Here is a 69,215-nt window from a genome sequence, read left to right on the forward strand (position 1 = left end):
ATATCTATATAGATATATTTATTTATATATATAAATACGACATCTTGTATTTTAGTTACACCCGCTAGACAACAGTGGAAGGTTCGAGAAACAACCGTGTTTGCCGGGTGCACCGCGGCGGAGCTGGGGAGGTTCCAGCTGGGAACCTCCACCCCTCTGCGGGACCCGTGGGACCCCTGGACGGTGCGTCTTGGTCACGCTTCATATCGGCCAGCGCGGAGGCCCTCCGACAGTGGGTCGCGTTTGCCATTCGATCAGTGAGAGGAGAAAAATGCAACAAAAATTGTCAAAATCCGTTAATATATGGATGAGTGTGGGGGGGGGGGGCTGGACACAGGCCGTGGGGGGACACCCGAGGCCATGCAATGTCCCCGGTAGAAACCGGGTGAAATAGCCAAAAAAATTATAAAACCGGGGGAAAGTGAAAAAAAGTGTCCGAAAATAGGCACTCGTGAGGCGGGCAGAGTCCCCTGTCAACTCCCGTTACATTCCTCCATGGTGTCATTTGAGCGAAAAACTTTTACGAGAACCAGGCTGGGGGGGTCAAAAGGGCTTGACCAAGGCCGACCCAAAGTGCACGGTGGTCGGACTCATCACCTCCGTGATGAGTCTCCATTGTGATTTGAAAACTTCCATCAAACGAGTCCTTCGGTGGGCGGGAAAAAAACGCGTCAGAATCGTCACTTCCTGTACTGACAGTGGAGGTGTCCTGAGAGTGGAGGTCTGCACCGGAACTGTCCTGAGAGTGGAGGTCTGCAGGCAGGCTCCCATGGAATCGATGGTTATCCTCATTATCACTCAATCATACAAACTCTTGGAGATAATAACAAGAACACACATCAAAACATATGGAGCTAGTTAGCCAAAAACGGCAAAATGGCTCACCTGTGTGGTAGTCTGGTCAAAAATGGTCTTCAATGGCATTACAACAATAAAAACGATGCTGTTGCTGAAGTTAATCCATAGGTTAATTCAATGTGTCTGTGTCACTTTGAATGATTTCTGATAATCCATGAGCAATAAATCTGCTTTTCGGTTTTGAGATGTCAGACCTAGAGACAGCTTCACTCTGGAGCAAAACCGTTTGTACGAAGACGCCATCTTTTTTTAACATGAGTGTGTGCGGGACGATTTCCCTTCGATTCTATTGGCTCTATTGGTCAGAAAGACATGTCACATGTCAAAATCGAAGAATTTATCCTTATCCAGAGATAAGGAAAATCCACCCAAATGGCCCCAGAAGAGGTTTTCTTTGCTAAATCTGTCTAAAAAGGTCAAATATCACTTGTTTTGCATCAATCTTGATACAGGGTACTTATTATATGTTGTACTTTGGATTTCTAAAGCTTTTAGTCTACTAACCCATCATCCAAGGTTAGTTTTCACTATAAGTACAAAATATTTTTTGGACGGACACTATAATTTACAGTTTTTTACCATGTTCAACCTGAATTTTCTTTAAAATAAAAACATCTATATTGATTCTGACTCTTCTACATCCAACTCACAGGTTTCTCATTACTTTGAGAACAAAGATTATTAATTTAACCTTTTTAGAAGGGAAGATATGGTCATTTGTTCTGGGAATGTCATTTTCGAGCCTGAGACCTGAAAAACAGGCTCAGGGCTTAACAGGTTAAAATGCTCTGCTTAATATTTTCGAAAGTGAACAAAATAGAGAAAAAGAAAGACGGGTAGACATGGGATGAAGTGCTTGTTTGCTGTGGATTGGCTTCAAATTTTAATTTAGGAAATAAGAGTATGATGCTAATAGGATTTAGTCACATCGGATGATATTTATGCAAAAGACGCCGGAGGTCATAGTCGTTCAAAAAAGTTTAAAATTCAAAACTTTCACAACTTCTTTAAACACAGTTTCAGTCACAGATGAAGTGTTTACAGATTTCTTGCACTATTCTTTTTTATTCTTCTATTTTATTATACTATGTTACACTATTGGAGGCGCTCGGGTCATAAGATTTGCATTGCCATTTCTACAATGTAGCTAATGTGCAGGGGCGCCGTAAGAGGGTGAAAAGTTAGGACGATTCTAAGGGCCCGTGACTGACGGGGGCCCCAAAATATTTAGAACATTAAGAAAAAAATATATAAGTAACCTTTCATCAATCCTCAATAATTAACATTAATAGAACGTTATATTGATAAAGTACTCACTAAACTTACGATTAATTTAACTTATTTTCTTCCAAAAGTTAATTATCCAAAGCCTATCTACACCCCCTTCTATTTACATGTAATGGTTTGGTCCTGCCTCCAAACGCGGTTCGGGCACCAGCACTTGCAGAGAGTGAAAGCATGTGAGGAGGGATGCTAGTACTTAGCCTACGTACGTGTGTTGTTGTACCATGTCTCAACGACTCAAAAAGTCAGGCTCTAAGAAAAGAAGAGAAAGGAGAGAAAGACAAGAGAGAGGGACTAAAGGGCGACAGCATGTCACCCAGTTTTTCACAAGAAAAGGTGTGGTCTATGAGTGGTGGAAATTAGTCTGTTAGCTAATGTTTTTTTTTACTAAGCTGACATTAAGTACAAACAATTCAGAGGTTTTTAATTTCACTGCTCTTTTAGCTGACATTTAAAGGTGGGGTAGGTAATTCACTTCAGAAAAACTTTTTTGTTATATTCCATGGAATGCTCTTAACATCCCGATAGCAATGAATATATTAAATGCTTTGACAATAAATACATACAAAAATGTCATCTGTGGAAGCCGTGGCGCTGTAAAGAGCACGACCAATCATCTGAGCCGGCCCGGCTAAAATAATTGGATGGCCTACCTGCCTGTCAACCTTCCAACTGTGCACAAATCTCGTGCCCTCATTGGTCATGTGCGCGTTTGTGTGTGTTGGAGGAGGGGCTCTGTAAGGAAGTCTGAAGGAAGGGGCAGATTTTTTTTTGGTTTTCAGATTCTAGCGCACTTGAGCTGGTTTCTCCATTCTTACCTACCTACCTTTAATAAATGCATGCACATTTTTAGCGCCTATTCATACTAAATCAGTTGTCCCCCCGCCCCTGGTGCCAGGACCAACAGATCCATCTCTAGGCTCAGCAGCCCTGTCCCCCATAATGCTGAACCTGAACCAGCTTTTCTCCCAACTGAAGGAGGTGAGCAGCATTGTGTTGATTGACATACCTCTTAACATATTTGAAGGGAGACTGGAATACAACAAAAAAATATATATATATATATATATCAAAACAAAAGGCTAACATCTAATTTTAATTATACATTTCAAACACAGTATTTTCCCACATAGCCAATGATCTACATAAAACAAAAAACTACTTTTAGTCTATTTGGATGATGGACAGTTTGAAGCGTTGAGTGATCAGTCTGTATTAGGTAAACAAAATGTTAATCACCGACATTTTGGTATTAATACTAATGTTATTATATTAAAGCAGGGGTTTAATATAATAACGTATACGGACCGCTAGACCATTTTGTACAGCCCTCGAAGTAATTTATAAACAAAGTGGCCTGTGCCTGGTGGTGGGGCCCAATGTGATATATTTTCATGGGGCCCAAAATCCCTGGCGGCGCCCCTGCTTATGTGCATATGACATTAAAACCTTTGAATCTTGAGATTTAATGAGTTTGACTGGTCGGTTTGTGCTTTTCTAAAATGTGAAATCGGAGAAAAGCTTAAAAGGTGTAAAACAATTGTGAATATACTGGGAAAAGCTATTGCGATTGTGTTTTGGTAAAAAGTGTGGAATCGAGTAGATCCTGAGAGAAACAGGTGAGCTACTGTCTTTTATCTTGGCGTGTGTGAAAAGTCTCTATGCATATCTGTCTGACACTTGAGTAAAGTTAAGTGAGGATGTAGTTGTTTTAAATATAAACCACAGAATCAATAAGTGCAATATATTCCTGATTCAACCGGGAAACACATGCCGAGCAACATGGAGCAGAACACTACTTTGGTGTACCAACCAAACAGATGCCCAGTTACAAAGCAAACAATTCGACTTCTGCATGAGACAAAGTCAGTCCTCTCTCATTTGTTTACCTGTATCCAACATAACAAAAGCCCACGCAGGCAGCCCATAATCCCTGCTTTGGTTCACTTGCTGCAATAGAGTCGGATTACATTCTTACTGCAATAAAACCGCACTAGGGTTTGCTTGGAAACGGACCGAGGCCATCTCTAGCATGTGGTCTCGGACGGGTTGTTTTGGTACACACTAGAGTATGATTACTGGGTATCAAATTTAAAATGAAGATGTAAACTGATGTTGGCTTTTTAACACACCCTAAATGTCAATTTTGTCTCAGTTAAGCTTCTTCTTCTAATGCAATGATCATGATTGATTCAGGAGGCAAAAAGTAATAGAGGAAGACAAACAAGGAAGGAAATTCCGAAAAGTAAGGAAACAATACATTCTTTATAAAACACACCAGTAGTTTAGAAAAGTTCAACTTTGTAGAATATCAAATGAATCATTGTCAACTTTGGCCTGTTCTTCTTACCCGACGCATACAGTCGTTTATGTTTGACAGAAGCTGTAGCTATGTCTTTATAAAGGTATAAAGCATTTTGCATGCTATGTTCAAACTTCAGTAATACTTTTTGTTTCTAGTAAGATACCAAAGTAATAATACTCTGTAAAAAGACAACAAACGTCTCCCTCCAGTTTCCCTACATCTGCCCCCATCAGTGTTTCTCCCACAGCTCGCCCCAAGCCCTTTGATTTTCTTCATGGCTGACTGTTGTTTCTGCTGCTGCAAGCTCAGTCATCAGCGAGCATTGATCGCTTCATCCTCAGCGTCCCCTCCGTTATACCTGACTATGGCGACTAATTCTCCCGTTCTCCCCCTTCTTCATCCCAGATTGAGAGGGTTGGAGGAAAAAATCAATAACGGTGCCAAGTGGGGCGGGGTCAGGGGTCAACGAGGTCCTTGACAAGTGTGTCAGGGGAAGGAAGGAAGGCAGTGAGAGAAAGGAAAAAGTGCTTGTGTGTGAGTCTGAGAGTGTGTGTGTGTGTGTGTGTGTGTGTGTGTGTGTGTGTGTGTGTGTGTGTGTGTGTGTGTGTGTGTGTGTGTGTGTGTGTGTGTGTGTGTGTGTGTGTGTGTGTGTGTGTGTGTGTGTGTGTGTGTGTGTGTGTGTGTGTGTGTGTGTGTGTGTGTGTGTGTGTGTGTGTGTGTGTGTGTGTGTGTGTGTTGCATAAGGAGTGGTCAAGAGAAACAGAGTGACCAAAGGCCTCATGGGTGCAAGTGTCAGACTAGTCAGGGATCAAATGTATGACCATTGATCGGAGCTGTGTGTGTGTGTGTGTGTGTGTGTGTGTGTGTGTGTGTGTGTGTGTGTGTGTGTGTGTGTGTGTGTGTGTGTGTGTGTGTATGTGTATGTGTGTGCGTGCGTGCGTGCGTGCGTGCGTGCGTGCGTGCGTGCGTGCGTGTGTGTGTGTGTGTGTGTGTGTGTGTGTGTGTGTGTGTGTGTGGATCATGGTGGAATCTGACAGGGGTGAGGAGTCATCATATAAAGCCCATTATGGCCAAACAAACCAATGAAACAAATGAATCCCCTGAGATGCCGTAGTAAAGACCCTGCCACTCATGTATCCTTCCATCTGTCCGTTTGTCTATGTGTCAATTTTCAATCTTATATATATCTGGGCTCAGAACAAATAACTTTTATTATTCTTAAACACCTAACAATTTCAGTAGTGCTTGGGTTACTTCTCATACTTATAGGACTAGTTCCACATTCATTGTAATCCACGTATCATCTTCACCGCGTTTGTGTGCATGTTTTTGTCTGTCTATTTGCAGCGGATATTGAAAAGCTTGACCCATTAGCCTCACATCTTTTCTGTAAGATTGAGGTCCTGAGTTGTTTGTGGTGCGTCGGAGTTAAAAAATATATAATTTAACCGACTGCATAACACCTAAACTGACTGCTGATTCCTCTCTCCTCTTAACTGGCTGTGTGTGATCAATCACTGCTTAACAAGCACATTTTTTTTTGCAATCGGCTAAAATCAAGTCACAATTCGGCTTTTGAAGTGGATCAAAAACATTGAAAATACTTTTTTGAACCGGAGCATCTGCAGACTAATTCAATACCCCATATGTTAAGATCCACTAAAGTTAGACATGATGCCAGTTGAATAAATCTCCAAATGTGCCGCCATCTTGACTGTAAGGGACAATTAACTGTGAATCAACATGTATTTGTTTCGACAAAGGAGAGGGAGACAACAAGGGTGGAGATCTGCTGAGTGAGCTCGTCATGTTTACAGTATGTATGAGAAGATTAAAACTACTAATGATCTCAAATCTCAATCTATTCATTTAAAATACTGCTCATGTGGATAGTTATTGTAAATTGTAATCCCTGTAATGATGCTGTAAGATGTTCTTTTTGTTGTTCTGTTTATGTTTTTATGTTTCATGTGGAACCTACTTGAGCAGGTTTCCCTTGAATAAGAGATCAATGATCTCAATGGGATACACCTGGATAAATAAAGGTTTGAAATGAAATGAAATGAAAAATACTAAAAAGAAAAGGAAATTCCCCAATTAAAATAAGTAAATATTTCACTTTTAATTTAAAAGTGTTCAAACATCCAGACTTTCTGCTTAAATGTGGTAAAAACGTAGCTCCGCAGCCCAAAAGGCTTTACCAGAAGCTCATCTACGATAATGTCGATCTCCTGCTGCTACTCAATTTAGCTGTTCATTCCCCACTGTTTACATTTTACATCAGTAATCGTTCACTGTAATCTTCCCAGCAACACATAATCACAGGCTTTTACTTCCCAGGAATTAGCTCACACATCTCCTAGGGGAGGGTGTGTGTGTTTGTGAGTTGATGACAGCCATGGAATGACTGATGCCTACTTCATGACGAAGGTAATTAACCCTGATGTACAACTGTAGGTAATATGAAAAAGGTTTTCCCTATTATCTCACTCTCACAAACACACTTATGTGGGCGAGGACGTTTTGTTGCGTTATGCAGTGTTAAAGCTTCGGATGTGTCCACAGACAATCACCTATACTGTACATACACACACACTCGCACAGTAAAAATGCAGAAAGGAAGATGAAGCCTTGAAGAAATCCATTTGCAATTTAAATGGAAATGTAATGAGCCCATGGTGGCAGTGAATTAGCCTGCTGATCAATTGATCATGTCAAGGACAAATAGGTAAACAAACATGTCCATTAGCCAGCTGCTCCGCCTCCTCCCTGCTGTGGAAGAGTGCTGAAGGATCACTGAGAGGTGACAACAACATGTGTGTGTTTGTTTGTGAGAGGTGAGAAAAAGGGGTGACAGCAAATACGGCCTAAAGTACATTGTCATGTGGAGACTGCCTGCAAAAACCCCCACTAAGTGATCACTACAAACACATATACAGATGTAAACACACTGACACACACACAATCGCATACCCCACTGTGACCGCCCTGCCCAGCTCGTTACACAGACAGTTGGGCCCAGCAAGGCTCCTTTCAGGGGTGATGGAGAGAGAAGGAGGAGGAGGAGGAGGAGGAGGAGGAGGAGGAGGAGGAGGAGGAGGAGGAGGAGGAGGAGGAGGAGGAGGAGGAGGGTCTTTGAGACTCAAACAAGGAGCCGCATGGGGAACAAATCAAGGGAGAGAGATGGAATGAAGAGAGGACAGTGGGCTGGAACCAGACCTGCTGCCTGGCCTCACCCCAATCAGTGTGTGTGTGTGTGTGTGTGTGTGTGTGTGTGTGTGTGTGTGTGTGTGTGTGTGTGTGTGTGTGTGTGTGTGTGTGTGTGTGTTGTGTGTGTGTGTGTGTGTGTGTGTGTGTGTGTGTGTGTGTGTGTGTGTGTGTGTGTGTGTGTGTGTGTGTGTGTGTGTGTGTGTGTGTGTGTGGTGTGTGTGTGTGTGTGTGTGTGTGTGTGTGTGTGTGTGTGTGTGTGTGTGTGTGTGTGTGTGTGTGTGTGTGTGTGTGTGTGTGTGTGTGTCAAAGGGAAGACCAAATCATGCCCATGTTGAGTGTTTCATCATTGATATGTCACTGTTAATTACTTGTTAACTAAAATCAAGTTTGTACCATTATTGTGTTCAGTCTAAAGAGCATAGTCCTCAAACGTTATTTCTCTATTTCTATTAAAGGGAAAGAGGCTTGGCTTTAGAGCAGGCCAGATTATTGATATTCCATGAATCATTTCAGTCTGTCACAGTTGCTTGTTCCTCTGATCTATCAGAAGTCTCAATCAGCACCGCAGCTAACACATCTTAATAAGAAAGTGAAGAAGAGCTTCTTTTGTTTAAATGCCTCTCAAAGTAACTCGATGACGGCCTAATAGCCAAAGCGAGCAGAGAGACCTGTTTCATGGAGAATCATTAGGGCTGGCTGTCTAAAAGCATAGTGTTCTAAAACACACATCACATTACTGCTGGCTACAAGTCTCTTTCTCATGTTGCCTCTCTACCAACTGTTAGATAACCACTCTATGCCAATGCTTTGAATAAAACGCAAGCATCAGCACATTCACAAATGCCACAAAATGCTAACATCTTGAGCAGGTACCTTTTATGTTAGCAGGCAACCAAAGCTAATGGGATATTCAGGGCTATTGATACAAATGTGGACCTGATGATGGCGCCTTGCGAACTGTTGGGGGTTTGTTCAGTATCATCAGAGTCTTTGGCGTGCATCGTCATGGGAACCAACGTAAAATGTAATTTACTAATTCACTTTTGTAGTTGAAGGATTGCACAGGATTGCATTATGAAGACTCACAACTGCATTACTAACAAGCAAAAGGGTAAATGGAAAACATTTACACTTTTGTATCACTTGGCAACCCCAAAGTTGCCCTTATAAATAGTATTAAACTCATACATAAAGCATAAATAATTGAAAATAATCAAATAAAGAATTCTCTTGATAGTAAAACTGCAAGTTGAATTGTTTTGTACACAGTTTTAAATTATTATTGGGGGAAATTGTTTGATTGTCTTAGCTTTCAAATACCATATGAATGCTTAGGTTCAGAAGAGGTGGAGACAGAAGAGAAGATGACAGCCATTTCTATCAGGAGTTATTTCATGCATGCTGCCTGTTCAGCGAACAGAAAAAAATGCCTCCATCTCCACTTCCAAATCAGGATAGGATATTACCCTCAATTGTTGAGGGCAAGGACACATGGAAAGGCATTTGGAATATTATAATACGTACAGTACTGTATACGGTACATTTTGGCGACAAGCGAATAAGAAATATGCTTATTCACAGGATCTTTCAAAGGAGTGTTGATCCACTCCCCTTGTGTGTCATTTAACATTTCATACGGAAACTCTACAAATATAGATAGTTATAACCTAAAATCTGCAATGCATGGGAACAATAATATAAACACTGCTGATGAGGAAACTGCAGGTTAATACAGGATGAAGAGAGTGGGGGAAAAAGACCCACACAAAAAGAAAGAAGCTTTTTAAAGAGGACCATTTGTAAAACAAGGAGTTTAAAGCCAGATTATAGGGCAACAATGACACAATCCCTTATGTTCATTCCTGTAATACGCTGTGAAGAGGCGGATTTATACTTTATTGTGGTGGAATGCATCCAGGCTGCCTTGTGTCTGCCTGCCTCTTTGGGAAACATGTTCCCCCTCCTGAGGCCAGGTGTAATCCCTGCATGGAGCCAACTGCTGATCAGCCTTATAATGGTTCAAGTGTTACGAGTGATACCACCAGAGGGAAAATTCCTTCAATCCGGTGGAAAGCTCTCTCGACACTGGCTGACTCAACAGAGGAATCTGTGCTTGGTTTGGGTGGCTGGTTGTTGGATCATCACCAGACTACTCTCCTTTTCTCCTGGTCTGAGTTGGATTGCAATGGATTGACTTAATTGTCTCTAATGACTAAATTGTCCCAACTATTCGCTTCATTAACTCTGTGTTAGCTCTATTAGGAGGGAGCGGAGCCGGAGAGGAGCCGGTACTTGAGAGTGTTAATGAAGAAAACAGGATGAGTGCCATGCTGAAAGTAAAAGAAGTCTGATGCTTTTGAAGTTTTTACAGATTGGTGCGCATTTTATTCTGAAAGGAGCCAATAAACCACAGTTCAAACGGGTATTTAAGAAGGAAAATCATCACCAAAATCAAACTCAAGATATTCGACTCACTCATCACATTCAGCTAAGTTTTAGTGTGAGTATTTACCCCTAATGCAACAGGTATCAGCCGGTATCTCCACCTATCCCTCTGAGCTCTGATTTAAACCATCAGACTTGAGCTCTCAGTCTGCTAAACCCCACTCCAGATTAGGCTCTGATAGTCTGTATGCTGGAGCAGATACTGTGGGATGTTCTGTGGTAAAGACAGATGTTTTAGAGGAAGAGAAGGGATTCTGGCTTTAGCTTTGTAATCGCTGTTAAGATTTGGCCTTGTGAACCCATTTCTTTAATTGGAATCGGGGCAAAGGAGGCCACACCTTGTGTCGATATTACCAGAGGGTGAAAGAGGCCACACCCGAGTTAAACTGTATCTGGAATATTCAGTTGGACAATCCTTTGACTGCGACACACACAACTTTCTTTGGTACTGGACTTCCTCTACTGTTAAAAAAACATGTATTACATATTTTACTGGTAAGTAAGATTTTAACACATTGTTTTTTGTATTAAAAAAGATCATATCCCATCAGTCCTAGGAGATACAGTAAAAGCCTTACGAGCTGAAATGCCAAGAGAAGAAAATGTATTGACTCTTTGTCTTACCGACATTGTTTTGACCTTATTCAAATGATATTAGTATCTGATAACTTAGTGTGGAATATAGACAAAAACTCATATTTAAGAACAATCAATGGTGAATGGACATGTGATCATCATGAGACAAAAAAAGTCAGAACCCAAATGAACATCTGTGAGCTCAGTTTCATAGATATGCAGTTTTCAGCTTGATATCCATAATGAAGAAAACTAATCACAATAATAAGTTATCAATATCAACAACAGGCTGTCTCACTACTAAAAATACAACCACACATTTGAAAACACTGCAAATATTCCCAAGTTGTTTAACAGGGTTTCAACAAAAAAAAAAGCCTGTCGTCAACAATTATTTAAGATTTCTAATGCTCATAGAAATACAAACCTATCTTTTCAATTGCAATCAAGTTGGAAACATGTTTGCCAGATTTGAATCTATATGTCTGTTAAATTATATATTTATAATCATGTCAAGTTTAATTTCTTGCATAGCTGTACTCTATCCTTATGTGACCTTGCTGTCACCTTCACCCAACAACTTCCTGCTGAACGGGTAAAGCTCTTTTGAGAATAAACCTCATACTCTCAATTCATTTTGAACACCAGAGCCCTATTGGTCAACTTTAATACCACGCTTTTCATAATTCCCTCAACGGTGTCCATGCTTTTGTGATGTGTTTGTGGGTTTATGTGGTCAAAATATGAATTGCGTCCTTCAGGGGATCACGATTCACTCCAGCCGTGCAGCAGCAGTTGTAGTTAACACATGTGAGAGTTCCTCCATGCAGGTGAAAGCTTGTCACTATTACTTAGGTCTTCCAGGAAACTTTAGACCCTCCCTCTATGATCTCTCCTCGTTCAATCCTACAGTGTGTGAGATTTCGTTCTCCCTCTTGTTCTCTTCTCTCTTTTTCTCCCTCATTCTCTGACACTCCCTCCAGTTTTTTCCTCTCTTCTTTTTCAACACATAGGTGGATTAAGGCAGAGGGGCTTTTGTTTAGATAAAGCGAAGGATTAGGGAGAGATTTGCCCCCATAAAGTTGTGGGCTTAATGGGCCTTTTATCCCTGCATGTCCCTAAAGCTGTGTTGCCTCTGGATTAGGACTACACAATGGGGCCCCTTGTGCTGAGGGATCCGGGCCAGAGAGCGACAGAGAGAGAGGAGAGAAGGCAAGGAAAAGAAATGAGACAGAAGAGCTGAGACAAGGGAGAAAAGAGGGAAAGAAGAAAGAGAGAAGGGGATGGATGGAGAGAGAAAAAAAGGGGAATTATTCAGCTTTTAGAGGAAACTGACAGGTTGAAACTTTTAGAGGAGGGATTTGCAGAGCAGATCCTGAGATCTTGTCACCAATAAAAGGGATTTCAGGAGGATTCAGAGGCGTGGTGCTGAAAATAAACCGCAAAAACTGTCGCTGTCTTTTTAAATGCATTTATCTAACACATTTTTTCAAATAAATAGAAAGGCAGGTCCTGCTATGGAAGTGCTGCTAATAACTGTCTAAGAGGTGGCTCCTGGCAAATTGCTTTGTTATTCTTGTCACAAAAAAAAGGTCTCCTGCAAGAAGTCGATTTTAAACTACACATCAAAATGATTAATTGCCCTGGGATGAACAGATGCTGAAATACCCTTGAATGGTGCCGGGGAGGCTGAGGCTTGCTGGATTGCAGCCCTAATGTATTCATGAAGTTGCAGAAACATCATTAAGAGTATTAATTAGCTATTAGAGAACAGAATTCACCGGCATTAGAGATGGTTTTGGTCAAATACCTCTATCAAATACAGGCTGAGACAAGAGGAGAAAGTAGACTCTAGATATGCGTTTGATAAAAGGAATATAACTGCTTTCAAAAAGGATTAAACCTGGCAGGAAATCAATGAGGAAACAACAGAAATCTATATTACCATGTTTTATCTACAAGAGGTTGGAACATTCCAAATAAACCAAAATTCCTTTGCCATATTAAAAAAAAATTATATTTTTATTTTTGGTTATTCGTTAAGTAGAGGTCATTGTTTACCCACCTTGTATTCAGCAGTGCATGGGTACAGGGGTAAGGGGAGCTGTTTTTTTGGCGTTTAAGCCCTTCAGATGCGCTGGACAGCTCTAGTCTCTCTAAGGAGCTTTAGGTGGAGAGGCGCTGAGAAGAAACTCTTTCTCGCTTTAATTGCTTTAGAGACGGTCCTCACAAAGAGACAGTGGGCAGATTTACCTCCCGTTTAAGTTCTTATTTCCATTGGTTCACAAGTTAATCCTCTTTCTTTCTCAGACCTTGGAGAGAAACCGAGTGATAGGAGCCTACCAAGGCGACAGAAACCACAGAGGCACACGAGTTTTTTCAGGCAAAAGGGGAAAGACTTTCAAGCACAAAAAGTTTGGGTGGTTTAAAAAAACAAAAGCAAAGACGCACCACGGCGATGACATTTCGAAGACATCAATTACACAAGTTAATAATAATAACAATAATAACAATCAAATTACATTTGACTCAAATAGCCTTAATCAATGTGTAAGCAAATACACACATTGAATATGTATTGTAACGTTAAAAAAGGCTATTATAATAATCATTATTAGTAACAATTTAGTGTAGCGCAAAAGTTAATAATTGGTGTATGGCTATATTCATTTAATTCTGTCGTTTTTTATTTCAACATTCAAATCAATTATGTAATTTTAAGCTAATATATATGACAGTTTTTAGCTATACTTCAAAATAGTCCAACGATACTTAAAAAAACATACTTCTTTTAAGAAAAAATACCCACTTCACCTCGAGTGCCTCATCTCTTTCTCTCATAACTTTAAACGTTATGATAAATGTCCCAAAACACTGACTGTAAACAGTGGGTGCTGAATTGTGTTTTAATGTAACGCAAAACGCATTGAAATAAATATTCTCTGTTCGATTAAATCTTTTGTCGAATGTTCAAACGTGTTCAGAGTGAGAAACATGGTCAGAGATAAAACTGCGTTATAGGCCAAGCACTTTCCCAAAGAATCTCCCAACAAAATATGCAAGCTTTACATTAAAAGGCTACTTTGCGCTGCCCTTAATTCCCTACCTAAACGGTTTTGCTCCGGGAGAAGAAATATTCTCTAAAAACCCTTCAAAAAGAGAAGGGCATTATTGCCCTAATCCTCTTACCCGCAGTCATTTTAAGACAGGGGTTTTTGGAGGCTGAGATGGCGTCTTGTCTTCCCTATCCCATCCCAAATCCTTCCAGGCCGGGAGAGAGTCTAGCACCCTGGCATCTATTAGCCATCTCTCTAGTCTCTCCTTCAGTGGCATGCAGGAAAAAGCCGAAAAGCAAACAAAATAAAGGCTGGTTTCTTTTCCTCACAAAAACCAAGGAGAAGCTTTGGATTCATGATCCAAGTGTCCGTTTGAGGAGGAGATTTGAAAAAATAAAATAAAATCATTGAAACTCATGAAATTAGATTAAAGTGTTTTTTATTAAAAAATAAATATCTTAATATTTAATTTATATTTCAGATAAACTGCTAAACAGGAACGTTTTCTTTATTCTCGTTTAAATGCATACGAATATTACAACAAATATTTAATAGATAAATAGAGATTTTGAAATATATCAAGTTCATCCTATTTATGTTGATTACAAATCAATATCTAAACATGTTTTGCCAAATGAGATAGAGAAATAATATAGCTTCAAATGTTATCAATTAAAAAAAAAATTTTTAAAATAGGTGTAGACGGACACGGTGGGATTTAGCGGACATAATGTCCTTAAATTGATCATATTTAAAAAATAACTCCAGAAGTCAGTGCGACAGTATGCCGCTGGACGATCAGCCGCCTTAATAACTTGACTGACAGTCATGAGAGCCAATAGAAAGCGAGCATGACCCCCGCGAGGCTCTCCTTAAAGTCCCTCCACCCGGCTCTCGCGCACCAGCAGATGGCAGCTTCTCACATGAGCAGGTGGAGCACCAGCGGACGGACTTGAAGTGAAGAAACAGACTCTGGATGACTTTTACTTTGCCCACACTCCTTCTCTTACTGTCGGACAAAAGGACAGACAGCAGTGGGCATTAAAAACAAACGGCAGCGGAAGAGAAATCTGACAGCGCCGCTCGGAGGGAACTGACGGAGAATACAACGGTCTCCACAAGAGGTAAACACTTTCTTCATCTCTTTATTTAGTCACGCATTTTTCTCATGTTGCATTTTGAAAAAAAACGTTATTCATTAATGCTTTAATGTTCATGTTAATCTGGTTTGCATTTGTATTAGACTTTAAATTGTCAGTCCCTCTGGATCGAAATATTGTGTTTGTAAAGTGAAAGGAAAGACACACGTGTTGTGATTTTGCCTGTATCAAAATAAGATAATGTTTTAAGTGTTTGGAAAGAAGAGCAATATAAATAGACCTATTGAATACATCTGGTATAGGGCTACGTTTCAGTGTGTAACCCACAATGCAACATGGCCTGAGAATAACAATTGAAAACGGCCTCATTACAAATAATAAAAAAACTAAATAAAAGTCTAACACTTAAGTGTATGTTTTTTTTCCAGACAGCTAAATCAGCTGTCCAAAATAGCCTACTCCTGTTTCTCTAAAGTTATACAAATGTAAAGGTTATTTCTATATTGTTTTCTTAAGGTTTTACGGTTATGTCTTTTATGCATTCTCAGAAAATAACCATAATGTGACATTAGGGTCTTACAATTATTTACCATAAACAAAAATCAGACTCTGGCTCATGGACAACGAATATCCTTCATTATAACAGCTCATTACAAATTAAACACGTCCCTCGCACTCTGACAGTTTACACTGTGACACAGCAAGAGCAGACTGTCTGGTCGACCCCTGCCCCTCAGGGCTGTTAGCAAATACATTTTTTCCTAATTTAGTCGGATGAAAGAGTTGCACTGTACATTCCAATTTACATAATGACGGTCTGATAATCGAAGCATTGAGCAGGGCTGCCAGGAGGGCCCAGTGCCTGGAGCAGAGAGAGGCTTATGAATGACAATAACAGCACTGGCTCCCAGTGAAGAGCAATGCTATTGTGCTGAATTTGATATGGGGAGAGGATACAGGCTAACCAGACATGTAGGGGTAAATATAAAAGGTGGGTAAAGCTAGTGGCAGGCTTAAAGCGAACACAGTTTACTTCCACTACAACATAAGGGGGGAAGGAGTCTGAAAGCATGCATTTGAGAAGCAGTTATTTTGATTTGCAGATAACTGAATTTTGCTAAAAAAGAAAGTCAAATCAATAGCTGATGTGTATTCCCTCAAACTTGTGTGATTGGTCGCAGGTGTAAACAAATGAACATATTGATAAATGTTTATAGATTTATGGTGCATTTATGTTAATTGAACTGTTTTTTTGTATGCGCAATCGTTTAAAAACACATTTTGTTTTCAGAGAAAACAGAAAAGGAAAAAAGTAGAATTGAGCAAAAATCGTTAGCCTATTATACTAGAACACACACACCCACGCGTGAACGCACATTCATTCTTGGGAGCTCCCACCCTGAGCTACCCACCTCAGTCCCACTGTACGTCCGTCCGTGTCAGCGTTGATGATAAATGGAGGGCCTCGCAGTCGAAACCTATTTGCACTTCCATTAGACGGGGAGCCAAATGGGGATCAACCATGGGATCAACATGCATATTTTTACCCGCGGAGAGGCCATACATCTCAGCCAAAACGTTGCCCCGGGGCGATGGGATAAGAGGCCGCCAGAGAGGGGAAGGGGGGGGGGAGAGAGACGGGGAGGGGGGGCCCATTCAACTCAAATACTTGGGGGAGTAAAGTAAATGTTTAGCGAAGCACCTTCTGTCCCGGCGAATTAAACTATTCCCCACCGCCCTCTGATCACATTCATCAGCCGCCGCAGCCACTTAATAAGCTGGGAATGGGCACTGCGGGCATCACACTCTCTCACTCACTCACACACACACACACACACACACACACACACACACACACACACACACACACACACACACACACACACACACACACGCACGCACGCACATACACGCAAACACACTCAAAAGCTGCGAAGTGGATAGGAAAAAGTGCCTGTTATAAAAACGACCACCTAGTCTTTTCTGACTTACAACACATTTTTATAATAGCTTATTTGGCCATATAAAATCAATAATAATAATCAATAAAAATCATACTGAAATCAAATCCTTAAACTGACATTTGATTGTTACAAAAACTATAGATATTCAAAAGACGTCAACCAGAAATAAGGTCACTTAAAATTAACAACAATTTTGTTTTAAATTAAAACTAATATCCGGAAAAAAATGTGTTCAGAGCATTGGTCAATTTAAAAGGTTCTGCAATATCAAATAATACTCTTTATAATTTTAACAACACTTTCTGATTTTTCTTTACTTTGTTGAAATTTACATCACAATTTTGAAAAAAACGTTGTGAATTAGAGAGATTAAATAAAAACGAAATTAGCTAAATGATAACCTGAACAGTAGGCCTATCTGTCCAGAACTTTAAGAACAATTTTTCTGTATAGTGTACCTGTCATATGGAGAAAGATTTATATATTTTCCCTGCGGACTGTAACAGTTATAATAACTGTTTGGGCCTCTCAAGTATTCCCTCCTGTCAGCCTCCTCCGTACTAATACATATCTAATCGTGTCCTGAAGGCTATACATCTACGAAAATCTCAGTCGTGGAGGTCAGCAAATAGAGTTTTGGAAATTGCTTCAATGCGAGACTTTAAGGAAATTTTACATTTTTATTTTAAAATAACACAACCTAAACTTAAATAAATGTAAACGTTTCTGGAAATTAATTTTGAAAGGAGAACAAGTAATACACTCATTTAAACAACACTTTTTGAGAATGACATTTCTGTAATCATCTATTCAAAAATAATCCTGCTGTCTGGTCGCAGGTTTTGGACACCGACACCCGGAACAAATCTTATTTCCTTTTCCGATACATTTCATCAACGCCTTGATCTGTCAAGCAACGTTTTTTCACCGGGGATTTGGTTGCTCCGGGATCATAAATGACGTGAATAAATTCATGAATAAGGCATTCGTCACGGTTCATTATGGGAATGAGTGATAATTACCCCAATTAAAAGTCTTTTGTATAATTAATGGTTTGAACACAGCGATAATTGGATGTTAATGGATAACACTTTAGTCTGACTGCGCACATCAAAATATATTGGCCCTTAAGCGCGAGGACCTCATGTAAAGGATACTAATAAAAAGCTCGTTTGACTTATTTTCTGTCATTACCAGGTTGAATAAGGCCTACTCAGATATTGAAGTAAAAGTAGACCGTAGGAATACTCTGAAAGTCCTGCATTCAAAATGCAAAAGTGCAAAAGTATTCAGAATATATAGGCTACCAAAAGTAAAAGTATTATGCAGATTGGCCCATTTCAAAATAATATATCATATATTTTGATTAAATATTGTTGCATCAACGTGTTATCAAAGCTGGTAAATGTGCAGCTAATTTAAATTACTTATAGGGTAGCTTTCGAATTTACTCCAGGTGTAACTACAGTCTTATGTAGGTGTTGTTTATATTTCACATAATTACAAACAATTGCAAAGTAACTAAAGATATTAAATAAATGTAGTGAAGTAAAAGTAAACGGTTAACCTCTAAATTGTTGTGAAGCAGAAGTATAGCCTACAAATCAGCCCAAAATTGTACTTAAGTAAAGTACTTCAGTAAATCTACTTAGATACCTTACAACACAAGGTCATAACGGTGAGTTTTAGCTCAGTGCACTGCACCCATCAGCATCCACGCGCCTTTACTTTCACAATGTCCTTAAATGAACTCCATTCCTTTCTCTTTAATTCACAGCACTCTCTTCCGGTCCGCAGGTATAGCGACCTCCCAGCATGCAGCACTACGGGGTGAACGGCTACTCTCTGCACGCCATGAACTCGCTGAGCGCCATGTACAACCTGCATCAGCAGGCCGCGCAGCAGGCACAGCACGCGCCCGACTACCGGCCATCCGTGCACGCGCTCACACTGGCAGAGAGACTAGCTGGTAATTGAGTGCACGCTCACACACAAACTCATATTTTGGATGCATATTGTTGCCCTTTCTGCAAACAAATTATTCAAGCTAGTTGAACAAATATAATTGTGACATATTATAATCAGACCGGCTGACAGTAATGCAAATACAAGTGAGCTGTTTAATTATTTGACGAACATTAAAATAAACTTTCCGTGTGTTTTTCCTTTCCAACGGCTGCGCATTTCAAGACATCATCCTGGAGGCTCGCTACGGCTCTCAGCACCGCAAGCAGCGCCGCAGCCGCACGGCCTTCACCGCACAGCAGCTCGAGGCGCTGGAAAAGACCTTCCAGAAGACACACTACCCGGATGTGGTGATGAGAGAGCGACTGGCCATGTGCACCAACCTGCCCGAGGCCCGCGTGCAGGTTAGATGGGCTTTTAATGCTACATGTTGTCTTCGAATTATTTATCCATCTGATCAATTATGTAATTTTTAATGCAGGTGTTGTATATTATGGGCACCTCTAAAGTGTTTTGTTGTGTTTGTACACTATCACATGTGTGTGCATTATCTTTGAATGGCAACTTTATTTGCAATTAAAGAAGTAGTGAGAAAATTCACAATATATATTTATATGTCTTTTATTTATAACTGTCCATTATTACCAAAACAGGAAAATTAAAATAATTGTAGAGAGTACTGAATCATATTGGTCATCTGAATACGAAAAAGTACTAAAGTACATGTAAATTAAACTATTAATAATGTTAAAACTGATGTAATTGTGATTATGATAATGTATCTTGAACTTTATGTTGCTGACATTTTCTGGGATTTTTATATACCACTCAATCATTTGATACAGACTGGTACTACAGTTGGTGTCCATAGTTGGACATCTCCTCAGCTTGTTCTCCCTCTAACTCGCCCTCTTCTCCCCTCTGCCACCAGGTTTGGTTCAAAAACCGCAGAGCCAAGTTCCGTAAGAAGCAGCGCAGCCTGCAGAAAGAGCAGCTTCAGAAGCAGAAGGAAGCCTCAGGAGAAGGAGGAAGCGAGAAGGAGGATGCAGCTCCCTCCACAACTGTCCTTCCTGACACCCAACTCCCTCCTCCCTCCTCCTCCTCCTCTTCTCTGGAGACAGAGGGTGCTGGGGTCTGTCCCGAACCCCTGGACATCGAACTGAATGTCACATCAGCAGAACACTCTGGCAGCGAGTCTGCGACAGAGGACAATGCCACAGATAAGGAGGACGAGGGTAAATCTCAGAGAGAGGAGATGAAGTGTGAGAGAGCAGCGACTCCTGAGGACAGATCTCCAGGTTGCAAAAGACTCAGCCCTAAACCAGGTAAGAACTTATGACACCTGATCGTTACTCTGACAGGAAGCTGAATATGCTATTATTGGCAAGACTGTATTCATCAGCTGAATGAATAATTAAAATCTCCTCTTGTCTTTGTCCAGACTCTCCTTTCGTCTCTCCGTCCGTGACGCCCTCCTCCTCCAGCGGTGGCATGTCCAGCGCTGGCCCCCTCCCTCAGAGCCACTCTTACTCTTCCTCCCCCCTCAGCCTGTTCCGTCTGCAGGAGCAGTTCCGTCAGCACATGGCCGCCACCAACAACATGGTGCACTACCCTGCCTTCGACCTCTCCGCCCCATCTTCACTCCCCTACCTGGGGATGAATGTTAACATGCCCCCCGCCCCGCTGGGCTCTCTGCCCTGCCAGTCTTACTACCAGTCCCTGTCCCATCACGCCCAGCAGGTGTGGGGCAGCCCCCTGATGCAGGCGCCGGCTGCGGGCGGCCTGGCCAGCCACAACAGCAAGACCACCAGCATCGAGAACCTGCGTCTGAGAGCCAAACAGCACGCCGCCTCGCTGGGACTGGACACAATGTCTAACTGAGGATCAGATTGTATGGAGGACAAACTCAACATACACCCACATCACCCCATCCCACTGTGTGTATGTGAGACTGTGATAGTTCTTTAGGAGCATGCAGAGGTGTCACAACATGCACAGGACCTACAAAGCTCCAAACATCAACAGCTGGTTTGACTCCTCTTAGCTTCCAAATCGTCTGACGGTCGAGGACACAAGATATTGAACATTGATGCGATGGATCAAATGAATGTCCCAACTCAGAGGACAGTGAACGTATTCATGACTCACATGATGATGTTTCCATCAGACACCTACTGTAATGCTGGACCTCCTTAACATCTGAAACAAATCTAAATAAGAATCACTGAAATCGATGTACACAGCTGATGATGGATGCACTCGGTTTAAAAAGGACAATGCAAATAATGTTTACAAGAACAATGTGAATAAATGAGGCCCTTTGGAAGGAATTGGGCTCGTTGGCCAGGAGGAAAAAGGTATCGCTCATGCAGCAGAGAGAGCCTTTCTTTCACAGGACCATTGACATTTCAATTAAGCAGCGTGGTTATGTACATAGCATGTACTACATAACAGCACATACATACAAATAAACTTCAAGACGTGTTGTCCTCAATAGCATAATTAAAAGAGACTCATTTACCAGTTTAATGGCTAGTAATATGCCACTTTGTACAGAGGCTGGCTTGATAATGAGAAAATGATTTCAGTGAGTACATTCTCAAAGCTTTTAATTACATTTTGCCCTGGGCTCAGGGAGCTGGGGCAAATGCAATTATGAACATGAATACCATTTAAGACTGCCTTTATATATTCAAAAGCTCTGTGGCAACATGATTGACATCATTTAAACATGAGTTGATCACTTTGAATACAAAGTGATAAGGAAAACTAATTTGGACAAATGAATAAATGTCCCGTCCCATATTTAGTCAGCAGTTATTCTCGCATTATTGAGGAAAACATGCTGCTTGTCATTGAAAGCAACACCGTCTGTAAGCACTTGAGGAGAATCACACATGTCTCCGATGTTTTCTGTTAATGTGTAATGTCTTCACACGAAAAAATGCACATTATTTGAATATGTAAAATACAAAAAAAGTCTATCTATTAATGTTTACTGGTAAGGTAATTGTAAAGTTCATATTATGTTGTACAATTGATAACGGACTCAGATAAAGTTCCTTTTGCTGTCAGATTGTAAGATTGTATTCGCTCACCGGCAGCCCCCTCTTACCCCTCCTCTATTGGTTGTCTGTGTAACGATCCTGGGTTGGATTAATATTTTAAATGTGATTTCTTTCTACACTTGAATTGGCTAGAAAGAAGCAAATGAACTAATATGGATCGCTGCAAAGCTGTCCCCTCATGTATGCTGCAATCCAGACATTGACCCGAGTCCTTTGTGTACTGCTGTCTTGACTCTTTGAGTTCTGTTGTTGCTATTATTCTAATGCTGTCCCCCCCCACTGTCTCTGTCAAACTACTTGGTCCAGTGGTAGATAGATGTATAATGGTGGAGGAGAGAGATGGAGCAGACCATCAGCAGTGTTGTTTCCTTTACCCCTCCCTGAAGATGTAGACTTGAATTAGTGTTGTTGTAAAATAATCGCAAATAAAAACATTGCTTGAAGACCTTTACAATGAATATGTGTTGCATATTTATGTAGTAGGATGCTAGTAATGGCCAAACACTGACAAAGGTGGGTTGCTATAGTTACAATCTGTAATTAAAATGGCCAAAACATTTATTAAATAAGCAATTCAAGTACAAGTATGTTAATGTGCCTTTCAACTGCACAAGCTTCAAAACGAATTGATCGAGTGCACCCAACAACTCTGAAGCAACAAAGTTTGTTTAAAATCCTTATGTAGCAAAAGTAAAATAGATGTATGCAAGTTAAATATAATGTAGGTTATATTATATAGTTCAGGCAAAACAAAGTATGGGAAAAAGGTGAGAGTGAAAAGGTAAAGAAAATAAATCAAGACAATGAAGATTAAATTAAGAACAATACAAAAATGAAATACAAATAAAATGCATGAGAATTCTTATGGAGACAAAGAGTATGGAGTAAAAGAGACAGAACAGGAACAACGTAATCTGAAAAAAAAAGAAAAGGCGCACGGAGACATAAGCTATCCCCAATGAATAAGCAGGCCATTATCCTGAAGAATGACGGCCTGGGGCGGTGATTATGCTGCTATTATATCTTTAACAGCATGGTTTGTCAAAACGCACAGACCCCCACCCCAACCCTGCTCACACACACATACACTCAAAGCGAAGCAATAAGGCATCTCAATTCCAAATGTGTGTCCTTGCTCTTCCCACAGTAAACGCAACGAAGCTGTATGACATTGCTCTGCTGTTAAGTGAATTGGCCTCTAACACCTATTTCCCCCTCAGTATGTGTGTAAATAACAAATGTGCACCTTTGCTGCGGCATTTCTCCGCACGTTATGAATCACCACGATCCAACAGTCGGATAATGATCTCAGCAGATTAGCAGCGTTAATGTGGGTGTAACACCTCACCCCAACCCTTGTTGTGTTTTATTACACCACATACAAGTTGTGTGTCCTCCGTCAAGGGCAAGGCTGATGGTATGACTGATAAGACTGTGGTGTCTATGCAGCACAAGTGAATGTCCTTGTTATCCGGGGGTAGGAGTCTGTCCATGTACGCGGCAGGATTTCCTCGGGGCTTTTGAGGGGAAAACATAACACAGTACTCTTGTTCCAAATGTTCCCTTTTTTTAAACACCCATCCCCCAAACACACACGCCCTGAGGGTCGAACAGGGATTGCTAGATTGTACCGCTGCAGGGTCAAGTGTGTTGAGCCCTTGATGCTGGATCAGGTGCTTCTATCTCTTAACACTCAAGGCTGTATATTCACTACTTTACCTTCCATAACCACCTAGGCTGCCACATATCTCAATCCACTTTCCTTTAAGCAAGTGTTGACATGTGTGTATTTGTGTGTGTGTGTGTGTGTGTGTGTGTGTGTGTGTGTGTGTGTGTGTGTGTGTGTGTGTGTGTGTGTGTGTGTGTGTGTGTGTGTGTGTGTGTGTGTGTGTGTGTGTGTGTGTGTGTGTGTGTGTGTGTGTGTGTGTGTGTGTGTGTGTGTGTGTGTGTGTGTGTGTGTGTGTGTGTGTGTGTGTGTGTGTGTGTGTGCGTGCGTGTGAGGACTGAAAAAAATGATTTTTCCAATAAATGATGGCTATAGGATGATATGAAACCAAATCCTTTAAAGGGGCCCTATTGTGTTTTTTTTGAGGTTTTCCTTTTCTGAAGCGTGTTCTATACACTCCCCGCTTGCCTGAAACACCTCCATTGGACTCCTTTGTTTACTTCCTGGACATAGTGACATCCAACAATCACGCTTCTATTGGCTAGCTTTCCAAGACATTGTACGTGATAGTCTAAGAGGCGGGACATCTCTAAGCGGTTGACCAATCACAACAGAGCCGGCCAGCTAACCAATCAGAGCAGACATTGGCTCTGGTTTCAGACAGAGGGTGAAAAGAGTTGCTGCAGCACAGGCAGGATGAGAAAAATAAAGAGCTTTTTGAATATTGAAGCATGTTAATATGTCAAAGTAGAGGCACAAATACAAATATGAATCTGAAAATGTGCATAATGGGGCCCCTTTAAGTTATACTGTCTGACATGATTAAAGATTTTACTTGAACTAACTTCTTTTTAAAAAATTGTATTTTTTCCTTTATTCTGTAATGTTTACATATTTTTAAGCAAGAAAATGCCTGCTTCTATAGGTCTACCAATTTTCTGCATCTCCTGCTACTAACTCTCTCACACACACACAGCCCCCCGGAGCAAGCCCCCCACATAAAAATCACAGTGTACCATTCAATCAGTGCTTTTTCCCCCCTCCCTCCGCTCCATGGTTCTCTTAAAGGTTTTAAGCATGGCGAGAATGAAAAGTGCCAGCGTTAGAAACCTCGGCCCATTGAGGAGGTGACAGGGTCTGCCAGAATATGATCCTAATCCTGTTTCCAGCATTCTTTTAGCTCACTGGCATTGCCATTTCGCCACATATTCTCTGAGCTGTCAGGCCCAGGGAAATCCCTCTAATAGTGCATTGCCCAGATACACATCAAAGCCCTCCTGGAAACCACCAGCAGGAACTTAAGGGAGAGTACAATCAGGCTCACAGCTGCACATACACATGCAAAGAAAAGAGATTGAACTCATACGTGATGCTTGAGGGGAAACTGCAACTCAAATCCTTTAAGACTCAAGACTTTTATCATAAGTGTAAAATCAAGTAGTGCAATAGATAGAGAAAGACAACAGGTGGCTGAACTGTGTGTCCTGGGCCACCCTCCTTTAGTTCCACTTCATCTTCCAATTTCTTCGTGTCCTTTTTTTTCCTTAAACACTGACTGCCATCTCACCCCTCCCCGGTTAATCTTCTTAGAGAGAAGAAAACCCCCATTCTCTCTTCTTAATCTGGCTGCAGCCTAAACCTACCGTTGAATTTCCAATGGGGGCCTCACTAAACTCTCAGCCACTTCATGGAGGACTGAGGCATTCGGAGGATGCTTAGATAACATATCAAGTGTATGGCTTGTGTACAAGGCGTGGTTGACACAAGTTTATAAATAGTATAAAGGGAAACGTTTTAGCTATGAGCGACAGAAAAGACGGTAAATATCCCATGTTCTTAAATGTTACATTTAAGCATGCTTTATTATGAAAGTACTGTATCTTCACAGGCCTGTGCCACCAGAAAACTAACACTGAAGGTAGGTTCAATAATATAGCTCCATACCAATATATATGTTGATACAAGAAGATACCAGAAGAATGACATTTGACATATTAAATATTATCACACATCCAAAATTATAGATGAAAATTGTGCAAAAGGGCAATTGTGTCATAATCTAAATGAGCCTCAAAACAGTTTGAGATCCAGTGAGTCTTCAAATCTATGTGAGCTTCACCAGCGTGGAGGAAAATGAAGAGAAAAAAGAAATGAATGAATTAGGAAAGGGAAGAGGTAAACATGTCAACTGCATCTCCTCAGTCTGTCCTTACACACGTTTTACTGGAACATGATACAAATAATACTTTCCCTAATTTCAATTGACACCTGGATGCCTGTAAAAGTAAGTAGAAATCTAGAAATAAACGTCAAAAATGTGTACATATGAAAATAAAATCCCACACTACATATCATTTTATATCCGCCCTGTGGCAGAGCATCCTGCTGGGCTCAGTCTACACACTGCCTCTGCAACAAAGACCCCCATCGGGGAAATCCCCTCTCCCACCGCCAACTGGGACACGTCTGAGCTTCACCTCTGGGCTGCGGGAACAGCAGCATTTGCTTTAAATACACAACAACTGGGTTTCTGTGTGTTTCTTTACTAAACATGAAGACACCTAAGTCTTCACCACAAAACTGAATCCTTCATTTCAGAGCAGGTGATCATTTAGATAAAGTTCATATTTTGAGATCTGAACACTTGTTAATGTTTAGAATATTGTTGCTGAATATGAAAAACTGGACTTGAAATGTTTCAAATACACGGAACATAGATCACAAGACATTGAAAAGGATATTGACCCTGAAAATAATTTCTACAATAACATCCATAACCAATGTGAATACTACACAGAAGATCAACTCAAAATAAATGGAATGATGGATGGATCAATATCAATATTACATTTTAATAGCAGAAGCCTCATTTCAAAATGTATCAAAGATCAAACACTGTTTAAGGCAACTGGAGAAACAAGTTACAGCCCTAGCAATATCAGAGACCTGGCTTAGTGAGGAGCAAGCTGACATGGTTGAAATCGAGGGATACAACATGTTTTTTACTAACAGGACACATTCTAAAGGTGGGGGGACTGCACTTTACATTAACAAAAGTTACAAAAGTAGATCTGTCAGTAATATGTCTTTCGCTGTAGACAACATTATGGAATGCATAACAGTAGAAATTGAAATGAAAACATCTAAAAACCTTCTGATAAGCTGCGTGTATAGAAAACCAAGATCATGTATTGACACATTTGAGAAAAAGCTAGCTGAACTGTATAACTACACAAGCAGCAAGAAAATGCTCTTTGTATGTGAAGATTTTAACATTGATTTGCTGAACCCACAAGAACACAATGCAACTACAGAATTTATTAATTCTATGTATAGCAACAGTTTATATCCTACAATCACACGACCAACCAGAATAACATCACACAGTGCTACACTCATTGACAACATATTCACAAATGTTATGGATAGGAAAGTAATAAGTGGAATATTAATCAATGACACAAGTGATCACCTGCCAGTCTTTGCAACAATACAGAACTGTACTAGGATCAAAAAAGACACCAGAAAAGTCACAATTACAAGACACAAAACACCAGAGTCTGTTCTGTTCTTCATTCTTTTAAAGAAGAATGATCTAAACAAGACTGGAACAAAGTGTATGTGCAAGATGAAAATGAAGCCTATGAATCATTTCTACATATTCTATCAGGGCTGTATGAAAAACATTGTCCTCGTGTAAAGAAAATAGTGAAACAAAAATATGCTGAAAAACCATGGATCACTAAGGGAATATTAAATGCATGTAAAACGAAAAATGAATTATATAAAGACTTCTTAAAGAATGGATCAGTCGAGGCTGAGCAAAAATACAAGTCATACAAAAACAAACTAACAAAGGTAATACGATGTAGCCAAATGGATAATTACAACAAAGTATTGGAGGATAACAAAAATAACATTAAAAATACATGGAATGTATTAAATACCATTATTAAAAAAGGAAATAGAAAGGCACAATACCCAAACAGTTTTCTGTCAAAAAATGATACAGTAATTTATGACATGACCTCAGTTGCCGAAGATGTCAATAAGTACTTTGTCAATGTTGGTCCTTGTCTAGCTGGGGAAATTCCACATACTGGTTGTAGTTATGGTGTTGAAAGTAAAGATATATATGTGAAGTAAACTATATTCTTAAGAGGGACTGATGAAAATGAAATTATTGACACAGTTAAAAAACTTAAGAGTAAAAGGTCTACAGACTGTCATGATATTGACATGTATACAGTTAAAAACATTATTGAATGTATAGCCAAACCACTAACTCACATCTGTAATCAGTCGATACAAACCGGTGTATTTCCAAATAAAATGAAAACTGCTAAAGTCATACCAATACATAAATCTGGAGATAAACATGTACTGTCAAACTATAGACCAATTTCATTGCTCTCACAGTTTTCTAAAATACTGGAAGAAATCTACTATACAAGACTAAATGACTTCATCACCAAACATAACATACTCTATGAACAACAATATGGTTTCAGAGAAAACAGAACTACATCATTTGCAGTTATAGAATTTATGGACCACATTACTAAGGCAATAGAAAAGAAAGAATATGCAATAGGGATATTTCTGGACCTTAAAAAAGCATTTGACACGGTTGACCATGAATCTGGTTTGACCAAAATAAATTAACATTGAACGCAAGCAAAACCAAACTCATAATATTTGGGAATCGATCGACCAATACAGAGAAGAAACTCACTATAAATGGCGTCCAATTAGAAAGAGTATCGGAAATAAAGTTCCTTGGAGTAATCATAGACAATAAATTAAGTTGGAAACCACATATAAGCTATATCAAAGCCAAAATATCCAAATCAATAGCAATTCTGAATAAAGCCAAATACCTAATTAATCAAGCTTCTTTGTTTATGCTGTACTGCTCCTTCATACTTCCATACATGATGTATCGTATGGAAGTTTGGGGGAACACATATAAAACAAATACACATCCTATCTTCCTGCAAAAAAGAGCCATACGAGTTATACATAAAACTACCTACAGAGAACCAACAAATAAATTGTTCATCAAACTAAAAACACTAAAACTACAAGACCTGGTTGACTATAAAACTATTCAAATTATGTTCAAAGCCGCAAATCAACAATTACCTCATAATATCCAGGGACTTTTCACACAGAGAGAAAGCATACACATGTTGAGAGGAAACTGCATTTTCAAAAAACCACCCGTACGAACAAATGCCAAACTTCATTGCATCTCATCAAAAGGTGTTAGTCTGTGGAATAACTGTAAAGATGCACTGAAATATTGTACAAATCTAAAATGAAAGTATTATTTAGGAGTCAAATCATTAATGGCTATGAACAGGACCTGTAAAATCCCATTTGTTGTTATTTCTTGTAATTGTTTTGTAAAAAAAAAAAAGATTAACAAGACAAACATGTCGCTGATGACGATGACCTAATGTTTTATAAGAAAAATATATGTTGGAGGGGGTAGGACCAGAAAAGTTTGTTTAAGCTTCTTCTTGCCCCTGATGAACATGAACAGAGACTATCTGAAAATTATTATTATTGTTTTTTGTTAGTATTTGTTTTTTTGGTACTTTGTTATAATTATTAATCTGAGTGAAAAAAAGAAAAAAAGAGAATATATATATATATATTATTGTTATATTTTTTTGTTTCTGACATGTTCAATAAATTGACTAAACTAAAGAGGTCTGATCTTGTACTTAAGTAAAAGTAGTAATATGTAAAAATACTCTGTTACAAGTTAAAGTCCTGCATTCAAAATCCTAAGTAACAGTACAAATATCGCCATTAAAATTATAGTAACAAAAGAAAAGTATGCATTCTTGTCCATTTCCGAATCAAATATAAAATCACTGGATAATGAGCATTGACGCATTCATTTATCACAATTGGTAACTTTGAAGCTAATTGGAATTGCTCGTGGATATCTAAAATTAAATAATAATAATAATTTGTACCTACTAGTTGATCTATATTTAGCCCATAATCTGAATAAAGTAGCTAGTAACTAGAGCTGCCAAATGATGTAGTACATTATAAAATGTAATATTGGCTTCTAACATGTAGTAAAGTAGAATTATTAAGTAGCATACATTTAAAAGACTGGTAAAGTAGAAGTACCTAAAATGTGTACTTAAGTTCAGTATGAGGAAATGTACTTTATTATGTTCCACCATTGTCAGTGCTTTTCCCTTTTGCCATCATTTACCAACAAACTTTAGTGTTCCAGTTTCAATAGATAGAGGTCACCCCTAATGGTACACGATCATTCACTCAGCAGCTTGTGAGGTACTAGCTGAAAACATGACACCATTAGTGTGTTTATTAACAATGCAACATTTGAAATTGTATTTGACACAACAGAAGCCTGGAAGATAAATCCATAATATTCATCTTTCTAATACACAGCAGATGTCTGCCTAACACAGGCTTACACACAGGGACACAAACGCACAGCGGTTCATTGGCTAATTCAATAATAAAGCAGACAGCCAGTGGATTCTATAGACAGGCAGCATGGAGAGTAACTCATGTCTAACCGTCTGCCATCTCCCGAGTGTTAAAACATGTAAATTTATGTAAGAGCCCATAGGAAACACATATTTACAATACGTTTAGGTAATCACAAGATGTACGGGGAGGCATCCGAGGCCCTGGAGACGAAAGCAGTCAATACAAAAATAGTTTTTATGTGTCATTAATTCCCTCTGCATTCCCAGATACATCCCCCTTTCACCGCAGTAATACAGTAATCACTCACAATCGCACAGAAAATTATCTGCACTCATCTGTGGAATCAAAAAAGCGGAGGGGCAAAACGTCCCATTTTAGCTCTCTGCTGCCTCTTTAATGTTCATCTGGGAGCCGCATGGCTGCCGTCCGAAACCTGCACGGGGATGGGAGTCGGCTCCTGCACTTGGAGCAGCTTAATGACAGTGGGATGTGGATGGTGGACTCGTTAGACACACACACACCTTTTTCACGCTACATTGCAGGACAACATAAAGGGTCATCGGCGGTGTGATGGAAAAAGAGGCACCTCTCCGCTCACATTAGGCAGAGCAAACACTTCCCCTCTGAGTGATGTCAATGCAAAACAGACTCAATCCAGATATAATAATGAAAGTTGCACAGATTCAGATGTGAGAAGCCAAATAGTCAAATAAGTCATTACCTGCCTGTCCATTACACACCCTGCTTCCACACAACGCGTTATTAGGCAAAGCCATCAAACCTGATGACTAACCAGAGAACAAGCCCAAACCCGTTCTCATTGCAGAGTTAAAGAGAGCAGGTAATTCTGATGGAAATGTGTGTTTTAGTAATGTGATCTCTAAGGGCATACAGAGTGGAGCTCAGACACTTCTTCAGTGTCCTCTAGTCTAGTGGACACAACGTATACAGGACGCTGTAATCTTAGCTGTTGTTGCCATCTACAGGGACACAATATAACTGCAATATGAAAAGACATTGCAAAGCTGATGGAGTTCAAATAAGAAAACAGAGAACTGAAAAAATGCATTTATTCTAGAGGACATGATGTAAAGACAATAGGTTTAGTGACATTGAAACAACCAGAGTCCACTTTCATGCATGTATGCAAATAAATGTTCTATTTCTTATAATGTTGCAGATGAATCTCATTATCTTCAATAGTGGAAGTCTCTGATATTGTTACCTATATTTTATACATTACGGTTTCGGTTGGAAAACTCACCTTTAAGGAAGAACATGTTAGAAATATTTTGGGGAATAAAAGCAGTCTGGCATTATTGACTGGGCTGAGGGATTGTTTTGTCCATGTGGAGGATTGTTACAAATGTTTGTGCACTTGAGGCCGGATGTGTGGTTTTCTGGATCAATTATGCTAATTCAATGCATATGCTACTGGGTAACCAAGTGTGGTTATTTTCTTGTTCTTCAAAATAAATAAAAAGAATGTTCAAAGCAAACAAAATGTATGAATGTAACTGGTGTTCCTGTAGGTTGAGTCCAAAAGTCTCCATACAATTCTGCAGTTCCATGCCGTCCACAATGATAATCTCTCAGTCGCGGTCCTTCACCCGGATTCTTTGTGTGTCCCGTCACATTTGACCAACCGTAGTCCAATGCTTCCACAGTCCACAGGGGGATCCTCTGCTCAGTCCATAAAGCATCAACAAATCATTCAAATGTCCACAAAGATTTGGTGCAAAGCAACTCATCAGTCCAGAGTCTATGTGAGCCTCCTCAGCTTGCACATGTAGATCGGGCCAAAGTTAGCGGCTAAATGCGGGACCACCATCTCACCCAGGGGGAGGTCGGGGGCAAAGTCAAAGGTTTTCCTAAACATGTGTGTGAGGGGTCGCAGATCAACAACCTGAATAAGGAAATTAAAAAAGGTCAAATTATTTGATGTCATTTTATTCCTAGTGGTCAAAAATCTTCATATTTTGTTGGGTTGCATCATTGAATCTCTGTTAAACTGTTTCTGGTTGACGCTTACAAAGTGTGCGTCAGGGTTTTGGTTAAAACAGGTTGGTACCGATCAGCGACATTTAAATGTACTTATATAAAAAATGACAGCGACATGTTTCCTCTCAGCTGGAGACTGTCATTGGACCTGCTTAGTTTCAGACAGGCTGTACTGAGTAGATTGAAGTCATTCATAACGTCTAACATTTGAATGCTGCGCAGATTTTTATTTGTTTGTGGTATGATCCAGAATTTGTGCACAGCTGCAGATAAAGGTAAGTATAAGTATTCATTCTGCAGCAGTACACTGTTCTACTCTCGTGCCTTAGCTTAGCTTAGGCACCGAGCAGAGCAGTGTGAAGTGTTCACTTTTGATGGTTAGTTACAAAAGGCTTGGTTGAGAATATTTGAGAAGAAAAGATGGCGCCGTGGACGGCTGCCATGTCTCTTGCTGCTCTCCAACTTTGCTTTGTTTTATTTCAATGTTTGCTTTTTATTTTTACTTTGTCTTATGTCCTATATATAATGTGTTGCTTTGTTGGAGGTGCTAGGTACTTAAGATGTGCATTGCCATAACTACACTGAAGCTACTGTGCATATGACAATAACACCCTTGAATCTTGAAATAGATATTTGTTCAATAATGAAGAGCGGTGGCTCATAAGACTTCTTCCAAGTTGCCGCATTCAAGCACCTCAGCTACACATTTAAAAACATTTTTAAAAGATCGATTTTTAAAAGTTAACAATGGAACTAGATTGTGAGAATTGTTCTCACCCGACTTTTTTATAGGAAATTAAATGTGTCCGAAAACAAATGTTACCATTAATGAACTGGTGTAAAATAGATAAGATAAGATGGACCTTTAATAACTCCTGCAGAGTGTGTGTCTGACCTTGAGCTGGATGCCGTGGTCTTCTCGAGCCGTGTGGATGGCCTGCTCCACCACACTCAGGTTCTGGATTTGAGAAAGTGTGCAGGTGGAGTAGAGGATCTCCCCTCCTGGACAAGCTGCTTCAATCCCTGCCCTGCACGATGGAGAGAGGGAGTATTCAATATAAGTAATCTTGTCCTCTTGTGGCTTCACTTTATATTGATGTGACAAAATGTAGCCACATTCAAAGATAATAACCACAATGTCTTTAAAGGTTCACCAAAACTTACAGCAGCAGATCCAGCTGTAGCTGCGGCAGCCTGCGTCTCTCCCCCGTCCGGTTCTTACTGAATATATTGTTGTCATCCTCCATGAGTGAATGTCTGTCTGTGGTGCAAGGGACATCAACAAGGACCTGGAAGACAAAAGGAATAGGTGGAAAAAGTGGTGGTGTTAGGATAAACACGTCTCATATCAAGCAACATGATCAGATTCAGAATCCGGTTTATCACCAAGTAGGTTAACACATACGAGGAATTTTGACTTGGTGTGATGGTGCATACTAACAGTGTGCGAAAAAGTACACGTCCCACCGTCCGGGACGTGTTATTTACAATATCGGACAAGTAGATCTTTCAATTGACTTGTCCGGCGGACAAGTGACGTTTTTCGCCCCGATGTATTGACAAATTATTGATACATTCAGTTTACAAAAGGCAGAACTCATTCGCAAATTGTCCGTGTCCGCCATTGTTCGTTTAGAAATGTTAGTTTCGGTTCTGCATGTCGATTCCTAAGGAAATGCATCTCGCCGCTTTCTGTACAGTTAGACGGGGGCTGGGCGGGGCGGGGCGGGGCGGAGCGGGAAGTGTAGCACAGTGGCCGGGTTGGGAAGCAACACTCGGTTCCGAGTAGGAACAAATAACAATTGTCCGGTCCCGGGATTAATAAGAGTTGTGAGGAGGGGAGGCGAGGCCGAGCCCCGCGGACCGCAGCTCTCTCTATGCTCCGTATCAGCTGATCGCTGCACGGTGCAGCTCAGCGCCTCTCTCTCTTTCTACACACAGTGGATCCGCTGCCTGTTTAACAGCCTCAACTTTGTCAAACTTTCTATGTTCTTTCTCTAACACGTAATGAAGGTTATTAAGCGTTTTAGCTCCTATGCTGTTAATATTGACCGCCATTTCCTTTATGAAGTGAAGCAGCCTCCCTGTCTGTCCTCGCGCTGTCCTCACATCCCCGGACCCCCAGACTCGGAGGAGCAGGATGTCAGTATTGTTTATGAAGCAGGGTATAGAAAGTACATTATTGAAATGCTATTTATACTATTTATTAACTTTTACAAACAGTGAGGGACTGGGCAGCTGCAGCAGGTGTATTGCAGGACATGTGTAAGCGTGCAAGCGTCTTTGAGTTGTAGAAAAGCGCTAGGCCTATAGGCTATAAATATAATAATAACTTTATTTGTATAGCACCTTTCATACAGGGGATTGCAGTTCAAAGTGCTTTACATCAGTACAAAATAAGACATAACATCAGTGTAAAACAAGCAGCAAGAGCATAAAGTGGGATAAAATAATTAAAAATAAAAACATGGGGAATAAAACATAGAGAAATAGTGCAATGTCAATCACAGAGAATAGTGCAGTATAATAGTGTAAGATCAGTAAAATGCTTTGGTAAAGAGATTAAGCCTTCCCTAATATTGTTGGGTAACGTGTTCCACAGTTTGGGGCGTAGTTTACAAAGGCTGCATCACCGATCTTCTTAGGACTCTTTCTGGTGACCTCTAGTAGACCTGCAGCTGATGATCGCAGAGTTCTGGCGGGTGTGTAGTTCATTAGAGAGTCAGCCATGTAGCTGGGTCCTTGTCCATTCAGAGCTTTGTATGTGAGGAGAAGCACCTTCAAATCAATTCTGAAGGTTACAGGAAGCCAGTGGAGAGTAGCCCTCCTTCCTTTTGGTATTCGTTAGTAGTCTAGCTGCAGAGTTTTGAATGAGCTGGAGTCTTTGTACATTCTCAAACTGCACCACTTAGAACTAACTAAACAATGCAGAGATTATTTTTATATAATTGTATTCAATAACCGTAAGAAATTAAACAGTATGAAGTGATTTGTAAATAGGAATACAGATTTGACTTAATGTTTTCAGAAATATATTTTTCTCCCAGTTTGTCATGGGACTTATTTTCACCCTCTCAAAGAACCGGAACCGAAAATAACCGGAATCGAAAAGCAGAACCGGAATCGTTAAAATCCAAACGATACCCATCCCTTTGTGTGATGCAGTAAAATGTTACCGCTCACTTACGTTAGCGGTGTCGTAAAAACCGTGGGAAAATGTAAAAAAATACGATGACGAAGAAGAAGATTCCAGTGGCCCCAATTTTTGTCAATTCTGGACAAGTGAAAAATGTATTCGGACAAGTACATTGCCAAACTCACTTGTCCATGGACAAGTACTCTCTAAAAACTTTTTCTCACACTGATACTAGTGTTGCACGGTGTACTGATACTTGAAAGGTACCGCGATACCCTGCCGTTAAAAACGGTACAATTCCTCCGTTTCATTAGTATCGGTACTTTAAGAATGACGGGGGAAAGTACTTTAATAAGAGCCGTGTGTGTTCAGCGCTCTGCTTCCACTCCCTGCACTGCAGCCGTGCCTGCAGTCCCTCCCTCTCAAGCACGCTCTAAGTCCCTCCCCTCTCTCGTGCACGCGCTAGCTGACAGAGCATGTGAGAAAGCGAGAAGCATGGCTGCAAGTGGGAGTACAACTGCCGCTGCGCCTCGGCTTGTTGACAAAAAAGACGCCAGAAGCGAAATTTGGAAGTATTTGAGCGATATCTCTGACAGTGAGGGCAAGCCTACGGACACCACGAGGCCTGTCTGTGAAACATGTTTTAGATGCCTGCAAACCAAGGGAGCCAACACATCAAACTTGGCTAAGCACCTCGCCGACCGGCACCCTGAGCTGTTTAAAGAATTTAAAGACAGACAGGTTAGCGAATGTGATGGATAACATCATTACATCATGCTCAGCCCCTGCCCTCAAATCTAAGTCAAACAAGTGTAATTTATTTTGTGACAAACAAACGTTTTCGTAGTTTGCCGAGGCAATTAATGGCAATGATAACTGTCTAATATGGCTATCTTTTTAGCTAACTTACCAATGTGGTTATGGTTCTGGTGTGAAATATAAAGCACAATAATTACATTTAAGACTGTTTCCCCTTTTCTTAAGAAAAGTATCGAAAAATAATCGGAATCGCAATTCTTGACTTGGTATCGCTATTGAAACGAAAATGTTGGTATCGTGACAACACTAGTGCATACATAAACATTAAAAACACAGATAGAAAAGGATATTGAGAAAACTATAATAACATTCAAAAATATAGCAACATTTGCATTGGATATGGTTGAAAACGTATAAATAAAATCGGAATAAAAATGTTTGCAGTAATGAAAAACATTATATTGTTTACATTGTGTGCATTAATGTAATGATGACATGTCAGATACTTACTCTGTCAAAAGTGTTCTTTTCGATCTCCCCCCACTTGGTCCCATCAAAGCTGGTGATGCGTAGTTTCTCGTCTGACAAAAGCGGCTTGGGAACGTAGCTGTGAAGGACTTTTCTCAGTCTCGTTGTCCTAGAAACGGAGGTGTCATTTACGCCGAAAAAACCTTTGAATGCAACCGATGGAGGGTTAATTACAGCTGACAGAAGCACTGTGTGAGGAAAACAGAAGGATGGGAGAAGCCCTCTTACCTATAGACTTGGTCTGAAGTAAAGCCAGGGTCTTTCCTCCTGGAGCAGCACAGAGGTCAAGCACATTGTGACCTTCCTGGACGTTCAGTGCAAGACAAGGCAGCACAGACGCTGCGTCCATCAGGTAGTAACCCAAACACCCAAACATGTCTGGTCTTTAGAGGGCAAAAAGGACAAGAAGGAATCAGAATACACTTTGAGTGTTCAAAGACATTTGACATGATATAAATGGTCCTGTTGACTGTTGAACCATTTTAAAATATATATATTATAATTATTGAATTATAAAATAAAGAGCTTTAAAAAGGCCTTAAGAATTGACTATAACTAACAGATAAGCTTACCTAGCAGGCTTGAATCGTGTGATGTCCCCTCTTGGAAACACCAAGCACTTGATGTTGGGGCTGAGCTGCAGAGCAGGAAGCTGCTGAGCATCAAGGTCAGATTTATTCACAGAAACATGACTGGATTCCTCCTCACCGGCCACTGCTGGTTCTTGCTCCAAGCATGGCTGAGCTGTAGAACCAATGAAGGAAGTAGAATGGATCATTTTCAGATTGTGCTTTTTAAACAACATAGAAAAAGATTGAGTTTAATATTATGACTTTAAAAGAAGACATACTTGCAATTGGCTTTTTTACATTAACTTCCCCATTTTCTTTCCTTTAAAATGTGCCATTTCTCTCATACACAATGTTCAAGGGAAATAACGAACGTTCTGGTTTATGTCATAATTCTAGTATATAACAATATATGAACTAATATGTATTTGATATGTAACAGAACTCTTGAGCTGCTGCTATTTTATTAGGCTAATGGCTTTCATTAACTCTTACTTTGTGGTTCTTACTTTGAATTTTGTTGTTGTTCTTTTTTGTATCCTGTTCAGGCCTCTGGTGTTAACTACAACGTGCTATATTGTGTATTTTAAATTCTACCCTGCACTTTCATCTGATTTCAGTACACCCTTTGAATAAAATAAATCACTTGGGGGGGGGAAAAAAGGAAAGCTTTTCAAACATCAATTTTCCATGAACAAATTGACCCAAAAGAAAAAAGGCACAGAAAAAAAAGAATGAGTTACCTAATAAAGTGCAGATACCCTTCTTCAGTTAACTTGAAAAAGGAAATGTCAATATCCAAGTCCAGGGTTTCCCACACAGACTATACTTGGGCGGGCCGCCCAGGTGTATTAACGGCCACCCAAGTATATTTCGCGACCCATTTCGTTTTTTTTATAATTCTTTTTTTTTTCTCGTCCGTGACCACGACGCCATCTGCGATCGATTAACTTGTGGACAATGATCCCTCAATCTACGCTTCCTGTACCCAGTCCAGGAGGACTGGGGGGTTTCCCGATGGCCTGGCCTGTTAAGTGGCCTGCCTCACACAGGGTGACTGGCTGTCTACATGATGTGGCCGACATGGCCACTGTCATACAGATCATAAATCAAAGCCCTTGATTGGTCTGTGTGTCATTCAAGCTCGGGATAACCTCAGCTCAGGTGAGGTAAAGGACTCTGAGTGTTTAGATAGTTAACTTAGTCTAAGTTCTCAGTGGGTCTCAAACGGTTAGGTCACCATTTATGTAAACACATATTTCCATTTGAGGGTGTCATGTTTTTTCATATTGGATATGTTATTGGTTATGACCCTGATTGTATGATTATTGAAATGTATACAGTTCTGTTTCATATAGGTGTTCCCATATATCTAGTCTCTCTTTATTTTCCCCTCAAAATGCACCAGATTGATGCATTGAACTCCAACATTTAAAAGAAAATCTTACCGGGGGAGCATGTCCCCGGACCCCCCTAGGGAATTTGTTTATTTGTGGGTAGTAGATTTAAACTATAGGGCTATCACTATGGGCCCTGCCTGTACCTGTTCGCTCTGCCATCGTGTGAAGGATCTGCTAAGAAGCGACCAACAGAAAGGTTAAGGTTAATGTTGTTGCACGTCACCTCCCCCTCCGCTACCACCACCCCAAGTACATTTCAAATCTGTGGGAAACACTGAAGTCGATTTAAAAAAAACGAAATATATGTGCAGCCCCAAACAAATGGCATGATTTATTTTTTTGTTTTGTTTTTAATTCTGTGTGCCATGCTTGATATGGCTTCGTAGGAAGAGGAGAAATGCACACCCACCTTCTGTTTCTATGTCACTGGGGAAATCTTTGCATCCCTTGGCTTGGAGCTCTGCCTGAACATCATCGTGGCCGTAGTTATTGAGCAAGGCGCCGTATTTCCTCTCTGACAACAGGGCGGCTCGGACGGATGGCCACAGCGGCCCCAGCTGGACACTGTAGGTGGAATCGAAGTTCTGCAGGGCCAGGCCGGTGGCAGGGTGCTTGATCCGTGTGGCAGCCTGTCGGAAAGGAGGGAGATCAAAAACACAGGTTACATGTTTTGATGTTCTTATCTGTTTATGTGTTAGTTTAATTAGTTAAGTTAAACAAATTGGCTTAACGCAGGGTTTTAAAGGTCATGTTGGTGCATAGTTATATATTCTTTGAAATATGAAAATATATTGTGATGAAATGTAATACAATTATACACATAATAAGTAAACTCTATGGGAAAACAATAGTGAATGTATGTTGATGCATATTTAGCTAGAGACGAACATTGAAAATGTCATGTATCTTAACAGTTTGTTTAACTTCAATCAAGTTCTCATGGATTAAGTTCGCCATGCATGTGTAAATGTAATCTATCCATTTTAAACGTTTACTCTATATTGCTATTGCAGATATTCTGGATGGCTTAGGTAGGACATGAAGTTAATTTAACATCTCAAAGGGAGAAACTGTTTTACAGATAACGACCATGATCGGCTATATATCTATATCTGCATCCACTACATACCCATTTTTCCTTCACTCGGTGACGTTTTTGCGTTAGACATCTTAAATCTTTAACTTTTCTCAGCAGCAGTCTGGTCTCCATGAGCAGCGCCATCTTGCTGTGCTGCTATCTTTTTGGTCCGTCTCCGCTCCGTCAGCCAAAAACAAAGGTTCCACTTGCCTTGACTGCCTTTATGGGCGGGGGATTACAGAAAATACAATTCAATGATTGGACCAAAGCCCCCTCAATTATCACTTTACACCAATAGAAAACGCTTTCCGGTTATCAGCTCGTTGTTTCCTGCTTGTGACCGACCTTACGTCCTTAACGAAAAGTGCCGCAGACGAGTTCTTGAATTCTGTCCTCTGTGGGGATACTTTCTACATTTTAGAGGAGTAATCATGGGGTTCGAGAAGAAGATGATCCAGTACGATGACCCCGACGAGGAGGTACTGAAAAATACCTATACGTTTCTAAAAAAAGTCGCTTTTTTTGTAGGGCTATTTGTTGGTCCATGTTACCCAACAGCAACACTAACGTTATCTGCGCTGTAACGAGCTGAGTGTCGGTTGCTTTGAAGATATGACTCGGAGCTTACATATTAACACATTAATTAACGTTTGTCAAGATGTCTAATTTTGCTGTGATTGGTCACAGGTGTAACACCGGCATTTTATATTGGTTTGTTGGTTATACAAGTAGATTTTAATTATACCTGCATTATTATTTGAGCTGAAGCTTTAATGCAGTCCATGTTCCTTTTTTAAAATAATATTTTTCATGCAAAACTAAATAAATATCCATTATATTGTCAATGAGCAGGAGGAAGATGCCCCTGCTGAGGAGGAGGAAGAAGAAGAAGAAGAAGAAGAAGAAGAAGAGGAGGAAGAAGACATGGTGGTAAGTTTGTTGTTCATTAATGTTATGAATATGCTTTGTGGACAACATATAATTTCAAACATAATTTTAAACCCCCAAACATAAGATAAGATGGTACTTTATTGATCCCAATTTGGGAAATTGTTTGTGTTGCAGCAGCATAAAAAGACAAGGCATTTGTACAATGACAATTCAAAGACTAGAAATAAACAAGAAAGTAGAAAATATACCTGTTGAATTTAACAAGGTGTATATATATATATATATATATAGTCCTGCCACCGAAAAATCAAATGTGTCAAAATGATGCAACTCAGACATACTGAAAACCAAAGACAACCTTTATTCCTGGTCAAAGTGATGAATCCATGACCAAACCTGAGTTTAAATATGCATCGTCAGTGCAGCATGATTTCTTATTCATGTGAACTTCAGTGAGAGATATATATATATCATATATATATATATTGCATCATTTTGACACATTTGATTTTTCGGTGGCAGGACTAATAAATTATGCATTTTCCCATTTCAGACGACAAATGCCCTGTTTGTTTGCCTTGAACGATATATATATATATATATATATATATATAAATATGACAGAAGGAATATTAATTGTAAATATTGAACAGATTATAAGCAAACGGTTATGGTATGTGTACTAATAACATTAAATACCTTAACACAGAGCAACACACCATTTTAATTAGAGAAATGGGCACCATTTAAAAAGACCATGATTATATCAATACAGTTGTCTGGTTCAGTCGTGGAAAGTAACTATAAAAGTAATATTTCAGTACAAATGATTTGTCCAAATAATTTCTGCTACTTTATATTTCTGTTTTTCAGAAACTAATATTAATTGTTTGGCTCCTACATTTTTATGATTTGATTTAGTTTGCAGATTCAGAATCCGACAAACTATTTTAAGTAGTTTCAGAAGCCGTCCAGCAGTATGTATTATAAATCTGATAACACACGTTGTATTCTAACATTTATAATTTAAGTCAATTTAGATGCAAATTCCCACGATTTACCACTTTTGCCCCTCACAGGATCCTTTAGAAACGATTAGAACCAAGTGTGGGGAGACTGAACACTGCATGCACTACAAGGAGCTGCTGGAGACATGTGAAAGCAGAGTCGGCTCTAAATCCAACACACGAGAGGAATGCACAGAAGAACTCTTTGACTTCCTGCACGCACGGGACCATTGTGTAAGTGCCCAAATGGCATAAGAGAAACCCGACTGCATGTGACTTGATTTGTATGTTTGACTTCAAAGATGCTAATTGTGTTCTCATTTCTTTATAGGTGGCGCACAAGCTGTTCCACAAAGTGAAATGAAACGTCCTGTCCAGCTCTCACCAGCAGCTGTAGAGTCTAACATTGTAAAGAGTGTAGTGTTGTTCTTCTCCTGTGTATTATTGTAAATGAAATGTGTTGAGACTGTAAAACTAAATGCCAACCTTCCTGTATACCGAGTCACTGCTTGTATGGTAATGAGTGCATCAAAGTTGTAACAGGTGCAAAGAAGGGGCTCAAACCATCTCTCACTGAAGTGCACATGAATAAGCAATCATGCTGCACTGACGATGCATATTTAAACTCAGGTTTGGTCATGGATTCATTACTTTGACCAGGAATTAAGGTTGTCTTTGGTTTTCAGTATGTCTGAGTTGCATCATTTTGACATTCGATTTTTCGGTGGCATGACTAATAAATTAAGCATTTTCCCATTTCAGACGACAAATGCCCTGTTTGTTTGCCTTGAACTATTAATTTAATTAAGGTGAAAAAAAAAATGTCAAGCACACCGGTTGTCTCACATAACCACTCTAATATGGTTATCAGCTGCGTTTAAAATAATTTCCATTAAGTGTATTGTGATGGAAGGTCAATAAGACCGCTCAATGATAAAACTACAGTACAAGCAGAGATAAAAATGTGCTAAAACTTTATTTGAGTATATACCAACAATCATAATAAATTAAAAATCAAGGCATAGAAATGAGCATATCAAAACAAATGACCAGGAGATGGCAGTGTGCCTTCAAGTGCTGCCGGTTTGAACCGAAATCGAAGTAGCCAGTGATTGTAGTGGTTGCCGCCATTTGAGAAAACCAATGGTCCAAGATGAGTTGATGTGGATAATCACAGGATAAATGATGCACACGGTGCATAATGTCACAGGAGATGGATTCAGCTTCTCACCAAGGGTTTTCTTGGTTGCTGTTGCCAATAAAATCGTCCATAGAGGCCTGCAGAGGGCAGTGGAGACAGAAAGTTATTACAAGATGAATAGTGTGAACAAGTATATTTTTTAACTGATCTTTTGCAGCACTACCATGTAGTGTGACTTCTACGAGCTACGTTTCAAATGGGTTTTATGAGTCATACATTATTATTATTTTAGGATGTATTCCATGAGAGCTCTGCACTCACCTGCATGAGGATCCTCTCTTTCCTCAGTCTCTTGTAGAAGACGAGAACATCTGGATCCGCCCTGACCACACGGGGGTCGAAGTCCATCACCCGCAGACCCTCCAGGCTCCGAGCCCGGGACAAGGCAACGTAAGCCTGGCCACTCTCAAAGACGCGTGCCAGAGAAATCTCCACACAGTCGAGTGTCATTCCCTAAAATTCATTTAAAAAAAAACAGACTGACATTAATAACCCAGACTTTTTCAGTCTAAATAAGTATTTAAGTATAAAATTGATACTGAAATTGAACAAGATACAAAAAGCTACTTTGGCAAAACCTCCATCCCAGCTTGCTATTCTCAGATATTGCACTTATTGTATGCCACCACTTTTCAAATAAAACATTTTTTATTCCGGTGGGGGATTTCCCTTTTTACATTTCCCCATACTTTAGCTCCCCGGCTGTAGATCAAACATGGGGACATTTAGTCTGACCAATTTCCTCAATTACCTGAGCGGGTGTCTGATGTCAGGATATAGATTTTGCTGTGGGAGCTGCTGGTGAGGCAGCTCAGTGATTGGCGATTACACAATTACAGCTCATTTGTGGTGGCGGTAATATCAGGTTCGTGTTTTTTCCTCTCTTTTATTTGTCCAAGTATTATAAAAGAAATACAAGCTTCTTGAATTTCACGCTCAAACACTTATAACAAATAGTTTGCCATCGTTTGTTGACAGCAACAGTACAAAAATATTAGATTTTTTTTTAAAAAGGCAAACGTTTCTTGGTGTTACATTTGAGATGTAAAAGGTTGATCAGTGGTGCTGGATGTATATCAGCGAAACACTGCACGTTCTCTCAGTAAACCAGGAGATTTACAATGCTCTCACTCTGTTAATGGCTCAGCAAGGTAGAGAGCCTGGCTATCCATCACAATGAAATGTAGGATTGGGGAAATAGTGGTATAAATAGCACTGAACAAACTCTTTAAATCTAAACCAGAAGTGCATCCAGAATCCACTCTGCTACCCATTAGAAAACTACATTACAACAAATAGTACAACACAGCGAAGCTACTCAATATAGTGTACTGTGTCCCACTTGATGTACAAAAAAACACTTTCGACAGGTCCAAGCCCAACCTCCTGCATGATGAGTCCATTTTTACAGGAATCAACAATTTCAGTCATAATGTATCGCAAATAGTTTTGGTAGATGTTCAAAAGTGAAAAAGTCCTGCTGGAGGCGCTACCGAAAGAACATTTCACAACAATGACTATAATATTGATTTAAGGGTGACATACTATAGTGCCTGCAAGTTTTAGGTCTCCACTGCTGTACTGCTGTCACAAACTAAAGAATAAATAAAATGTAGTTATAATAGACTACTAGTGAATTCAAGGAAACATATCTTATAAAAAAATAAGATTTATTTCTGTCCAAACACTGTTTGTATTTCTGACAACGCTCACATCTCCACTCACCTGTTGATTTACTTAGAAGCCAAGCCTATTGCTTGGCTTCTAAGTTTCAAGGTCCATTCAGAAATTTCAATCTAACCTGAAGCTATTCCTGGAGGTCTAGGTCACTATAAATGCAATACAAAATATATATTAATTTGTTTCAGGCTAATTGAATTCGGATTGCCGAGTTAGTTATGCATTCATGAAAAGCAACACTGCTGTACTTCAGCTACACTGAAGAAGAGGGCTTCCACCAAGATGAAGGGATCTCATCGCGGTGATTTATGTAGCATTTGTTTCAGTATTTTCAAGCACGATACCAACCTGGCTCTTGTGGATGGAGATGGCCCAGGCCAGTTTGAGTGGCAGCTGCTGTCGGCTCAGGTGGAGCCCTCCACCCGACTTAAACACCCAGCGCTCAAGCTTTAGCACCTCAGTGACGCCACACAGGAAATGCACATGTGGGAGTCCTGGGGAGACGGTGAATGAGTCAGTACATGGTTCGACAAAAACTGGAGAGACATAATCCATGTCATTAAAAAGCCATTTGTCTTGTTTTTCTTGCTTGCCGATACAACATTAAAATAAGTTAGTTTTCTATTAAATCCTCCAACTATCCCTCAAAGTAATCTTCTGCTATTCTATTGTCACTTAAGGGCATATTCTGGCTTTTCTAATTAATGAATCCCCATCCATAAATAAAATACTGACCATGTTTTCCATTCTCAAAGGCCACCACAACGCCCCGCGCTCCGTTCACCAGACCTCGAGCGACATCCAGGTTCTTTGTCAGCATGACCTTAAGGAGAAGAATCACCACATTAAAAAAAGGCCTTTACTCAAACCGAGTGCTCCGTTGCCACTATGACACGTATAGAAAGTGCAGTGTTATGCCACATTGCAGTAGATTGTGGAGAAGTTCACTCACCTGCGCTCCCACTTTGAGCTGGATCAGTCTGCTGACAGGGCTGTGAGCATCGATCGTCTTCACCAGGGCGGGGTCGCTGTCCAGCGCCTCAAACACACGCGCTGAACCTAAAAAAAGGGACATGCAGAGATTCATTTCACAGGCTAAAATATTGTTATTATTTAGAGGCAATTGTTTTATATTCATATATAATCGTTTTCCTTGTATTGTTAATATTCAGGCAGTTTGAAATAGAACTATGACGTGATGAAACTGGCAAACAGTGATGTAAAGAAATCAGAGTAAGAAACCAAGGAAATGGTTTAAAGATGAATGTTTTTTTTTTCTTTTACTACATTTATGCTTAACCTTGCCTGAAAATTACAATTAAAAAAGATAATGCAGGATTTGATATGTTTTACAAGACATACAGTAAGGGCAGGAATTCTCTCGCCCTGCTACTATCACCTAAAGAATATATCTAGGATTAAAAGACTAATGTCACAGCAGGATTTGGAAAAACTTGTCCATGCTTTTATCTTGAGTAGACTGGACTACTGTAATGGTGTCTTTACAGGTCTCACTAAAAAATCTATTAGAAAGCTACAGCTAATTCAGAACGCCGCTGCTCGAGTCCTCACTAACACTAAGAAAGTGGATCACATCACTCCAGTTCTGAAGTCTTTACACTGGCTTCCTGTGTGTCAAAGAATAGATTTCAAAATACTGCTGCTGGTTTATAAAGCACTGAATGGTTTAGACCCAAAATACATTTCTGACCTCCTGCTAAATTATGAACCATCCAGATCTCTCAGGTCTTCGGGGACTGGTCAGCTTTCTGTCCCCAGAGTCAGAACTAAACATGGTAAAGCAGCGTTCAGTTATTATGCTCCAAATATCTGGAACAAGCTCCCAGAAACCTGCAGGTCCGCTGCAACTCTGACTACTTTTAAATCCAGGCTGAAGACTTTTCTTTTTGTCTTCAGCCTGGAGACAGAATAGTTGACTTCGGCCAATACTTGATTTGAGGGCTCTGAACAAATATCTAAAAAGATATAAGTTCAGAATGCTCACTCACACATCTCTGCTACGGCTCGTGCGACAAGACGACTGGTTTACATCAGTCGACCTGAAAGATGCGTATTTTCACATCCCAGTATATTACCCACACAGGAAATATCTGAGATTCGCATTTCAGGGGATCTGTTACGAATACAGAGTACTCCCCTTCGGTCTGTCTCTCAGTCCAAGGGTGTTTGTACGATGTACGGAAGCCGCGATAGACCCGTTAAGACAACAGGGTATTCGCCTGGCGACCTACCTGGACGACTGGCTGCTTCTCGCACAGTCGGAGCAGGAGGCTGTTACGCAGACAAATGTTCTCGTAAAGCACCTGCTCAACCTGGGTTTCATAATAAATACCGAGAAGAGCATGCTGTGCCCCGCGCAGACTATACTCTTCCTGGGTTTACGCCTGAACTCGGTGCCCTTTGCAGCTCGCTTGTCAGCGGAAAGAGTGAAAGCTTTCAGAGCTTGTCTCGCTCTTTTCCAGCTGCGTAAACATGTTCTCTTCAGATCATGCCTGCGATTGCTGGGGCTCATGGCGTCAGCCATCCTGGTCGTACGACTGGGACGCTTACACATGAGGGAGTTTCAGCGCTGGGTGGCCGCCCTAAAACTAAACACAGAGTAATGGTTACTGTGAAATGCGTAATGGCACGGCGCCACTGGCTGCACCCGACTTTTCTAGTACGGGGCGTGCCTATGGGTGCTGTCCTTTCACGGAAAGTGGTCACCACGGACGCATGTCTGACAGGTTGGGGAGGTATTTATGAAGGTCGCCCGGTGAGGGGTCTCTGGAGCAGAGACCTCCAGCGGGCGCACATAAATTACCTGGAGCTTTTAGCAGTGTTTCTCACCCTAATACGCTTTCTGCCTTTCCTCAGGGGACATCACGTCCTCGTGAGGACAGACAATACGACCACAATATCGTATATTAACCGTCAAGGGGGTTTGCGTTCTCTCCAGTTACACACACTGGCGCGCAAACTGATCCTATGGAGCGGTAGACGTCTCCTCTCTCTGAGAGCGCCGCACGTACCAGGAGTGATGAACCTCGGGGCAGATCTGCTGTCCAGAGGTGCACCACTTTATGCAGACTGGACTCTACATCCAAGGATTGTGAGCCAGCTGTGGGTGCGTTACGGCGGAGCCGCGGTGGATCTGTTCGCATCGAAAGACAACGCTCAGTGTCAGCTGTTCTTTTCGATGCGCGATCTAAATGCACCGTTAGGCGTGGATGCACTCGCACACGATTGGCCTCCGGTCCTTCTGTACGCGTTCCCACCCCTGGCTCTGATACCCCCAACTCTGGCCAGAGTGAGAGAGCAACGCCACACACTTATCCTGATAGATCCGCACTGGCCCGCAATGTACTGGCTAGCGGAGATATATCAGCTGCTGTGCGGGCAGCCGTGGCAGCTCCCACTACGCAGGGACATACTGTCCCAAGCGGGGGGGGGGGGGGGGGCGATCTTTCACCCACACCCAGAGCGCTTGGCTCTATGGGCCTGGTCCGTGAGTGGTACAATCTGAATACAGTGTGACATGAAGCTGACCCTGGCAGCTGCCAAGCGAGCCAGTGGCACTCATGCACTATCTGTACAGTCTTCAGGCACTCGGTTCGCCCCAGGGCAAACGGAGTGTGCTTTACGCACGTACAGGGACAGATCAAGGGTGCTTCGTCATAATGACCAACCCCTTTGTGTCCTGGGCTAACCCTTATAAGGGCAAGCCTGTTACTAAGCAACGTCTCTCCCACTGGTTTGTGGAAGCAATTGCTTTGGGGCCCATACGAGTCAGAGTTCGCAGGCACCCTCGGGTCCGCAAGCTCTTTCGACTCAGGGTCTGGCTGCATCCTGGGCTCTGTCCAGGATGTCTCCCATCCAAGACATTGGTACAGCGGCGAGCTGGTCCTCGCCGCTCACTTTTGTCCGCCTCTTAACAGGCTGGACGTTCTGCTCCCAGTGTGACTCAAGCAGTGCCGGGCACCTGGTTGAGTCAGAGCTCTACCTGTTAAAGTTCTGGTTGGTTTGGTGATTTTCGAGATAAGCTCGTCTGGCAATACGGGAGCTACAATTTCCCATAGTGAGACATCGAACGGAGTGTTATGAATGAGAACTATAGGTTACTTACGTAACCCCACTGCTCAGAGTAACATGAAGTGAGATGTCTCACCAGACGGCCCTCCTTGCTATGGTGAAGCGAGAAGAGGTGCTTATTTTGAATGACGCATGCGTCGTGGCGCAGGCTACTTATAGGGGGTGAATTCCCTGACGCTGACGTCAAGATCACCAGCCAATCAGGATTGGCGTAATGAGATTGATGATTCTTTTTGCTCCGCGATGAGGCGCATCCCATAGTGAGACATCTCACTTCATGTTACTCTGAGACTGGGGTTATGTAAGTAACCTATAGTTTTCTATGCATTTTGATGGTTTTGGGGGGTTTGACCCCCAAAAATATTTTCGAACCCTAGGGGCTGGCTCCCGCAAAAGAATTAAATAACCTAACACCGAAATAAAACAAAAAAGTAACTAAATCCACCAGAAACCCGAAAATCTTTGCGCGCGGGGGTCACTTACATGCGTCCCGTTTCTCCATTTCTGGAAGTTGGCAACCCTAGTCAGGACATCGAGTCCACAGTTTCCCTCACGGGAAAAGGACCGGAGCTAGCGTTCGTTCCTGGGTGCGTTGTGCGAGGTGCATCCACCTCCCTGCAGCACATACTCTCCACAGCTGAAGCCTATCAAGCAAAACGTTTATCAGGAAACCGTATTACTTCTCTCTCCCCCCCTTCGCTCCTGCATTAGGTAACGCAAGATACGGCTGATACTTGCGCATTAGTTTCTGTTATGGATCAGTATCAACAGTCCTGCCACCAGTAACGTTACTATATTATCAATACTACTTTAGTTATAGCCTGATATATGATTGCTAACTTTACAATGTTGTGATGTGACCAGGGGCGGTTCTAGGGGGGGCCAGTGCCCCCCTAACACTGACCTCTGACCCCCTGTGGCCCCCCCTAAAAATGAAAAGTGATTTATTACTAGGGATGCACGATATTGGGTTTTTGAAACCGATACCGATAACTTCCTGCTTCTCAAGACCGATACTAAAAAAAGATTTACGCCACTAACTATTTTAACGCATGTGTATTTTTTTTCCTTGGCCGCCCCGTAGTTTCAGAGCGCATCGAGTTTAAAATACCATCTACAAGCTGATGCTGACAGCCCCGCTCCTGCCGCCCGCTTGTGGCAGACCACACTTCCACGCTCACCGGCAGGCCATCTGGAGGACCGGGAGGGTGTGTGTATGTGTGGCCCGAGCGAGCGAGAGAGACCTTACGTGCATTGTTGTTGTTAGCATCTGGTGCTAGCTAGCTGCGCTAACGGATATAAGGAGCTGTTTAAATGAAAACAGAGGTGCGACATTTCGCCACAACTGCGCCGAGCACTTGACTTTATGCAGGAAGCCAGACAGTGGGACATTGTAGGAAAAGTCAGCACGGCTGGTGCACAACATGATTGCAGCGTCCAGGCAGCTCCGGTTTGAGCGAGCGCGCACACACACACGCGCGCACACACACACGCACGCACACACGCACACACACACGCATTATTGTCTTCGTACCCTTTTAACACACCATCGTAGCGATGGCGATGTTTCAGGTGACTGATCAGGTTCGAAGTATTAGGGAGCGCTGGATTTGTGAAGAACTCCCCTCTTCCTAAACCACTAATACCACAGTACTGGCAACACGGGAGGAGCCGAGTGAAAAACAAGCGCCCCTCACCCGAATCCACCCACACCGCAGTATTTTTTATTCCCAAAAAATATATTGTATATTAACACAACTATTAATACTGGTATCGGGTTTATCGGGATGACGTCATAATTCCTAATATCGTGCATCCCTATTTATTACCAGTGTTGGGCAAGTTACTTTAAAAAAGTAACTAGTAATAGTTACTGCTCTCAAAAAAGTAACTGGTTACTTTATTAGTTACTAAATTATAAAAGTAACTAGTAAGAAGTTACTTTACTTTAAAAAATAATAACAATAAAAATACAAGTGTTTGTGTTGTTCTGTGGCACAGTAAGAGAAAAGACAACTCCCCATCATTGTAGCATAATGGAAACATTAACATTATGGATAGATTACCGGCCCTCAAGCGAGTACTGCAAGACATAGCCCAAGAACGCAATGGTGAGGGATCTATTGAGGCACGTGGTCTGCTGGCACAGTTGGATCTAGAATTAATTGTGCATCTTGTAACACTCCGTAAAGTGTTTGCAGAAACAGCATTTCTCTCTGACATGTTACAGTCTTCATCCCTTGACCTTTCAAAGGCTGTGGATTTAGTTGGATCTTTAGTTCAGACATTGAATGACTTCAGGCAGGAGTAATTTTTTGATATCTTGTGGGATGAAGTGTTGAACATTTCTGAGCAATGCGATACTGCAATACAGCCAGCAGCAAAACGACAAAAACGACTGAGCTCTAAACCTGCTGAAAGCTTCGTACTGACTACTGTTGGACAGAGAGAGACAGAACAAGATAAACACGGGTTTCGTACAGCCTTTTTCTACCCTGTCATTGATCAGATGCTCAATGAGCTTAATAGACGGTTTTCAAACACAAACTGTTGACATGATGAATAGCATCCAAGCTCTTAACCCCAAAAGTGATGCATTTCTGAAGGAGACAACTCTGTTTTCATTTGCTGTTTGTATGATGCAAATATTGAGGACTTGGGGCATGAGCTACATCAGTTCAGCAGAATTTTGAAATAAAGACTGGGATGCAGAGACCTGATAGTACAGTGGAGCTTGTTCAGTTCATTGAGCGAGTAAAGAAGTGTTTTTTGAGCTCTTCAGACTCTGCAAAATAGCAGTCGCAATCCCAGTCAGTTCTGCTTCCTGTGAGCGTAGAACATTATAGAACATTGAAGCTGGTCAAAACTTTTCTCAGATCCACCATAACTGATGAGAGACTGAGCAATCTGGGTCTGCTTAGTATTAGTCAAGGAGGTCAAAGGCTTTGAATCTTGACTTATTTGTTGATCGGTTTGCCAAAAATCACAAAAACCGCAAGATTTTGTTGCTGTAATGTGAGATTTTTGGAAGGAAACTACAGCCTGGGATGCAGACACCCTTATCTAAAGTAGAGATGTAACTGTTCATTGCCTTTATTTTTATATAAATATGATATTAGTGCAAAAATGGTACTATAACTTAAGCTGAAGCTAACAGTAATAACTATAAGATCTAGCTGAAATAAATAAGTGTACTGAAACAAATACCAATAGCTGTATTGCATTGTTTTCTTATGCGCAATTACTTCATACTGTCTAGTTCTCTTTTTCGTCCTGCATTTATTGTGCCCCCCTTAGAAAATAACTGGCCCCCCCCAGTGAAATTGGTCTAGAACCACCACTAGATGTGACTGACGTTAGCCAACATTAACTGTAGCTAACACCGGTGTTGTGCCGTAGATTGAAGCCTTGCCGTAGATTGAAGCCCTGTTCGCGGGGACGCGCAAACGTGACGTCATCGCCTGTATTGAGCATTCGTCTAGTTTAATAAGCTTTTCTCTCTCTTTTGAATGATATATTTCCCATCAGATTAAACAGCAAACTGCTGAATAAATAATGTGCATACAATTGCGAGGTGGCTCGTTTTAAGGACACTTTTCAGATAGTCACAATCTTCGTATTGGAACAAACTTCCGTTTTTGAGTGCAGTCCCACTCTACTATATTCCTCCTTCCTACAGAACAGACTATGACAGGATAATGTCATTTGTCAGTATAGTCCTATTTCTTGAAACCTTCTCTGTTGTTTAAAAGTCTGATAACCACGAATAGTAAGCAATTATATGACAGTAATGATATAACATATGTCAGACACTCTGTTATTTTCAATCAAGCCTAAAAGATAATGTGTTCAAACTGCTTCACTCACTTTAATTGCTCCTTTGAATGTAATTTTACTCTGTGGTTTCCTACTCAACACATGTTTGTATTGTAATGCCACTCATATTTTATTTTTTATTGTATGTTAAGGTGACATTGAATGCTTTGAAAGGTGCTCTAAAATAAAGTGTATTATTGATCTTATATCTGTGCCTACATCACAATATTAATGTTCCTTATTTTAGATCTACACCCTTCTCTATAACATGTTCAGCAGAGCAGGTATTTCTCCTGCCAGAAATGAAAAACTAAAGAGGGGCTTCCAAATCCGGCAGCACCAACACCTGATCTGCCGGATTTTGAAGCCCCTCTTTAGTTTTTCACCTGCAGGGCCCAGAGTAAAATGCTTTTGTGAGCACAAACTAGAGGGGGACAGCAAACACCAGTGTGATTTTGGTGAAGTTGTGACTATCCTGGACAAAGATATAGGGGGGGTTGCAAATCCGGCAGGAGAAATACCTGCTCTGAACTTGTTATGTGTAGAGAACAGTGCAGATCTTCCCTATTGACACCAGGAATAACCCAGTCTAAAATAAGGAACATTAATAGTGTTATAAAAAATGAAATGTAATGTAATAGAGGCACAGATATAAGATCAATAATACACTTTATTTTAGGGCACCTTTAAAAGCATTCAATGTCACTTTAAAATACAATTAAAAACAATATGAGTGGCATTACAATACAAACATGTGTTGAGTAGTAATATATAAAAATGATATTCAAAGGAGCAATTTAAGTGAGTGAAGCCAGTTTGAACAAATTATCTTTTAGGCTTGATTGAAAATAACACAGTGTCTGACATGATCATATATGTGCTATCATTACAGTTATATCATTGCTTACTATTCGTGGTTATCAGACACTTAAACAACAGAGAAGGTTTTAAGAAACAGGACTATACTGACAAATCACATATTATCCTGTCATTGTCTGTTCTGTAGGAAGGAGGAATATAACAGAGTGGGACTATACACTCAAAAACGTAAGTTTAGATTGTGACAGATCTGAAAAACGTGTCCTTAAAACGAGCCTCCTCGCAATTGTATGCACATTATTTATTCAGCCGTTTGCTGTTTAATCTGATATATCATTCAAAAGAGAGAAAAAAGCTTAGAAAAGGGTGAAAAAAGCTTAGAAAACGGCGAACGCTCAATACAGGCAATGACGTCACCTTTGCGCGTCCCCGCGAACAGGGCTTCAATCCACGGCAAGGCTTCAACCTACGGCATAACACCGGTCACTCACCAAGACAGCTGCTCTGTTCTGCACTGGTTCTCCTCACACCAAAGCTCCATTTCTCTCCGATGGCCGTTATTTCTTCTAATCCTTGGCTGCTCCTGGTCTCTTGGACGCCTAGCAGGCTCATAATTATATGCATTGGAATGTATATTTTCAACCTCTTCTGTGTCAAAACTAGCATTGTGATCCATGTTTATTCATACGTTAGACCGGCCGCTCTGCCCCATGTTACGTCACACGCGGGAGGTCACGTGGGGAGGCTTGTTTTATGCAGAAGTAAAAATGTCTTACAAAAACCACGCCAGATGTCACTGTAGTGTATATTTATGTATATTTTTTTGAAAATCTAGTGTATACATCATTTTCCTACACATTTATTCACAGGTGTGTCTAACCTGCAAGTTGCTCTTTAAGGATCATGACAAATGTTGGTGGTTCGTACTTCTGATATGCTACTGCTTACAAAATAAAAGTTAAGCGGAACATGATACAACAGAAAATAAGTGGCGTCTGGCTGACACTCTAGGAAACGGCTTTCACAAGGTGCATCGAGGCTAACAATTAGTTAGTTTCCACCTGGATCCAAGCCAAAGGAAGTAGCGCCTGTTTCGAACTGAAAATAGAAAATCTAATCAGACAGAAGAAGTCAAACCTGGCAGCTGCTGGAGTTTGTTGTCGTTTGTGAGCTCCACGTCATCCTTGTGCGTGCACAGCCTGGTCGCCAGAATGCCGTCCTTCTCGATGCAATGGTAGGCGCTTTCCATCAGCTTAGCAGTGACTTCCTCCGTCACCCTGAATGGTGTTAATTAAGACGGAACTTTTCCTTTAGTAAAGCCATTTTTTTTGCAGCTCAGCACAAATGTTCTGTAGAATACAAAATGACCTGCTGTGCCTGAAAGGCCTTTAACAGCTAAACATGCATTTATGCAACACATAACTACACACATTATCTTGTACATTTGGTATAAAGTGGGATGCATTGGGATCACATTTGCTCAATAGAAAGACACACATTTAGAATGAAATCGGGGGGAAGGAGCAGTGACCATTCATTTACCTGCCCACTCTCACTTTCTGCAGGAGGGAGATGAATGACTGGTCAGTTTGCCTCCGTACCTCCATCAGCTCCATGTTGACCTGGATCACCTTATGCCAACTCCTGGCCTGAAGGAGCAGAAAGGATTATTTATTTTTTTAAACATCCATAAATTATCCTGATGGATAGTGTGTGGAACTGTTGTGACTCATGGCAACAGAATGAATCACTCCGTAAAGAAGTGACTTGCATGGAGAAGTGCAAAATGTTGCTTTGATAGTTTAACAGAAAGAAAAGGGCCAACTGTTTCAAAATGGATCAATTTTCAGGGTTTTTCATTTGAAACGGCAGAAATTGCAGTCTCATGCGCTCAAATATGGATATGTTCAGCTTTGCTCTGGTTTACATCACATTGACATGTACCTTATGGTATTAGACTGAACAAGATATCTTGAAAAGACATCCCCTTGAACTTTGAGCAGCTGGGGAGGACATTTTCACTTTATTATGATAAATTATGGTACGAATGATTCATAGATGGAAATAACACAATTACAAACGGTTACCCAATGTTTACTTTCATTTACATATTTAAAGCACATGAAATATTGAAAATCCCATTACCAAATACACCTAAAAAATATCAATATAAATCAGCTGAGAAAACTCTAACAATGTCAACATAATATTATATTTCTCTATTAAGAGCAAAGGGAGGATTTTTTACGTTTCAGTGTAAATTGCCCAACCGCTCCAATCCCCTTCAGCTTCCTGATACAGTGTTACCAAATCAATGACAAACAAAGAGAGCTCGACGGTCTGACCTGGAAGCAGAAGCTGGCCTTTTCCTTTCCCTTGGAAATAGGAGGCAGCTGCAGGAAGTCGCCACAGATGATCAGCTGGATGCCTCCAAACGGCGCGGTCGACCTCCTCACCGACCTATTAAAGCGCAGAGAGAAGAAGTTGCACTGAAGATGACTTTTGTGATTATATTTCTTTCATGGCTGCAGAATTGTCATTATTCCTCATCAGATAGCCTTTAAAAATTCATAACAAATCTGCAATGCGTCACAATATATAACGCACAGCCGAGCGCTGCCGAGCTTCAATAAAATAGGAAATTGATTCTAACCAAACCCAAATACTGTCACACGTAAGGAATTGGAATCAACACTGTGGATGTGTTAAAAATGGTCCTGCTTGAATGATGTGCTCAAACACCATCAGTGAAACTCTGAGGAACACTTCACTGTGAATGAATATTGAAGAGGACATTTGAGTCTATGTGTAACATTTAAAATGTTCCCCGTGTGCATTTAAAAACTGAATTTCACATATTGCAAAAATAATTTGGTTATAACAGAGAATGAACATTTTTTAATTGTTTAATTTAGATTAAACTCTTACATTTCAAAAAGTGGTTCCAGGTTTATGAAAAGGTATGCCTTTACCCAACAGATGTCTGAAACCACAGGAACAGGATGTTAATCTGTATAATGTGTTGGTTGTGTTAAGATGCCAATAAGTATAACATCACAGTTCTGTGGTTAGAGCTTAAAGGAATCATTAGCACAGGAAAAAGATATATCAAATACTTTCAGGAAAGGGTTTGAATAAAATAAGCAATCTATAGGATATATATATATATATATATATAAAAAATATATATATATAGCTATGCAAGCTTTAACAGGCGCAAACACCTTAAAAACATACACTCACCGGCCACTTTATTAGGTACACCTTGCTAGTACGGGGTTGGACCCAATTGTACCTTCAGCGCTGCCTTAATTCTTCGTGGCATAGACTCAACAAGGTGCTGGAAACATTGCTCAGAGATTTTGGTCCATATTGACATGAGAGCATCACGCAGTTGCTGTAGATTTGTCGATGGTTATTGCCGTTACTGTTGCCTCTATCATCTTGAACCAGTCTGGCCAATCTCCTCTGACCTCTGGCATCAAATGGCATTTTCGCCCAGAGAACTGCCGCTCACTGGATATTTTCTCTTTTTCTGAACATCTCTGTAAAGCCTCAATGCAGTGAGTCGCTGCCATGTGATTGGCTGATTAGGTATTTGCAGTTGTACCTAATAAAGTGGCCAGTGAGTGTACTGTAGCATAACAAGGTGATATTTTTCAGACTGCTGCCTCACCTTGCCACAGACTCGAGCTTATCAAAGAACTGGGCCTCCACCATGGAGACCTCGTCGATGATGAGGTGCCGACAGGAGGTCCAGTGCTGCAGCACCCCCGGCCTCTGGGCCAGCTCGATGCACTGCTCCAGAGGGGCCGAGCCGGAGCCAATCCCTGAGAGCGCCCGAGGACAGGAGGGACAGATGGTCAGAGGGGACGCAAATTACTCGACACCTATGCACATACTCAATTCATTCCCTCTACTGTTTATTGACATTTAATCAAAAACATCAGACTCCTTCTGCTTGATTACATTCAATATTCATAATCACCCAAAGGCGTCAGCAAGGTACAGAAGACACCATAAGTGAGTTTATGAAGGTTTGACATATTTTTATTTGTTTCTATATTACTTTAGTTTTGACTGAAAAGTCCATCTTGATTTGTTTAGTTAGTTTTCCGAGAGGGTTTTCAAGTCGTTTCAGTTTTTCGGAAAGGTTTAGTTTTTATTTATATTGTTTGCAAGTGTAAGGTCTTTCATCTCATAATTGTGAAGATAGTACCTCAGGGTTCATATACTTTTTCCCCAATGATTATCAATGACTTTCCATGACCAAAAACATTACTCTTTCTCAGCGGTACCACTGAAAATGGTTTATTTTAACATGGAACAGGAAAATAAGGTCTACATATGAAACATGTTGTGCCTATCTAAAACAAATAGTAGGCTTACTAGCTTCACACGCTAAAGAAACTAAAATCTCTCACCAGCAAAATACCTCGACAGTTAAATTACATTTTACGTTTCATTACTAGACAGTATTTATTATCATTATAGTATTACTATTTTGGCAATTAGATAACATATAAATTATATTTGATGCAACTTTAGTTACATTTCCATGACTTTGGGAAAAATATTGTTTTCCATAACTTTTCCAGGACCTGGAATTAGCATTTTTAATTTCCATAACTTTTGCAGGTTTAGTTGAAAAACATTTAAAATGGCATTTGAACCATAATGTTCAAATCATGTGTGGTCAAGAACTTTAAGAAATCCAATCTCTGTAGATTTGTACAAGGCAATACAGTTTAGCAGTTATTCTTAGAGAATATTGTAATTTGTGTTTCAGTTCACAACAATTGTCACTGCTTAGTTTTAGTTTACTGTAACAGCCCTCGTTGATAAGTATAGCTGAACACTGATACTTGTTCCAGTCATTTCTCAAATAGACGTTCACTAGTTTTAGTTTGTTGGGTCGGATTAAGCAATTTGAGGATGCTACTTTGGGCTATCTTGACTACTGACTTGATTACAAAATAATTAATAAAAAAAAGAATAATCCGCAGGGGGAAATAGGCTACTCTACCGACATGGACTCTACCCCAAACATTCTAATGTGAAGATAGTCCTTTGTGAAAAACAGAAAATGCACCCAATTATTTGGATAATTAGGGGGGAGTAATAACCTCTATGCACCACTTGCATCTAATTATGTGTCATTTTCAGAGACACATTTGTTTCAGTCTTACATAAAATCAATTGTATATCCTCAGACACAAAATGACTCACCAGCGAAGTTGTGTAACGTTGTTCCTCCGATGTGACACGCCGCCACTCCTGTGCTGGCTGTGGCAAATGTGCTCTTTGGAGGAAGTGATCCCATGATTCTCTTTAGTAAGAAGGATTTTCCTGTACCTGAAAAACAACACATTGAAAAACAGCTCAAGATAAACAATTTCACACAATGGCTTCACTGGGAGAGGAAAAGCGGCATAAATGTCATGAAAAGATATTTAGATTAGGAAATGTTGCCTTAATAGCAGCACCAGTAAGAAATAACACAATTTAGCAAGAAAGTTATGCAGAGTGCATCTTGCCAGGCCATATTTTTTTGACATCTAGTAATTAGAAACTTTTTATAAAGATGCATACATTGTTTTCACTGTCATACACTCACCTGCACTTCCAGTGAAGAAGACATTCTTCCCACTCAGCACAGCAGTGAGGACAGCGGACTGGTCTTTATTCAGTTTACGTGATGGGAGAGCCAGAATGGGCTTCTTGCTCGGGTTGGCCTTTACCTAAAATAAACAGGACACATTTAACAGATTAGATACAATAAATTAAAGAGTAAAACCACCGCTTTCGGTAAAAAGTACCACCAGACTCAGGGACAGTTTTATTCCACTAAGACTGCTAAAAACCTGAACTCTGTAAAAAAAGCATTCATCCGTGTGCATCTCTCAAATTATTTATCTAATAAATATCATTCCATTTACTTGTAGACTCTTCTTGCACTATTTCTATTTTATTTGTATTTAGTTGACATTTCCAAACATTCTCTAAATTGCCACTTGTATCTGTTTTATTTGTTCTATGTCCTATATGTTGTACGGTTGGAGGAGCCTGTGACCTACGTTTTACATTGCCATATCTACACCGTAGCTAATGTGCTAATGACAATAAAGCCTTGGAACTTGAAGTAGGTGTGGGTAAAATAAGAAAATGTACAAGAAATTAAAGGTGGTTGTTAATCCACTTACTGGGCTGAAGTTAGTGTCACTCCTCGACCTTTTGACCTGCTTCCCTGACCCTGCCACAGCGGTGCTATTGGTGCGGGCTGCCAGTCCTTTGGGAGGCTCTTTGCTCCTCAGATCGTTCACCCTCTGGATGTCCTTCTGCTGCAGGGGGCTGATGGCCTCGAAGCTGCGGGGCAGGCCGGCTTTGAGCTTCTCTCGGTCGGTCAGAGGCTTGCTCCTCAGCCGGGCCTGGTGTTTGATGCTCAGCGTTTTGAGGAAGAGGTTCAGCCGGTCAGGGGGGCAGTTGGAGAAGAGCAGCTGTGTGTTCTCGGGGACCATTTTAACCGTGCACTTCCCATCTCTGGCGAATTTTGTAAAAAGTTTGAAGTCTTTCAGAGGGTAATTTTGACATAATTTTCCGTCGTGGACCCGAATGATTATCTCCTGGAACTCATTCCTGCCCAGAAGAATAGAGGCTTTGCGAATGACCTGCCTCCGGGTGGTCTCTCCGGAGGAGTTCAGCTGCTCCACGGTCAGACAGCACTGCAGCTGGGCACCGTCCTCCCCGGATAACATGGCAGCGACTTTCTGCTAAATAAAAGAGTTTTTGAGTATTAATGAACAGCACTTTGCTCCGGTAGTTTAAATGAATTGAATGACGCATGAAACCGTAAATAAACTAGTTTTAAACGTCCTTGACTAGTAAAAGTAAGCAAGTAAAAGCACCGCAGCTGTGTTCAATTCAATCAACACAAACAATCAACTACATCGTAATCTCGCTAGATTAGAAAGTAACAATTTGACTGCGTTAAAGAAATATACTTAATGTATTTACGGGGAAATGTTTTCCTTCACCTTTGTTTTTGAACAGATTCAGTCGTAATCTTTGTCCAACTTCCTTTCTCCGTGAACAGAACACCGATTTTCAAAATTTCGGTGAGTGAATTCAGCCAATAGTTGAGTCGCGCTGCAGGCCAATAAGGGGGAGGGGATTTAAAAAAGCATCCAATGAAAGATCGAGGAGGGACGGCCTTGTTGCTGCATCGACCAATCACTGTTTTCTAGACTTGCTACGTCACAGTTGTGTGAACACATGGCCATCTGGAAAAAAACAATCACTTCACACAATAAGGGCGCTATTTTCAAAATAAACAAAACACAAACCCATTGTATTACAACTACTACCCGAACTAATGAGATAATAGCTTTATATATACAGTCTATGGATAACAGTGAATAATGAGTTTATTTATTTATTTTGACTTGGATTTTGAAATAGTGTTTTCTTTCATTTTAGCTTTTAAAATGAAAGAAAGGGACCCCAACCCAATGCAGCATTGTAAAACTACAAAAGACGAATAGGACACACGTATTTTATTTTGAGTTTAGTGTTTCTTGTAGTAAAGAAAAGGAACATAAATCAGTGCAAAACAGCAAAAAGAGAAGGAAAGAGTTTGAAAGACACATAGATGTACTCTCTCTGGTGACTACAGCCAAACTCTGGATTAAAGCATTTCTAGTTATGTTCTTATTCCAAAATAATTTTTGTTACCTATGTTTGATACTATTCCAATCTCATCCCCACATTATAGATATGATATCTTCAGTGTATATCTGTGAATGTCATAGATTGAATTTGATCATTCTTTCATATAAATGTAATATAAATTATAAAAAACATGTTCCCATTAAATGTGCAAGGTATGACACACTACAAAGCAACCCACCATTTATAATGTGTTCACATATCTGTACATTCTGTGTGAAGATTTGCAGAACCTGATGAAAGTTGATAACGCACATCCACAGTCGAGCTGCTTTCATTAGACAAGGTTGACTAAACCCAATCAACTTTAAAGTGTGTAACGCCCTGATCTTTAATCTGGGGGCGCTCAATGAACTGTGAGGAGCAGGGTGAGGGCGTTTGATCGGAGTGCGTCTAACCCCACACTCATTATCACTCTCTGGAAACCAAAAGGTGATGATGAGGGGAAAGGTAATGGGGCAAGTTGATTTAAAAAGCAAAAAAGTATTATTCCTATTCTCAACCTTTCATACGTTTTAGAATATAGTCACTGCGTTTGATAAGTCTTGCAATGAAAGCTGGAGGAAATCACAAACCAAAATAATGTTGGATTGGCTCATGACATGTCCATCCATGATCTTTGTGATGACAACATGTTGATTAGAAAGATTAGATAGAAAGATCCATCTAATGCATTACAGGAAGGGTTCATTGAAAGCATTAAATACTAAGAACACCATGTTCAGAGCCACAAGAGCCTCTTAGCAGTAATATGCATTAGGAAACATTTTGTATTTCTTTAGTTAGCCATATCACTCAGGAGTACGATTTTCACCTGACCTTTAACAATCTCATAATTAGGTGGAAAAAGAGTGAATGTTGGTGCCCTGAGAGAAATGCTTTGAAATAACTATATAATGCAAATAACAATGACTGAACAGATACATGTGTAGCCTACTGCTGAGTGTTGTGAGTGGTGTTGTTGTGCTCATTCAGTAAAGGCACCAAAACTACCCCATTAGGTTTCAGGAAAAAGATCATTGTTAAGATTAATATAAGTGCGCCTACTTTGGTTATGTGACATTACATCAATTACAGGCTAAAGAGCTGTCTCCTGCGCACTCTGCTGGTCCATATGGCATACGTTTATGAAGCTAATTAAGGTTTCTTTCTGGTCCTAAAACAAAGAGCATAGGTGATGAAATGGTATCATATGAGACCAAAATCTTTATAAATCATTATTTCATTTTTTCCCCTTCTTTGCTTACATCTTTCATTCCCTTATTACTTCTCACGATGCCTTTGCCAGAAGCGCTACAGACCGAAAAAAACACTTGTACACTTTCAAAGCAAAGGGCACATCTCCCAGACCATCCACCCCCCCCACCCACCCACCCACCCACGCACACACACACACACACACACACACACACACACACACACACACACACACACACACACACACACACACACACATACACACACACACACACACACACACACACACACACACACACACACACACACACACACACACACACACACACACACACACACACACCCTGACTAATGTCCGCAGAGCTGCTTCACAGTCCAGTAGCTAATTATATTGCGCTCTTCAATATGTACCTTAAATTGAGAAATAGCAGCAGCAAACCAAGTAATGTATTCTCCGTCGGGCTGATTCATTTTGAATTATTTATGAAGAGGGATAGGCTGGGGAATAATGAGTTGTAAACCAACTGTTGCATATAGCTCAGCAACAACTTGAGGTTCCAATAGAGGGCAAATAGATAAAAGACATTCTTAATTAAATCAAATGAGTAAGTCCATCCTCTCATGACTCACTCCATGTGTAAGTGATCCAATCTTATCTCAAGAAATACTTCCTCCTTATTCAAGCTTTGTAAAGGTGATTGAATCTCTTGGTTTGAGTGAGAAGAAGTGGATTATTGGGGGTATCTAAGGAATACCTATATAAGAAACAGATTAGAATACTAATAGACCACTCTACTGAAACAACAGAAACAAAGGGTACTGTAGTATACATTACAAAGTATGTGTTGTTTTTTATTTGAACATTTAAATCCAGTGAGTTAGTCGAGTACAGTATGTGCACATTGTTTAGGGTTATTGATATAGATCAGGGGTACTCAAACTTTTTTGTTAAAGGTCCACTTGTGAATTTTATACAAGGTCAATGGTCCGGATCAATGCCAGTAAAGTCCCCCCCCCCCCCCCCCCAGCAACAAAACTGAAATTAAGAAGCAGTTTCGGCGCGCTATGCATATACTCTGGTCAGGAGGTTTTAAAGTGCTATATAAATAAAGTTGGATTGGATTAATCTACCTTATTTGGGGGCCCCCTTCTGGTCCAAGCACTTGCCTGTCGGTAAACGGCGCCCCTGTATACACACAGACATTCAATACATACATACATACATACATTCAATACATACATACATACATACATACATACATACATACATACATACATACATACATACATACATACATACATACATACATACATACATACATACATACATACATACATACATACATACATACATACAGTATCATGGCTTGAACTAGTGGGAGAAATGGCACTTTTTGTCTGTAGCCAATGCCTTGAACCTCGGCAAAAATAGCATTAGAAGCATTAGAAAGCCAAGGTAAACTTGTGGATAACCCTCTATGGTATGATGTTGCCTCCAGGCAACATACCCATTTTTTGCCTTTTACATTCACACAATACATCTTATGATGCACTACTTTAAAAAAGAGGCAGGACCATAAGGAACCAATAGTAGTGTTTGAATTTGTCCCATGATTCTCTGGTGGCCAATTTGAAGACCCTGTTTGCCGCCTTTCCCACAAGGATCAGCTCAGCCATTTTGCCTTGAGGCAACACCGTACCATTATGGATTCACCATGATATTGGGGTATTGTGTGTTTAGGTATAAACTGTTTAAAAGCATACCATTCATCCAGTGGCGACTGGTCATTAGGGGCACAGCCCCACCTAGTGTCAGCAGAAAGTATTAAAATAATGATTACACAAAATGCAAAAAATAAATTAAAAAATATATAAAATATATTTTAAGATCATGTTTAATCATCTGATTCGTCTGTACATTGCTGTTTTAGTATGTGTTCTTCTAATTAGTGTCTACAGTGTGTGCCTATTGAGCTGTTTAGAGCCATGTGGGACAAAACCATAGACTAACCTGATCCTGCCCCTCCCTCTGACTGTCTAAGTGAATGGTGACTGCAAAAACTACACTGCGCATGCTCAGAGTATTTTCCTATTTAATGTGTGTGGCAAAAAATAATGACCATAGGGGCAAAGTGCTGCCATCCCCACCATACGTCATCTCACATCATTCAGAGCTGATTGGCTGTAAGTACGTGTGCCGCGAAAAGTGTGGTGTGTGAAGAGGAGGAGAGAGAGCTGCAGTGAGCGTCCTAAAACCAGGAAGTAAGCTGCGCATGGCTTCCCTCCACAAAAAAGCAACGAGATTTCTCCATAGGATTTTAGAAAATAGCTCAAAATAAGATCTGTGGGAAACGTAGCTGTTAGATAAATGCACGTTGTTCAGCCGGATAATATCCACATGTTTACCCTACTTTTATCATTTTCGAATCAAAAATCTATTGATTAGATTAGATTTATGATAGACTTTTGAAACTACAAGAAGATAAGGAGGACTAGTAATAGAGATTTTTGTCCAGAAGGATAGGCAAATGGACTTAATCTTCAAGTCAAGGTAAGACTGCAATTTTATTGAAAATGGGATCTTACTAAGAGAGAAAAATTCAATATTTAAATGATAAAATTACATTTTTTTGGGTATCCTTCTGTTGAACTGTCTGTTTAAAAGTAATTGAAGCATCAGACAAAAAAAGCTTTTGAAAATAATATTATATTTTGATTTAATATATTTGTAAACCTGAAGAGTCAGTGCCAGTGCCTCACCAGCCATGAACCTCTATGCAGAAGCGTATATATAGACATCTGAGTTTTTTGTGCCCCACCACTTTTGTACATATAGAAACGCCACTGCATTCATCATAGATCTCTACAATTTAACCAAGATACATTTGATGTTAAAGCCAACCCAACGATCTGTGCAAAGATGGGATAAGAAAAAGAAAGAAACAGTGCAGGTTACCGGCCCAAGTGTCGTGCATGCATACAATAAAAGTATGGGAGGAGTGGATCTTCTAGACTCGCTGATTGCTCTCTACAGAACAAAGATCAGGTCAAGGAAGTGGCATCACAAGATCGTGTTGCACATGATGGATTTTACTCTAGTGAATGTGTGGCTCTTGTACCGCAGGGACTGCAAGGACTGCGGCATCCCCAAGAAAGAAATGTACAGCCTGCTGAAATTCAAAGCTGAAGTTGCAAGTTGTCTTTGCAACGAGAGGAAAGTCTTGAAAAAGAGGGGGAGACCATCTCATAATGTTGACAGAGACCTGGCTGAGAAGAAGCACAGAGGTTCTTCCTCATCAGTGCCATCAACACATGTGCATCAAGACCACACTGACCATTGGCCTGTATGGGTGGATAAAAAGGGCCGGTGAAAATACCCTGGCTGTAAGGGTGAAAGTGCAGTGATCAAAGTGTGTCACGTATCTGTGCTTCACTGCTGACAATAACTGCTTCATGAACTTCCACAATCAGTGAGTCTATTTTGTCAAATGGCTCAATAAAGTTTGATGAAAGATGCCTAGGCTCTTCGCGTATTTATTCCTAAAGGTTGTTTCACAATGGTACAATGTGCCTGCAGGCAACATTCAGACATGTAATCTTGTTAAAATATCAAAAATAAAGATTTTCACATTTGAATTGGCATGCAATTAAACCTGTTCAGGCTATTTAGTGTTTTGTGTTAGTTTATGTGTTTTTAAATACATTTTGTTCAAATTTGAAACAATAACTCTCTTTTTTCATAATTTACCATTATGGTACAGTGTTGCCTCAAGGCAACGTACCCCAAAAAGTACCCCCAAATAATTATTTATTTAAAATGTCTTTAGATTATGTTTATTTGGTCTATTATATTCCCCAAATGGCATCATAGTGCGTACCAAATTTAAATGCATGTCACACTCGCGCACACAAGTAAATATATGCACGTTCATTCTCAGAACGCGTCAGACACAAGACAATATACATTAAAGGGGACCTATCATGCAAAATGCACTTTGTGATGTCTTTTATACATAAACATGTGTCCCCGGTGCGTCGGGGAACTCACGCAGCGTCAGAAAATAAAACCCGCTCTCTTTTCCTCCATACCCAAATCTTTTAAAAACAGGGGTACAACGAGCAGATACAGATTTGCTGCCAATCTGACGTCAAATCGGCAGCGGACCCACAGAAACAATGCCTGACGCATTTTGAACGTGTTTTGGGTAATCTCGTCTTTGTTTACATTAGCAAGCCTCGCTAACACTCAGAGCTAACCTGTACTGGAGAGCACATGTGTTAAAAAAGCAGGAAATCAAAAAAGGAACTTACCTTGTGATAAACCCGCAAGAAAAAAAGCATTTGATATCCATACTGTTTCAGAAATAATCTTTGATGTGGATAAGAACAGGATGGCGTTTTATCACAGCAGAATTTAACTTTATCTCCGGTAGAATTCTGATCAGGCATTAGCTCCACCTCCTCTTTTTTTTTTTTTTCAAGCTAAGGACCCAAAATCGCGTTTCTCTAACAGGGCTGCACAAGAGGGGTATGAGCAGTATGAGGCATGGCTAAAATGGGTGAACTGTTTGGTATTTTAAGCAAAAAACTTCACAGACCTATATTTGTATAGGTATGGCCCTACAATATTTATTTTATTTTTTATTTATTTTTTATTTGTTATAATGGGACACAGGGTTCGGTCCGGATTGATTTGCAGTTCGGTCCTGATCCGGACCTTGGTCCAGAGTTTGAGAAGCCCTGATATAGATCAACTAAAGGAACGACTGTATGTTTCTCTGCTAGCTCTAGTTGAGCTGTTACAGAGGGACTTTGCTGTTGGCAGGAATGATTTCCTGAATTGGTCTGCATGACAAGGTCCCCCCTGTCTGTCCAGCAGCTGGTGGTCAGGATTATCAATAATAGATAACCATTTTGTTTAGGGTCTTCCACTCCCCCACAAGATTAAAATATTCAAGATTCAAAGGTTTTATTGTCATATATGCACATAAGCTACAGTGTAGAAATGGCAATGAAAATCTTATGACCCGAGCTCCTCCAACGATGCAACATATATAGTGCATGAAGTCTATATACAGTACATGTAAATAGAATATGATGTATACAAGAACAGAATGTGAAGTTAAATATTGTACATTAAGACAAAATTAAATACAGTTTATCGCGGTGATAACTATTTCGATGAATAAGTAGATTGCAAGATGACGAATAGATGAATGTTTATCGAGGCACTTAACAGAGCTCAGGTTTTTAGCAGTCTTATGGCCTGTGGTGCAAAATAGTGCCTGGTTTGCAGCCGATGACGTAGCCAGCCTTATTGAGTCTTCTCCGATGCTGCTCCCCTAGACCATAGCAAAGAACAGAGCACCAGCCAAAATACATTTCATTAAGTCTATTGAGTAGCAACAATTTCTCCTGCATGATACTATATACAAACAATTATGTTTATCTGTGGGGATTACAATATTGACTTGTTGAATCCAAATAAGCATAACATGACAGAAGACTTCATCAATACATTGTGCAGTATGGGTTTGTATCCTAAAATTACCAGACCTAGTATAATCACTTCTCATTCTGCTACATTAATAGACAACATATTCACAAACATTAAGGAAAACAATACAGTAGGCGGACTATTATATAGTGACATCAGTGATCATTTACCTGTTTTTATTGTCTATCACTGCAGTTCTAAGAAACCTAAAGTCGCCAGCCATTTCAAATACAAAAGATTAAGAACTGAAGATAACATAATTGCATTTAAGAATGACTTACTAAATCAGAATTGGAGGGTAGTATATGAGAGAGACGATATTGACAAGGCCTATGATGAATTTCTAAACATCTTTAAAGCACTTTATGACAAAAACTGTCCTGTGAAACAATGCAGAGAGAGACACAAACAAACTCACAGTGCATGGATCACTAATGGCCTAAAAAATGCCTGCAAAAAGAAAAATACACTATATAGACAATTCATAAAATATAGAACTTCAGAAGCAGAAAATAAATATAAAAGATATAAGAATAAATTAACCAATATTATGGGGATAAACACCATTACACAAATTACAGGCCTGTTTCTTTGCTCTCCCAGTTTTCCAAGATCCTTGAAAAGCTTTTTAAAAAAAGACTTTGGATGACAGTCAATATGGATTCAGGAAAGACAGATCAACATCTATGGCACTAATGGAATTAAGTGAGGAAATAGCAAACTGTATGGACAATAAAAAACAAGCAGTTGGAATATTTATAGACTTACAAAAAGCATTTGACACCATAGATCACAACATTTTACTGATAAAACTGGAACGGTATGGCATCAGAGGGGTGGGATTAGACTGGGTGAGAGATTATTTAAGCAACAGACAACAATTTGTTGAAATTGGTGAACATAAATCAGAATACATGAACATAACTTGTGGAGTACCTCAGGGGTCCGTGTTGGGTCCAAAGCTGTTCATAATATATGTCAACGACATTTGCAGAGTATCAAATATATTGATTTATTTTATTTGCAGATGACACTAATATTTTTTGTTCCGGTGACAATTTGAAAGAGCTAATGGAAGTGATAACAGCAGATATTATTAAAGTAAAACATTGGTTTGACACAAACAAATTATCATTATATATAAGCAAAACAAAGATTATGTTATTTGGAAAACATAAAAAAAATCCACGGGTGGAATTAATACTAGATAACATAAACATGGAAAGAGTATATGAAATTAAGTTCCTTGATGTGGTTTTAGACCACAAAATCAGCTGGAAACCTCATATCACTCATGTAAAAGCAAAACTGGCTAAGACTATCGCAATATTGGGGAAAGCCAGACACATTCTGGACTACAACTCATCCATAACACACAAATATTGCCATATCTGATTTACTGTGTGGATATTTGGGGAAACACGTACAAAACCAACCTACAGCCGTTATGCACATTACAAAAAAGGGCAATAAGAGTTATCAATAATGTTGGATATCTTGAACACACTAATGTATTATTTTTGAAGTCACGCATATTGAAGTTCACTGATCTGGTTCAATTTAAAATGGCACAAATCATGTACAGAGCAAGACATAATCTACTTCCTAGGAAATTAAAAACATTGTTGACAGAGAGGGTGGGTATAATTTGAGAGGAAATCTACATTTTAAACAACTCAAGGTCAGAACAACTCTGAGAAGTATGAGTATAACAATCTGTGGGGTGATTTTATGGAATGGTTTGGAGCAGGAGTTAAAACAAAGCACAAGCATAATTCAGTTTAAAAGGATGTACAGAAACACTTTTTTGGAAAACTATGAGAATAAAGAAAGGTG

General features: G+C 40.2%; 4 protein-coding genes across 6 annotated transcripts; 2 read left to right on the forward strand and 2 right to left on the reverse strand.

Annotated features, from left to right (window-relative positions):
* The first annotated feature begins 14,652 nt into the window (after window positions 1–14,652).
* dmbx1a (diencephalon/mesencephalon homeobox 1a) lies at window positions 14,653–22,218 on the forward strand. 2 transcript variants are annotated; one of them, XM_034104131.1, is made up of 5 exons: window positions 14,653–14,858; window positions 18,576–18,767; window positions 18,989–19,167; window positions 19,695–20,088; window positions 20,205–22,218. In XM_034104131.1, exons 2-5 carry the CDS (start codon window positions 18,614–18,616, stop codon window positions 20,642–20,644), a joined length of 1,167 nt encoding a protein of 388 aa, XP_033960022.1. In that variant the 5' UTR covers window positions 14,653–14,858; window positions 18,576–18,613; the 3' UTR covers window positions 20,645–22,218. The 2 variants fall into 2 exon arrangements, with proteins under 2 accessions (XP_033960022.1, XP_033960021.1); XM_034104130.1 differs by having other exon boundaries at window positions 18,596–18,767.
* An 8,818-nt stretch (window positions 22,219–31,036) lies between these two features.
* Window positions 31,037–39,681, reverse strand: nsun4 (NOP2/Sun RNA methyltransferase 4). Its single transcript, XM_034104128.2, has 8 exons — window positions 39,506–39,681; window positions 38,786–39,005; window positions 36,980–37,151; window positions 36,636–36,790; window positions 36,390–36,550; window positions 33,149–33,273; window positions 32,880–33,012; window positions 31,037–31,889 (listed from the first exon to the last, which is right to left on the reverse strand). The coding sequence occupies exons 1-8, from the start codon at window positions 39,596–39,598 to the stop codon at window positions 31,746–31,748; spliced, it is 1,203 nt and encodes a 400-aa protein (XP_033960019.1). The 5' UTR covers window positions 39,599–39,681; the 3' UTR covers window positions 31,037–31,745.
* Window positions 39,682–39,791: 110 nt separating this feature from the next.
* Window positions 39,792–42,113, forward strand: LOC117462079 (cytochrome b-c1 complex subunit 6, mitochondrial-like). The gene is made up of 4 exons (XM_034104147.2): window positions 39,792–39,933; window positions 40,307–40,384; window positions 41,425–41,586; window positions 41,684–42,113. The coding sequence occupies exons 1-4, from the start codon at window positions 39,886–39,888 to the stop codon at window positions 41,714–41,716; spliced, it is 321 nt and encodes a 106-aa protein (XP_033960038.1). The 5' UTR covers window positions 39,792–39,885; the 3' UTR covers window positions 41,717–42,113.
* A 371-nt stretch (window positions 42,114–42,484) lies between these two features.
* pif1 (PIF1 5'-to-3' DNA helicase homolog (S. cerevisiae)) lies at window positions 42,485–60,082 on the reverse strand. 2 transcript variants are annotated; one of them, XM_034104109.2, is made up of 13 exons: window positions 59,995–60,082; window positions 59,164–59,730; window positions 58,578–58,701; window positions 58,190–58,315; window positions 56,637–56,790; window positions 55,306–55,420; window positions 54,503–54,609; window positions 54,098–54,237; window positions 45,186–45,292; window positions 44,969–45,056; window positions 44,582–44,727; window positions 42,815–43,006; window positions 42,485–42,630 (listed from the first exon to the last, which is right to left on the reverse strand). In XM_034104109.2, the coding sequence occupies exons 2-13, from the start codon at window positions 59,713–59,715 to the stop codon at window positions 42,580–42,582; spliced, it is 1,902 nt and encodes a 633-aa protein (XP_033960000.1). In that variant the 5' UTR covers window positions 59,716–59,730; window positions 59,995–60,082; the 3' UTR covers window positions 42,485–42,579. The 2 variants fall into 2 exon arrangements, with proteins under 2 accessions (XP_033960000.1, XP_033960001.1); XM_034104110.2 differs by having other exon boundaries at window positions 59,164–59,727; window positions 59,995–60,076.
* Window positions 60,083–69,215: the final 9,133 nt, after the last annotated feature.

The sequence above is a fragment of the Pseudochaenichthys georgianus genome, chromosome 17 (assembly GCF_902827115.2).
Source record: "Pseudochaenichthys georgianus chromosome 17, fPseGeo1.2, whole genome shotgun sequence".
Lineage (NCBI taxonomy): Eukaryota > Metazoa > Chordata > Actinopteri > Perciformes > Channichthyidae > Pseudochaenichthys > Pseudochaenichthys georgianus.

Coding starts and splice junctions, on each gene's coding strand:
- dmbx1a (XM_034104131.1), top strand. CDS start 18,614: ATGCAGCACTACGGGGTGAACGGCTACTCTCTGCACGCCATGAACTCG. Junction 18,768..18,988: donor ACTGGCAGAGAGACTAGCTG/GTAATTGAGTGC, acceptor GCGCATTTCAAG/ACATCATCCTGGAGGCTCGC. Junction 19,168..19,694: donor TGCCCGAGGCCCGCGTGCAG/GTTAGATGGGCT, acceptor CTCTGCCACCAG/GTTTGGTTCAAAAACCGCAG.
- nsun4 (XM_034104128.2), bottom strand. CDS start 39,598: ATGGCGCTGCTCATGGAGACCAGACTGCTGCTGAGAAAAGTTAAAGAT. Junction 37,152..38,785: donor CAGTGACATAGAAACAGAAG/GTGGGTGTGCAT, acceptor TTGGTTCTACAG/CTCAGCCATGCTTGGAGCAA. Junction 36,791..36,979: donor ACACGATTCAAGCCTGCTAG/GTAAGCTTATCT, acceptor TGCCCTCTAAAG/ACCAGACATGTTTGGGTGTT.
- LOC117462079 (XM_034104147.2), top strand. CDS start 39,886: ATGGGGTTCGAGAAGAAGATGATCCAGTACGATGACCCCGACGAGGAG. Junction 39,934..40,306: donor ACGATGACCCCGACGAGGAG/GTACTGAAAAAT, acceptor GTCAATGAGCAG/GAGGAAGATGCCCCTGCTGA. Junction 40,385..41,424: donor AGGAGGAAGAAGACATGGTG/GTAAGTTTGTTG, acceptor TGCCCCTCACAG/GATCCTTTAGAAACGATTAG.
- pif1 (XM_034104109.2), bottom strand. CDS start 59,715: ATGTTATCCGGGGAGGACGGTGCCCAGCTGCAGTGCTGTCTGACCGTG. Junction 58,702..59,163: donor GTGACACTAACTTCAGCCCA/GTAAGTGGATTA, acceptor TGTTTATTTTAG/GTAAAGGCCAACCCGAGCAA. Junction 54,610..55,305: donor AGGCCAGCTTCTGCTTCCAG/GTCAGACCGTCG, acceptor CTGCTCCTTCAG/GCCAGGAGTTGGCATAAGGT.